We start from the raw sequence: 72,089 nt of genomic DNA on the forward strand, positions 1-72,089 counted from the left end.
CATGGGACCTCTAGAAGTCAGAATGGAGTTGAAATTTCGACAATAAACAATGGACCTTCTACAGGTCATAACGGGCCATCTACAGATCAGAATGGCCCCTCAGTATACTAAGAAATGCTCTTTTTATAAAAAGGGACCGTACTTGGCCCAGACTGAGCCCTCGACAGGCCATGATGAAGTTTCGCATGCACTCCCCCGCGCCGACAGCTTTCAAGTTGGGGGAGTTGCCCCTACCCCCCCCCCCCCCCCCTCTCTCGCTACCGCGTGCGCCCTTTCCCTTTGGGTGCCATCTCCCTCCTCTGGAGGTGGCGTATGCCCCGGCGGCCGAAGATGTTGTTCAAAATCAACTCGCGTTGTTTATTTGTGAAGTCGTGGCTCACTTTGGTCCCGTTCTGTCTTATTTGTGTCTACAGTATCCAGGAGTACCACAGGAGTGCAGCCAGAGCCTTGGCAATGGGGGCACAGGGGTGACGAAGGCCACACAAAAAATCGTCGGGTATGGCCCATTTGTTAGTGGAGCCATGCTGTTCATATAATATATATGTATATATATATATATATATATATATATATATAATGTTATAAATGTGTATGTATGTATGCATACACAACACATTTTTACCCTGTATAACTGAAATGGAGGAGTGGAGGCCGGGCGCTACCGCGAAATCAATGCTACCTGGAGTTATATGGTCAGTGAACTGAAGGTCATGCGTTAAATGACTGCATGAAATAAATCGATGGCGCTCTTCATTTTACAATAATCCAGTGGACTCTTCTTAAACCGATATAGAACGCAAACACTGTCAAAATCTGTATCTGGGTTGTGCAGGGATATCAAGACCCTCGCAAAAATATAGCTCGGAGACCAAAATGTTTCCAAAAATTGCATCAAAATGACCAAGCCATGTTTGTCTGGACATGTTCAACATTCAGCCGGAATAATGATTGGTGATGTAATTCATGTGACGTAATTTTGGGCAAGCACGCTCGCATATCTCGGCGACAAAAACCTCGACGCCAAGCGTTGCATTCTCCGGAAGCCGCGCAGCGTCGGCCCCGCGGCCAACACTAGGCCGTAGCCCAACAGGTGGACGAAAATGACGATGCGTTCGAAAGAAGTGCCTTTGACCGCATAAGGGCACAAATCCTACAGGTCGAGATATTCTGGATGTATATTTCACATATCCGATTTTTATTGATGATAATAACAAATGGGCCTGACCAGCACCGCGAAGTGGTCCTGGAATCCTTTGTGGAACTGGAAGAGTAAGGCTAAAATGTCTATTTTCGTGATGTTGTAACTGTTAAGCTATCCAGAGAACAGCGACAAAGTTGTAAAAACATATTCGCTCGGTGTAAGCCTTGAACCGTACGACCTGATTTTGGAAGAAATCCCAAAACATCACTTTGCGATGGTTGCTGTTGCGTGATCCCTTGGACGATCCGCAGCCACATAGAGGGGTATATCACATCACATTGGTCCGCTCCCTGACGCGGGAGGCCTTCTGACCCGCGCAGTTGACCCCGGATCAACGTATGAAACGCCATTGACGCGACAACATCCCTGGTCGCCGCAGATGGTCAAATGATTGGCACATAGATCCCAGTTCGGCTTAAGGGACCCATTCTGCGATTGGGCTGGACGGTCCACTGTTTGGAACTGGAGACCCTTAGTTTTCGGGGTGTGGCACGCCCACGTAGCCTGCCAACCGCTCCGTAGGTGATAGTATCGCCAACTGTCGACGTCGCTTTGTCGGAGGTTCGGAAGGAGAATATGATTCTTTGTGTTGCCAGATCAACAGCTCTGAAACATATCGAAACGTATCGGGGGTTCACAATTATGTATACAAACGGCTCCAAAACGGATACGGGTGTTGGTTCCGCCTTCGTGTGTGGCCGCGATACTCGATCCTTTACACCGCCACCCCATGCGTCCGTGCATACTGCAGAGGTTGTGGCCATCATTAAGGCGTTTTGCTTTGTAGAGGTGGTCGAAAACAGTCTCCACGTGATTTTGTCGGATTTCCTAAGTGCCCTTTCGGCATTAAGGCGTTTTTATCCGGTAAATCCCCTTACACAGGATGTTTTTATGCGTCTCGACACTCTGTACCGGGTTGGCAAGACCATAGTACTTTGCTGGATTCCGAGCCACGTTGGCATTGCGGGAAATGGGCTGGCTGACGCTGCCGCAAAGCGCGCTACTCTTCGTCCCTGTCGCAGATCGTTTCCAATACCCGCTACAGACCTATACTCAGCCATCTCTACCTTTTTGCGCGGGAAATGGCAGAGCACATGGGATGCGATGGGCACCAGTAAATTGAAAGGCATTAAGCCGATTGTTCAGGAATGGCAGTCATGCTATCGAAGGTCTAGACGGGAGGAAGTTATCCTGTGTCGCTTGGGGACTGGCCACACTTATGCTGCAGATCGATACTTACTATGTCGCGACGAACTACCACGATGTTGCCATTGCAACGCCACGCTCACAGTGGAACATGTGGTGTTTATGGAGCTGAATCAGCTCGTGCGCTGTCTGGTTTGGTGCGAACAATGAAACGCGTGGTAACGGTCCGTGAGGGGGGTTCTTTATTATTCCAAGGTCAACAGGGGTTCATTTTATATGGTAGCCCGGAAGGGTATGACAATACAGGGGAATGTGAATGATTTCCATTGCAACGGTACATAGACACCGCATCCCTCCCCTTCTCCAGATGATTGCTTACACATAGTCCTTAATCCACGCGGGCTGGCGCCGCGCGCGGTGACGCATGGTCGGGGAACACACTGGCGCCGGGGACAAGGTCGTGGCGTGGGAGGACGCAGGAGCGGCGCGGAGAGTAGGAGTGTGGCGCCGCATGGACTCGAGGATGTCATCCATCGCCTGTTCTTCGTCCTCCTCTTCGGAGTGATCAGTATCCTGTCCATGGAGGTACGGGCACGCTTTGAATAGCGACGCGTTTCTCGTCACCCCGTGACATTCACGTGATGCGGTGACCATGGTGCCTTGGATTCCGGTCACTCCGTACGGCGCTGGGCAAAACCGAGGTGTCAGCTTTCGCTTCTCGAATTCGGGGATCAGAACTTGGTCTCCGATTTGAAGATTCGTCGTCTTGGCTCCACGGTCAGCTTGTTCTTTCATCTTCTTCTTCGCGGCTGCGTCCGTCTCGCGGAGTTTTCCATCATCCGGATGTGTCGTCATCGGAGACGGCAGCATGGTCTTCACTATGCGACCGTACAGTAGTTCATCCGGGCTCTTTTGAGTAGTGGTATGCGGTGTTGACCGGTAGTTTCATAGACACTGGTGCATTCATCTTAATCGGGCGTTGCTCGACGACAGCAGCTTTCACAGCTTTTGATAGCGTTCTTATGAAATGTTTTGCTTCTCCGTTAGCTCTTGGCCGCAACGGGGTGATCTTGCGGTACTTGAAGCCGATGTAGTTCGCGAACTGAGCGAACTCATGTCCATTAAACGGATGTCTGTTGTCTGTTCTCATGATATCGGGAATCCCGAACATCGAGGAGATGTCGTCCAGAATGGGGGATGATGGTACGAGCAGAGGTTGATTTTGTCGTACGAACAACTGGTATTCGTCTATCAACTGGTATTAGTCAATCTCGAGTAGTCGTCGATTACAACAAAGATATATTCGCCCGATGGCAAGGGTCCACAGAAGTCAGCAGGCAACTCTTTCTATGGTCCAGTTGGGAGCAGTGACATCTGAAGAGATTCCTTCTGTCGAACTGGATCGGTGGCTTGGCATGCAGCACAGGTCTTGACGGTGGCTTCCACCTGTGTATCGATGCGTGGGAACCACACTTCCTATCTCAGGACTCTCTTCGTCTTGACGATGCCTTGGTGTCCTTGATGGGCCAGGGCGATGGTCTTGCTTTGCAGCGCAGCGGGGATGACCAGTCGATTTCCACGAAGGATGACGGTGTTGTCTTCTAAAGTCAGATCTCCATGGATGGCCGCGAAGCATTTCAGGGCGTTGTAGTCGACGTCGTCTCGACCGGTTTCTTGAGATCGGTGAGTGACGGTGTGTCACTGGTTCGACTTCACCAGCTTGAGGACCTGGAGAGTTCCATCTCTTGCGGTGTAGGTCTGGATTTCCTCGAGAGCCATTAGACGATTTCGAGATCGTACGGTTGCAGGCGCAGACCCCAGCTCTCGACCCTTGCTGGAGGCTTCGACGCGGGGTTGCTCCAGATGAGTTGCACGGGCTTGTGGTCCGTTACAACTTTCACCTTCTGGCCGTGTATGTACAGGTGGAAGTGTTCGCATCCCCAGACGATGGCGAGGTCTTCTCGCTCGGTTTGCGAATACCGGATTTCCACGCTGGTCAGCGCACGACTTCCGTATGCGATTACCTTGATGTCCTCAGGATTTTCAGGTGTGGTCTGGCACAGGATGGCACCGAGTCCGTGCGGACTGGCGTCTACGATAGGGCACGTATCCTTCTTCTGATCGAAGTAGGACATCCTTCCAGAGCTACTCAGAGCTTCTCTGAGTCGCTAAAAGGAAGTCTCGTGATGGCTGGTTCACTTCTGAGGAGTGTCTTTCTGTGTGCAGGACACTTGGTGGGACCACCGTCGTGCGGGTAGGTTCCCCCGCACAACCCACATGTGGTCGAGGGCTGCGGCGTCGACGTGGATTTGTGTCGATTGGTAGGCGCTTGATGGTGCCGGGGACGGTAGGTTTGGACAAGGTTAATTGCCATATCAGCACCGCGCTCGATATTTGCAGCCTGTGCTTCCGAAATGTCCAACGCTCTTCAGATGGCCAGCAGCTCGGTGAGGGTCATTGTTTCGCGCAGTGCGCGACGTCTAAGCCTGGTCAATTTGCAGGCTTGAATAATGCGAGTCTTAATTTCGTGATCTACATCGGTGAACTCACACCACTTCGCGAGCATTCACAGACGGGTTGCAAACTGATCCAGAGTCTCTCCATTCTCCTAGTACGCAGATTGGAACGTATACACTTCAAACTGGAAGTTTATCTTCGGGCTGAAGTGCGACATCAAAGCGTCTTATGTGCTGCCATATAAATCCGTCCTGTTTTTGTCGGAAGTCGTCGGTGGCGCGTCAAATATGTTGCGCGCAGCTTCTGCGTAATGCGGTGGCAGGGCCTTTTTCGGTTAGTATAAGTGATATTTGCAGCGATCAGGTAGTTATCAAAGCAGGGTAACCATTTGGTCCATCGCGGACCCACGGATTGTTCGATGGGGTCGAACGGCGGTAATGCGGGCGGCAATATGGCGGTCGCCGTATTGGCAGCATCTGAAATTTGGTTTTGGATCTTGGGGGAGAAAACAAAAGTATTAAAATCGCGGCTTGTAGTGAGAACAAAAAACCCAGGTGAATTTGCACTGCATTCACAGCTGGCACTGAAGGACATTCTTTGGGAGCAGATAATAGTTAACACCATACTCCTGCTGATGTCAGCGGTTGCCAAAGACCATTAGAAATTGGCTGCTTGCAATTCATAAATTGTCTAGCTTCATAGGTAAGTGCTTCCTTCCTAATTCTATGCTTGCACCTACTGCATTTTTAAGCTATGGAGCTGATAGAAAGTTGCTGATATTAAAAGTTCTGTCATGAAAGTGTCAGTCTCAATAAAGGCTGGTGGAAGCAGATACTTAAAATGTCATACACCAGTCATACTATTCCCCAGAGCACATAATGCTAGGCTTATGATTGAACTGTCATGCAAGCCACAATATAAATGGGAGCATCTGGGGCATAGTAGTTATTGCAGCTATGTTCTAGCCAAGGTGCAATCTTCCTAACCCTAGGCTTTTACTGACCTAGATGTACTTAATTTGGGAACAAGTGCATAGTTCCCTATTTAGTTGGATAGGATGCTAACCCCATGCCAACTTTGAGAAAAAAAGCCCAGTCAAAGTTGGGGAGGACATGGTTTGTACCATGTGTTTGGGATAAAATATTTCTCTGCTTGCTCCCCCTCCCCCCCCCCTCCCCCCCCCCCCACAAAGTTATGTGCAAAACTACACCACCTGGAACATCAGGCTGCTGCGTGATCGGGTCTCAGAGGCCAATGCAGCAGGGGCAGAGGAATTATTTCCTCCTCACAGAGCAATCCAGCCACATAAAGTTAGCATCACTAAATCTACTCACCAGCTTTGAGTCTGAAACAATAGTTTTCTCAGTGTATGACACTGAGCTAAATCTATATATTGCCTGTGTCTATAATACCAATCAGTGGGCCATCACCTCTCCTGATACAGCTACTCCAAAACAAGGTCAGTTGGCTATATAACTGATGTGCACGCAATAGCAGTCTTCAACGACAGCCACTGCAGGTTATTGGTTTTTATATTGCTTTTTAGGATCTTAATGATCTGGTAAAAAATACTGGTGGGCAAAACTTGACTAAAATGAGTTACAGGGTGGGAAATTAGTTTTTTTTGCTGGTGGCAGAGTACAAATTTTTTGTGGTCGGAGTACAAACTTGCCTGCGAGCAAAGGTCTGTCTAATGTGGAATGAGTGTCTGCACAATGGGCCTTGCTTGGAGTACATCACATACTGCCTTTAATGGGTCAACATTTTCCCAATGTTTTTCTGGCAAAAATTAGTGTCAGCATGCAATTTTGCATTTCAGTGGAACAGAGCACTTCTTGTGAGTGAGGGTGCCACAATGATCCCATCCATATCCCTGTAGTGCTACTAGCTCACCTATACATGCAAAGATCGAGTAATGGTACATGTTGATGAGAAATATACAGTTAGAGAGGTTAACAACAAAGCTTTATACATATGCATTTACAGGTGCATCATACAAAGCTTAGTTACTTATCATTACCTATCTACATGCAAACTTACACAATATCAAAATGATAAATCAGGTGCATCCTCTGCTTACTGACAAACTGAATTGCGGACAACCACTGCGCATCACACCCTGGTTTTTTAATGAGTCTTAGGCAGCTGCAACTGGCTATGAAAGCCTTATGTATGTGACATCACTAACATGTTGTCCTTTTGGCCTTTACATAATTAATATAAACATACCAAAAATGTTCCTCTTCCTATCCTTCTCTTTCTGCTCTTCTCTTTTAGTTCCTCACCTTCTCTTTCTGTCACTCTTCTCCTTCCACTCCTCCTGCACTTCTGCTCCTCCTCTCTTCCTGCAGCTCCTGTTATCCCTCTCCTCTTCTCCAAGTTCCCTATGATCCTATGTAGGGGCAATTTTAGTAGTGTCACTGCAAGACCTTATGCCTGACAGCAAAGAACATGGCAGCATTGCCACCTGTCAGTTTACAGCAATTATAACCACAGGCTGAAAAGGGGCCAGCCTCATATTTGATCCCACATGGGAAACCCAAGCCTAGCATTAATGTTGTATATAGATATTTTAGTACCTATGTACCTACCCACCATGCTGTAGGTAGAGTAGGTTATACCAAGGTGATTCTGTACCAGCATGCAGCAGTAAACATTTATAGATCAGTCCCCCGGTATTTATTTACCTTTTTTGGAATGACTTAATAGTGGTCCAAAGCTAAATCCCAAGTAACTTTAGAAGTGTGGATGCATGCTGTGTGAAAATTGAAGACAACCAATTCCACTTGGCCTCACTGAATACCTCAAACCCGCAGCTACGATGCACATAACCCCAAGCAGCTTCACTCACCCTTCGCCCTCCTCACTCCCACCACATCAAGACAACCAAACCATGCACAGGAGTTCTGGCGCATTCACAGACATTGTGATGGCATTCTAGCACTCGTCAATGGGGCAACCAAGTACAAGTACCACGGGACGGTCCTGAAATGACAGGCTGTGATGAATAGTCTAAGAAAAGCCATTTATGCAGTTGCACCAACACAAATTGTTAAGTTTGTGGTAGAAAAATCATAGAGCTTTACATTCATGCATTTCAAGTTGCTATTTTCCACCTACAAATATATATTATCTTCTGGTGGCGCAAGACAACGCCGAGATAATGCAGTACCTGTACTACAAATCTATAGATATTTCTCATTCTAAGGCATATCATGCCATTTCAATACCCTCTGAGGAAGGCCCGTATCTGGGCGATACCAAAACACATAAATTTTTCAATTAAATTTGGCTAACTTTGCTAAAAACTTGCTGTTCTCCGGCTTGTACTCCGGCTTGTTCTCCCCGGGTCTCCCCATAGGCCCCATTGTGAGAAGGGCAACCAAGTACTGCGATTTTTTCCCACTGGGTTATGGACCATCTCTATCTTACAAGTATAGGTACTGGTTGAGCCTGGAGACATGATACCGTTGTTAAATAAGTAAGATATCCTCGAATCTTCAAAGACTGACATTTACCAATTCCTGAAAAAGTGGTTGACGTACTATCATTTATACAATAGTAATAAGTTTTGGAATGCTGCATGTCACAAACTCCCATTTTGGGAACGTAATTCCCGATGACATTTAAGAACCCAAAAGGAGCCGTTACCACCAAAAGTGCCGCCTACAAAGTGATATTCGGGTGCCATTTAAGGTCATGATTCTATCTCAAAAGTGCCGATATGTGGTGTGTTTGAATGCTATGATTTTGAGTTTAATTGCAAGTTGGATGGTGATTGGTGGCTCATATGGCAGGAGCAGGAATGAAACAGGCGCTTTGAAAAGGATGTGCAATGCTGCAATCTTTGAAATTTTCTCACCAAACTGTTTGCAAGATGCACGTCCTTTGGTAAAATCGCTAACATGTTATCTTAATATGAGGTAAGTTAAGAGCATAGTTGGCATGCTGGACTTCTTGCTCGGCGAGTCTTTGAATGACCTAGTTTAAAAAGATGTGCCATCGATGATTTTGGTGCTGCTAGTGGTTTTCTGGTCGAACGAATATTGTTGTAGGTGTCTGTTGCGACGCGGACCTTCACTGCACGAAAATGCACTCGTCAGTTGGAGGAGGCTGGGGTGCCGTGGGTTTCTGGTACGGGAGGCGATGGGTTCGTCGCGCGGTGGGAGCCAGAGCCGTGATGTTTGTCCGTTTCTTGAAAGGTATCGGTAGGTGCGTGCGTCGTGGAGAATGCGGTCTTACTTACTCAGGTGCGCCATATATTTTCCCCACAGGTAATGACATGCGAGGTGTGTGGCAGCGGTAGGTACTTAAAACAAGCACATTTCATATTTCAGTTTATTTCATTCCCACAGAAGTGATTCACATGAGTTGGCATCACCATTCAGGAGTTGCATAGGCTTGTACAAGTGCATCTAACCCATGTAATACAATGATGAAGGACATTGACATGAATGCCCAGGATTGGCCAGCTCCTGCAGGATTGCAGATGCTTGTATCCATTTCTTGGTGCTCCATATGTTTTGTCCCTGGAAATCAAATAAAAGGTATAACTCACTTTATGAAAGCAAAGTTCATGCACCCTCCTGGCTATCAAGAAAGCAAAACTGTCTGCCTTGGTACTTATACTCAGGCTCATGCATTTGCAATGGTGTCTGCTTTGTGGGGCGACTGCAGCGTTTGTCTGGAGTACAAAAATTGTCATTCTTACCAGTCAAGAGCCTGGAGTACAAAATTTCCTGGTGCCACATCCATCAGAAAATGGAGGTTTTTCCCACACTGAAATGAAAGGTAGATAAAAAATGTCAATAATGATATAAATGCATCAGTAAAAGTTATGGTCAACAGAGAACAAGAAACCCTGCTTTAGCTTTATACTCAGGTCATGATTCTGTGGCGACTTTCTGTAAATTGATAGAAAACATTCCATATTTTTGTGTAATGACCCTTTTATGCATTTTCATCACGCATCCAGCTCTGATTTCTTGGTGGAGAATATGCCTTCTGCAATGTTAAGTCCTCCCCAAGGGCTGGAGACTCGTAGAGCCGTGATTTTCCACGTGCCCAAGGTAGTGTTTGTGGTGGCGTTTTGACGTCATCATTATACGTTCTTTATGGGCGCCATATGACCAACGTAGTTGGTGCGCCCCAAAGCCCAAATCATCATCATCATACATTCTTTATGGTACCCATTTTTGATAATTTCAAATACAACTTTGATAAAAGCGCTATATAAAAGGATGAAAAATGATCTACTCATCAATATATAAGTATTTCACCCCATATTTAGAGGTACATGTACATATGACATCATATACTTTCGCATAAGTTTTTCTTGTGTTACTATTATTTCTACGTGCCATCCAGAAACGCTGAATCGCGCGGTGTACGAAATATTTTCTGCGCATCTCCCTGGTCCGTCAAGAGACGCTGTTGTTGTTTTGGGTGCGGGCTCGGGCCCGGTGTGTGAGCGCGTTGGTGTCGTTATTGGACGGTAGGTGGGTTTAACATGTGCTGGTGATCAGCAACAGACCTGAGCACTGAATGCATTGCAAGGAAAGATTGTTTGTGATATGGTGAAGATATTCGGCTGTAACCCGGAAGCAGTGTTGCTTGTTCAGTGGTGAGTGCTGTGCGTGATGCTGTTGAAGTTGCAGGAACAGGTTGCCTTCATCTGACGCCGCTTACTGAGACAGGTTTTTTACATTCTTTCCAGTGTCTATTCGTGGAGAACAAAATGTCTTGCGGCCAAAACACTAAGAAAGCCCCATTTTTGAGACACGGATCTCGGCTCACCTCGATACGCAGATAACTTGCCGTATAGATTAGGTACAGAGTTCTGGGGTACTGTAAGCTCTCCGGCGAGTTCGAAAAATACCTTGTCGCCAAATGTGGTGTTCATGGAGCTGGATCAGCTCGTGTATTGTCTGGTTCAGTGCAAACAATGAAACGCGTGGTAACGATCGGTGGGGAAGTTCTGTGTTATTCCAAAGTCCATAAGGTTCATTTCGTATGGTCGCCCGGGAGGGTACGACAGTACAGGGGAATGTAAATGATTTGCATTGCAACTATACATAGACACTATAGAACATGTGCTTGCATGCTGTCCCCATACTATGCGTCGAGCATCTGAGGTACTTTGGCCTGGCAGCGCCGTCCCTGACGTTCTCTGATTTACTATGTGACAGCTCACTATGTATGAAACATACCCTCAGGTTTCTATCGCATGTTAAGTTCTGCAATTTATATACACCTGCTTGAATAGTTCATACTGCATGTAGGAAGTTTTTAGGTCGCCAAAAATTTCTTATCAATATGGTATAATGGGTTCACATATTCGGACATCATTGATGGTGTGTTCCTGCCACAACTCAGCCTTTTTCATTTCTGACCTATAAACATTTTTAGCCATTTACCCTCTTAGGTAGTCACTTAGCTGTTATGGGCTCAAAATGACCACAGTAGTCAGCACGCCCTGAAACTCCAATAAACAACAACAGCAACACTTTATTTTTCACATTCATCATATGCCTTGGTGGTAACACAGACTGCTTGCTATTGGGCATCTTAGTCTGGTAGGTGCAAGATTTGTGCTCTTGCAGATATCAATAAGCCGCTCATGATGGAAGCAGCAAGCCTCAAGCTGTTGCACTGGTTTAATTTTGTTTAATTAAATCTCTGGTTTAATTTTGTCCTGAAACAGGGAAATACAATGAGGTTTTCCAAAAACTTTGTTGTATCATGATGAAGTACAAAACATTTCATTTTACTTAATCATAGTCATAAAGTACAAAACCTCCTGGTGTACATTATACCAGGAAACACCAAACTTTCCAACACTGCATCAGGGAGTGAACCTGAGGGTGGGGGAGCTCAGCAGGAGGAGCATATCACACTCCCTTCCCCACATGCTGGGATCATAAGTGGATCAGGGTAGGTGTCTTAGGTAAAATGTGGGCTGGATGTGGTCAAAAGAGAAATGCATGCTAGCGCACAAAACTGTGTCCTCCCACCACCTTAGGCTAGCCAGCTGCCTGGTACAACCATAGCCATAACACAACATAACACAACAATTTATCATTAATAAAGTATTAATTGAGCCGCCATGAAGCACTGATGACAGATGTCCGCGTGCGCTCCGCTCCTTACTGCGATAAATCTCCCGCTAGATGGCAGGAGGTCCGCGCGCGGTCGCTGAAAACAATAACTGAACCCCTCCAGTGGCCGATCCTTCCAATCAGAATTTGATCTTTGCATTTACCACTGGGTGTGCCACACCTAATCTCTCCTGCAGTTCCAAATTTGTCGGCGGCTCTGATGAAATTTGGTGACAGTTCCAACTTTGGTGACTCGGTATTACCTCTCCATGGCTCATCTCATTGCACCGAATCATTTGGGGAAGATTCCAAGGCGATCGGGCTAGCCATTTCGGAGAACGTGTGTCTGTGTCATATGCTGGATTTTTTAACCGTGCCTGGTGCGGGTTAATCAAAGTTGGCGAAGGTATGTAGTTGCGTGGAAGCCATTGTGTGTACTTCGGGCCAAAGCCATCATGTTAGAATCATGTGAGAATTCATGAAGGCTAGGCCGAGAAGTGACCATCAATGTCTCCCACTTTTGCTAGCTAACACGCGCTCGGGTAGGGGGTCAAATTTACCCCCCGAAGGTTTTCCGAGAAAGGTTTCCGAACGGCGCGGGGTAGCCGCGCCAAATTCTGCGTCGCTCTAGACAATTGAATAGCGGATCATCTGGCATCAAAAATTTAGATGTACCGTGTAAGGTCGCTGACCTATGGAGGGTCAAGTCAGGCCAGGGTTTCAGCGAAGTCAAGTCCTAGGGAATCGTTCAATCCGATCAAACAACGGACGAAGTGATAGTCGGAGTGTTGGACGAAGTGATACATCTCTACGATACTTTCTTAGGCAACACAAAAATTGAATAAACATCAGATTGACCAGGGTCAGGTGTAAATCTCAGACCAACATCAAAACCAACCTATTTTATACTCTCAGGCTTGCTGTATGGGCTGGTTTCTGGTACTCGTTTCGAATATATTGATAGCAGGAACCGTATTATAACCTTCCATAGACTAGAGGCTGGAATAGGCCTTAGAATGGCCCTAGTCAACATTTTGTTTTTAGAAACACACTGCCTAGCGTAATCTTTGTTGTTATTCAAATGCAAAACCTCAAAGCAGTCTTACATCATTTTGATCACCATAACCTTAAGAAGGTCAAACAAGGTCACTGACATTAATTGAGCGGATGACTTTTTGCATAGAACAGTTGCCTAGATTCTAGGGGTTCTTTGAAGGCCAATCTGGAATTTGACCTTGTTTGACTTTATCTGACCCGAAGATTATGACCTAGGAACCTCAAACTTTGACCTAAGTAGATTCACGCACAGGTCAACGCGCCCCGCGAATTTGGTGTCTCTAGCTCTCTTATTTCCTGAGATCTCAGAGGGGTCAAATGGACCCACGCCTGAGCGAAGGGTATCCAGCTGGCCACCCGGGCGCGTGTTAAGTTATACTCATAGCAAATGCACACTATCTCTTGTCTGATATTGTTTGGGTATTGCTATTGGGTGCCACTGTTATGCGATTGTATCTGAAAAGGGTTTGCTTTATTGTGGCTTCTACAGAGGGGAATGCAATAACAGGTACTGGCATTATTGCTGTGCCCAGGGACAATGTTGTAGTTCATACCATGAGCAGAGTGAGTGAAAGGTCTAACTTAACTGTCCTGTTTGTTGCAGGTAGAAGGCAGCTTCTCAAGCTCCATTTCTTTTCTGTAAAGAAACCTGTGAATTGTATTCATGGCCCAAGTCATGTAAAAGGCTGCCTTTGTTGTTTAGATTAAAGAGCTGAGTTAGCTATATGAATGTAGAGCCAAAATTAGTTGAGTATCAATTTTTGTTGTTGGCATCCTATTGCCCATAATACCATATATTTTGTATCACAAACATGGTGAGTCATCTCATGGCCATGCCCAAAAAAAGATACATTTTGCTGCTGCTGTGTTTTGGTGGCGTTTCTTCATTTTTGCTCTTGCAAAACAAGAGCTTCTTGAAGACCCCTGAGTATGAACCTGGAGATATTGAAACTACTGTACATTGCAAGTCAAACCTTGTGGTGAGTTTATTACCAGTGGTGATGGGTTTGGTCAACTCACATAATGTTGCATTATTCACCTTGACTGTATCTGAGTAGTGCTAGGTTTGTAAATGTCATTTCCTCCTTTTTTCCTTGCTTATATCCAAACAGTAGATTCCTGCTGCAGTCCCAGTATATAATCCTAGTCGGCCAGCATGGTGGAATAGAGAAATATCAGTAAGCATGTCTGGTGACCTGTGTGAGCCAGACATACTAGATGTGGCAGCAAATGCCTAAGAATAGCTCAAGTCATGCTTTCCTTTTCCCCATGAATTGTATCCAAAGCAACAACATGCTTCCAATACTGTCCTATGCATGCTACAATGGTGCCCCTTTTAACAGCAAGCAGGATGTCCATATTTTCACTTGGAATAGGTCACACCCAGTTTCCCCAAAAATGCCTTGCCAAAATATACTCAAGGATATTGCATAAGTTACATAACAAGTAAGTGAGGGGCTAAGCACCCGCAGCAGCATTGTCTATGGGTCGAGTTGTTTTCAGGTCCTGAGGGAGCATCACTTCCCAAGTTTTGCTGGACCCTAACAAGAAGTAAAAATCACCCAAGGGGCTGCTGATAACAGCGCCAGTGGGAAGAAGGTCATTTGTACTCGCTCATTAAGCTATTTTATGTGGCTATACTCCAATCAGTCTTGTTCATTATGTCTGCTTGCTCTGAAAACCCATCAGCTGATTGCTAGGATGGCATTTGCCAGCCACATGTTATGTAGCAGTGTATTGCCTGTCATAAAACGTGATACACATCTGCCATCATGGCTATCTTGCAATGGAAACAAAAAATGTACAAACCATTTTGTGAAAACATGCTCTTCACCTGCCCTAAAATATCAATGTTTTTGTGGCAACCAAGTTAGGATTGACCACTTCAAAAGTGTCCTTTATTAACCTTGAATCCTGTCTGGCCAGTGAAACGGCAGGATTTGAGTGGTGTCATGGTGAGGTCATGGATGCTTCAGTAAACCTGAAATAATGTGCGTGAAATAATGTGCACATGCTAGTAGGTGTGTAGCTAAAAAACTAGAGCTCTTTAGGCCTTAAGGACAGGGCTGTGAACTGCCACCAAATGATCTTCAAGATGGCCGTTTCAGCCCAAAACCCTTTATAAATGTCAAACACTTCCTTTAACTTTGAACCTTGAATAGACCACTGACAGCGCCGCCGGAGATGTGTTGTATCTCTGAAATTCAGGGGATGCTGAAAAATTAAGAGGAGTTTCTCAAAATCCATACATGGTACATCAAACCAATATTTCGTATCTCAGATGTCAAGCATACTTCTTCATGTCTCGAATGTCTGTGCGGCGAAAAGGTTGAAACTTGGCGCCGCGCGACGCGTTGTCAGCATTGTACGCTCGGTATTCTGCTGTCTGTTAACGTTGTAATCGATGATTTAGTACAAACGTATGCCATTCTTGGCCTTTGCGTAGTTCATTTGAGACCGAGATCACACGGGGTCAAGGATTGATTTTACTGTCGATTTAGCCCAGAAAGCCGTCATATCACGGCCAAAATGACGCTTCAACAAGTCTTCCCCCTTCTATGTAGCTTTGCAACTATGGCAAGCATGTGACTTGGCCTCGTTTGACCCAGTTAAGGGGGGGGGGGGTCTCCTGAAGAACATAGCGTATCATAACCTAAATGTAAAATAAGATTAGGCATGGGATCGCTGTTCCTGGTTTTAGTTTGCTTTAGCACATATGATGTGGATCCCGAAGGGGAATTTCCTCAGCCCATCCATAACCATCCGCCCCTATATTGCAGAATGCCATGAAACGCCGAGGTTGGCACTCGGCTTCTCCCATGTAAATCCGAATAAATGCTTGTGGACTATGAATAGTTAAGGTTGCTGTTTTATGATCCTGAATGTTAGCTGCAGCAAACGCTTTGATGCTGTAGAAGAGTCGCTGAAATTGGGGCAGCTGGCTGCCATTACAACCACATTGGTCACCATGGTTGGAATTTTTCCGTCCAATCATTGTCCATTGTCCGCCACGTGCGTGATGGATGCAAGCGCTTGCTGACGGGCCGGCGCGGGGCCGGCAGGACCGGCGTCATGTGGTGCCCCCCGCGGCCGCCGACACCAGCACCATCTACGTGGTAACGCCGACCTACCGGCGCGTGGAGCAGGTGGCCGAGCTGACGCGCCAGGGGCAGACGCTGCTTGACCGTGCCCGACATCGTCTGGATGGTGGTCGAGGACGCTGACGCATGCTCGCCGGTGGTGGCCGCCCTGCTCGACAGGTTCGGTAGGTCGACACGCAGCCGGGCGCGACGCCTTTGGACAGCCTGCGCGCGCGCGTGTTGTGGTGCCGGCTTCTGCGTGCCCCGGGTAGTTGCTTGAGTCCCCAGCCGTGGCACGTTTACAAACGGCCTCAGAGCTGAACGTTTCGTTTGCAGGCGTCTGTGCTCGTCGCGTAGTGACAGCATTGGGACAAGCCAGGGCGATCCGGCTTCAGAGAGTCATGCAGTCTCACCTGTGCGCATGTGGCCGAATTCCAGGGCGGATCACAGACCCCATAGGGGCCTTGGGGAGCAACTTTTGTGTTCGTTCTGTGGTTCCCGGCGCATCTCGGCACCTTGCCAGCCCAGGGGCGGGACGTCGGACGCTCCCGACCTGCGCCGCTGCGGCCCCGTGAGGAGAGTGTGCTGCACCGCCTCCCCGTGCCGCAGGCATACCGTACGTGCATCTGGCCAGCGCCATGCCGGCCCGGTACCGAGGGCCTCAGCATCCTGCCACGAGGCGTGTCCAACCGACGGGCGGCGCTCAAGTGGCTGCGCGCCGCCTCACCCATCGGCGTGATGTACTTCCTGGACGACGACAACACCGTCGACATCCGGTGAGGCGTGCGAGGGCCGACGGCTGATTGGTCCTCTTCTCAGGCCTTGCCAGGTCACTGGTGCGAGGTGTGCTCGTCCGGGAGGCTTGGACTGATGCCGGCATGGAATGCACGCGTGGCTTGCACCTGCGCGCCGTCGATGTAGGAGAGGTGGGCGCGAGGGACCATGTTTTCAGTCTGGCCTCTTCGCTAGCGGACTGCTGCGCGTTCGTGGACTAACTGGCGTGTTTGATGCCTTCGATTGCACTTGCCATACTGCCTCCTGCCATAATGGGATTGACTTCGGAAGGCGCTTTTCCAAGTAGTGATCTTAGGGTTCTGAGCATAATTTTAATTAGTATTTTTTATCGTAATATAATCATAATTGTAATAGTAATTTGTTAGCAACATAACGTTTTACGCCCATTCCGACACATTTACTGTTTCGTGACTCAACGAATCCCAAATCAATGCATCCATCATTGGGTTATGGGTCCTTAGGTGATTTCATTGCACATATTGCCACACATTTGTCGATTGCATGACTGCATTGATGGTTGCACATGTCGGTCGCCGCATCGAATGTATCTCATGCTATCAGGCTCTGCGACAGCCACCGTGCCGCTGTATTAGGTACCGTATTGGCCGCCGTATGAGCCCCGTATTAGTCACTGTTCTGCCACGATAAGAGCAGCCTGGGAGTGTGTCGGGGTCTGAGCAGCTGAAGTGTGCGGGAGGCCGGCGTCCCGGTCCGGTCGGCTGACCTGCCCCCCCGCCCCCGTCCGCAGGCTGTTTGAGCAAATTCGCCACACGCAGAAGGTGTCCATGTTCCCGGTGGGCCTGATGGAGCAGTTTCTGGTCAGTTCGCCTGTCATCCGAAGAGGTGAGATCTGCCGCCCCCGTCTGACCGCGCGCGGTGGTCGGCTGCTGACCAGCGGCCGCGCACGGCGCCGCCCGGCCAGCCACGAGCTGCCGTGCGTCTGCCTGGGGGGGGGGGGGGGGACAGTCTACTGAGGACGCAGTCTCTAGTGTGACTGCAGTGCGTTTGCTGGGGGGGGGGACCAGTCTACTGAGGGACAGCAGTCTCTAGTGTGACTGCAGTGCGTTTGCTGGGGGGGGGGGGGGGGGGGCAGTCCACAGAGGGCGCAGTCCCGTGTGGCCGCCGTGCGTCCGCCCGGGGAGACGGTCTACAGAGAGCGCCGCCTCTCGCGTGACTGCAGTGTGTTTGCCGGGGGGGGGGGGGGACAGTCCACAGGGGGCGCAGTCCCGTGTGGCCGCCGTGCGTCCGCCCGGGGAGACGGTCTACAGAGAGCGCCGCCTCTCGCGTGACTGCAGTAGGCAGCTCCGATGGCTTGTATAACGGCTGAGCGGTTGTCTCTGTGTTTGGACTACACTAAGGCTTGTGTTGCTAATGTTGTTCACTGTCGATGTGTCCTTACCGACCCTTGCAGCCGGATAAGGCACGATCGGCACTCACCCGTCCCGCTCGTGGATGAATCCTTCACGCGTGTTGGCAGAACTCGAGCATCATTGGGGTTTGACGCCCCCAGGGACAGTAATCATCTCTGGCTTTCGGGAATGAACGGGCGTCGCAGCAGGTTTTATGAGTGCACATGGGGGATATACATTGTACAAGATGGTTTTGAAACCGGAGATACACACGCTCTGTTAAACACCGGGTTGGATCGTAACTTACTCTAGTGTTAGCCATTGTGATGGCAGAGAAAGCCGATTGTTGAAGGCTTACATGTCAGAGGAGACCGGTAATAACACCGTCCAGAGCGTCACCTAGTGCCTGCGAGCCACACCTGTACCACACCGGGATTTGGGTGGGGGCGGCAGGGGTGGAGGTAGGTGGGTGTGGCCCTGTGCTGTGCTGATGGTGGATGATGGATGGATGCTGTGCTCAAAAAAGTCTTACCCACGGGTCAGCCACCAGATATGGCCGCGATGTTCACACGTGCTGAGCACACTCATGAAACGCGACAGGCTAACCAGCTGAGGCGCCCCCGAGCGGTGAGCACCTCTGGCACGCGCCGATTTAGCCACAGAGCATCGGATTTGTTTAACTGCCTGCCGCCCGACTTGCGCAATGTTCAGAGTCTAGGCCGCTTCAAGCGCCAACTTATGGAGTTGCTACTGAGTGAGGCGAATGTTGGCACATGAGTAGGTGCATGTGTGAATTCGATTGTGTGTGATGCTACGATGTGAATGCAGCAGTGTGATTCACCGAGATGATCCCTTGACCGATGTGTGATGTGTTAGGCTATTTTTATTAGGTTTCGCATTGTCTCTTTTATGCCCGTTTTTTATCAATGATGACGTGTAACTTCTAAAAAGCCGCTGGATCTTGTGGAAAGTTACGAAATATATGGACATGGATGGACAGCTCATAGCTGACTGCAACCAGATAACCATCGGGACCAGGTGACGGTTGTTACCGGTGATGATGACTGGCTCTCCGACTCAGGGGAGTATCAGGCGGCGGTTGTTACGGGTGATCATGACTGGCTGGCCGGCTCAGTGGAGGACCAGGCGGCGGCTGTTACCGGTGATATTGACGCTGGACTGGCCTGCTCAGTGGAGGATCAGACGGATGACGCCTGCTCGCCTCCTCTTCGGCAGGGCAAAGTGACGGGCTTCTTCGACAGCTGGCCAGCCGGCCGCCAGTTCGCGGTGGACATGGCCGGCTTCGCCCTGAATCTGCGTGTTGTGCTCGCCAGCAGCGGCACCATGCCCTACCACCCCGGCTATGAAGAGGACAAGCTGCTGCAGAACCTCAACGTCAATGTACACGACATCGAACCACTGGCCAACCTGTGCACGGAGGTGCGCTGCCCGGGGCAGCCTGGCGTGCTGTGGGCGGGATGGGGCAGCACGGGGTGCCGTGGGCGGACGGGGCAACTCTGGGTGTGCGGGCGGGGCGTAGCAGCCCTAGGTGCCGTGGACGAGACGGGGTTGTCCGTTGGGAAATGACCGGACGTTAGGTAATGACCCCGATGAATACCTCGATGTCTGTGCAGAGCCAATACCAGCTCTTCTCACAAAGAGCTGCTTTGTAATGAGGATAGAGTTTTTGTTGACTACTCGAAATGGTGAACGGAAATGTCATACATATTCTTGTAGACCGATGGAATCGATGCACTTCTTAAACGCCTAATTGGCTCGGAGCTATGTGGCATTACCTAAGTGGCACGGATGACGTGTTTCGACTCTCAGCGCACGGGGCCGGTAATGAAATGTGGCATAGCCACCGCCCGTAACGCGTTCTTGGCTGGCGTACTTCGCTGGCCCTCTAGTGCATTTGTGGTGTGTTTACCGCTGCCCTGAACTAGCTCCCGTTTTGACGCTTTACGTGCCTGTCAGGTGCTGGTCTGGCACACAAGACGAAGAAAACACAAGCCCACCAATCTGCTTGCTGAAGTGAGAAGATACGAAAACAGCAACATCGGACCATTGTACGAACATATTGCAGGCGACGGCGATGGCAGTCGCGTGAGGGTGGTGTTCGCGAGACTCCGCGAGGGGTCGGCTGACTCGGGGAGGCGTGGCGCTGCCCGCATCGGACGGCGCCAACCCTCCGCGGCGGGGTCACTGGACGAACATACTGGTGCAACGGAGCGAACCAGAGCGCACGTGAAGGACTGTCATGTTGACAGGGTGATGCGAATCTAGTCCATGTGACTGTCTTGAGTTTGCTCATTTCTGGAAATGTCTTGCGGTGAATGTCTTTGTCCTCCCAGGTAGAGCTTATCGCAAACGTCAGTTGCTTAGTTGAAGGCGAGCATCTATTGCACATGTGTATGGCTGGACTTGCAATTTGACGCTGGTTGTATCAAAGCATGAAGATATACTCCAATCGTACTTCCATTTAGACGAAATCGATACTTTTGTTTGTTATTGATGCTTCTGTTTGCGAAGGCAACGTGCTTGTGCTTACGGCCTCGGCTGTGCGTCACTAGTACTCCATACCCGATGCTGCGTAAAAGAAACGTTGCCTTGTGCTGCTGGGGAGTGTAACTACATTGGTGCCACATACAAGTCTAGCCTTCGAGGTCATAATATAGCGTTTTTGAACTACTCCAGCGCCCGCTGCTTTTACTAACACAGTTGGACCACGGAGCTGAAGGAATTTCCAATGAGGATTAAGGTGTGTGTGCAAATGTACGAACATGTTGGGACTGGCGGCAAATAGGCCATCAGGCTCGCCTTGATATCGCAGCGGGGCAGCTTGGGGCGTTGACTCGCCTCGACGGCCGTCAAGTGTGAGCATCAGCGGTAGCGACTTCGACCGAGTCGTGCCGGCGGCGTGCAGGCGTCGGCGCAGGTCGTCCCGCCAGGTCGCGGCAGTGCCTCGCAGCCCGCTGTGACGGGCAGAGGGAGCGCTGAGCTGCCTGTAGGGAGGTGAAAGGCAGCTGCGTTTTGAATATGCACCCCAGCAGCAGTGCTCAGACAGAGATAGCCCCATGACGTGCTCAAATATACTGACGAATATACTACGTGACGTGCCCGGATACACTGGTCTCCCCGCGGCAATCGTCTCCGTCGCATTGTCGCGTCGGCCCGGCAGTCTCTCGTCTCTGGATCGGAACGCAGGCTGATGCAGTGGGAGGACGCCTCTCGCGTCACGCGACAGGCGACGGAACCACGCGGGCCCGACGATGGACCGGGTTCCGTAAGACAGGTACCTCGCGGATCACGCAGGCATGCAGGCAAACACGAACCTCCAGCGGGAGTGTGCCTTCCCGATGAAAGTGCAGAAGGCACCATTGTGTTCCATGGCTTGTAGATGAGTGAGTAGGACATCACCATGCCGAGCATTCTGATCGTTGAGCACGATAAAGGTACTCCAGTTTTTGTTGAGTCGCCTGTAAATCCAATAACCACGTCGCGGCTTTCCGTAATCGTCATACGGCCTTCCATAAATTGGCTTCTGTTGGGGAAATGTTGAAAGTTGGGTGTTCTTGCACGAGTAACGACATTATTTGCATAACAATTTTTACTAGCGCCGTAATGCTTCTTACTAAGGAGTCGTGCTGATCTCAGCCCGTGTGACCGTGCTGCGTAGGATTACTGTGGGGATGATAACGGGGAAGTTGGAGTGCACAAGCGTGGGGACTTCATCTCACGTTGATGCGCTCGCCGGGCGTGAGCTATAGTTAGCAGCATTTGAGCCCAAGAGGCCTGCGCCTTCCACCACTAAGCCCTAACTGGGTTACAGACGTGCACCCAAGGCAGTGGATACTGAGAGATCAGCGAATTAAACGACACCCATTTGGTCCAGGTCGACCAGTGGTACACCAGGTCAAGTTCACCAGTGGTGTTCCTGGTCAGATATGCCTAGGGGTTAGGCAAGAGCAGTAGTAGACAAATTGGTACTTCAGAACACAGGCAGTGCTTAGAACGACTAGTCAAAAATCGTGTCCTAAGTCAGATTCAGTGCAAAACAGGGACGGTGACGTGCACATTTTTGGTGGGTGAGGACAGCAGTGCAGGCAGAGAGGGGGGGGGGCCACAAGGGGCACGTGCCCCCTATGTTCCGAAAAGCCCCTAGAGGCCCTTTGCGGTCTCGGGACCAACGATTAAAGGCCTGATTTGAGGACCTGGAAGGCCGGCCGGAATTCGTATTCAGGGGCCCCGACCCGCATTTGTTTATTTCACGTATTTTAATTTTGCTTAGATATGTGCTGTATCGTAGTAATGACTGGCAACTGCTACTTGCCTTATCCCTGAATGTTGGTGATCTGTGAAAATTGCGGCTCGCTGTTTAAAAAGCAGACGTGAAAGATGGAGTAGGATCGGTAGCCAGTTTTGAAATTGGTACTGATATTCGTTTTGATAACGTCGTGTAGCCAAAATATTAATCCATCTATCTCTTCATTCTTCTGGTCATTCTTTGAGGAATAATGCTATAAGTTCAGCGTGATCTATATGCATAATGTTTCTCGCAAAAGCATTTCGCTGCATAAGCTCGGCTGGAAAGCTAAAGGGCCCAAAAAGCTGGCTGCAGGTCACAAAGGACTCCGCTCGTAGGACCGTGATCTTAAATATCAGTAACAGGGCCTTTTGCACCGATTGGAAATCCCTGAGTCAGAGCGTTCCTCTGTTTAGGCCAGAGATCACCAACACCGAACAGTCGGCTCCGTGTTGGTCTGAGCTCTGGAGCCAATTTCCCAACCAGGGGCAAGACCAAGCACGCGATGTTCATTGGTCAGGGCCCCTGGAACAAAACGGTGCTCCTATATCGTCAGGGCCCCGCAGTGCCTAACAGGGTATTCTGTGTCAACAACGGGCCTCGAGTCAGTCAGGGGAAGATCTGCTCAACAGAGGCGGGGACGGGACCCCGAATGACAGAGGGCCCCTTGAGTTAAACGGAGCTCCACTGACAATAACAATAAATATGATAACTTATTATGATTGCTCACATTGAGGCAATGGAAAGGTCCTGTGCCAATTAGGGTCCCCAGTACCGAACGGTGGGCATTCCAACGCAATGGCGGCATGGGTTTGGGTGCATGGGGGCAGGGGGTTCTATGGAGATTTGAACTAAAATACCCATCTTGAAGATCATTTGGTGCATTTCACGGTTTGAGATTTTAAACCCTCCAGACTCTGAGCTACACGCCCGCGAAGACGGGGAGACTTTTTCGGGTACAGTGTTTCAAGGTCACCTAGTCATTCTTGACGTTATGACGTCGCTCAAATCTTGCAATTGCATGAGCCATCCGGCGATCAAGGGCGTTAAAAATGTAATAATCGAGTCGTTCATATCTAGCATTCATAAGCACGATTTCCAGATAAAACGGCCGTCAATAAGCTCTCAATCAACGTCATGCAAGGTACGGTGACGTAATACAACAATGGCGTATCGATGAGAGAGTGTAAATACCAATAGCCTTATTCCTCGTGTAGAATGGAATGTGTCGAAATGAATTAAAAAAACGAACGAAGCCATCCCTTGTTTGTGTGAGAAGGTAGATTCTTTTGCAGAATCAACTCGTGACATAAATTACATCACAAGGCTTAAGCCTGCGCGCCCACAACCTCGGGCGCAAGGATAGCGACGACCTGCGTTGCAGTTTCCGTAAAACCGAGCGGCGCCGGCCACTGCTGGTAACGCTAGGCGGCGGGTTGCCGTGCGTGCGAGAACAACCGTTGCAAGCTAATGGCTTCGAATAATTTTCAAGCTAATTCGCGCCGTTTGAAGATGAGACTGGATGCATCTTTGTTGCAGCTTTGTGCTTGTCCTTTGGATAGGTGAACTGTTACAGCAAAACAAAAATAGAAATACTATTTCCACTCTTCCAGTTCCACCATCGGGTTCCGATAGCACTTTGTGGTACTGTAAAGGTTAATCCGTTCCTATCATCGATCTAAAAATTGCGCAGGCGAAATATACGCCCGAACTTCCCTAGAAATGTACGATTGTATCTTCTAAAGCGTTCAAAGGTACTTCTTTCAAATGTGTAATCATTTTCATCCATTCGTTAGCCACGGCTTAATGTCAGCCGCAGGGCCGATGCTGCCTGGTCTATAGAGGCTGCAACGCCTGGCATCGAGGTTTTTGCTGCTTAGATTTGCGAGCGCGCGTGCTCAAGACTGCGTTACATAGTTCGTATCACTAATAAATTCTGGCTGCATGTTGAACATTTCCGATCAAGCATGGCTTGACCATGGTGGTATGAACTGCTGACTCATTCCGCTCTACATTCGCGGACTTAATATTTCTGTACAGCTTAAGTCAAGATTCTAACAGAGCTTCTGAGTTATGTTGGCTTAGAAAGAGTCCACTGGCCGTTGTGAAATAAAGAGCGCCGGCGATTTACTGCATGCGGCCGTTCAACGTCCACCCCTCACTTGATAATTATAATATTCAGGCAGAATTGATCCCGTGGTGGCTTCCGGCTTTTATTTCAGTTATAGGTGGTAAGAATAAAAACATATCTAAGAAAAATACGCGCCCATTAACAGATGGGCCGTATGCATTGATTTCTGGGGACCTGTTATTATCAGGGGACTATCTTTGTCAACCCTGTGAACCCCTCCCCCTCTCCCTTGCCAAGGCTCTGGCTGCGCGCTTGGGTGGACGGGACGTAAAGTACAGACGGGTTACTAACCTACCCAATGGGCCCTCTCCAAGCCGGAATGGGTCCTAGGCCAGAATTCGCCTTCTGCATACCAAAATGTGCTCTTCACAACCGATGATGAACCCTCTAAAGGTCAGAATGAGTCCTCAACAGGCCAGACTAGAACCTCTACAGTTCAGAATGGTAACACTGCAATTAATAATTGTCCTCTACAAGCCAAAATGGGTTCTCCAGTCAAAAATGGGCCCTCTTAAGGTCAGGATGTCACAGTACGGGTCAGAATGGCCCTCTGGAGAATAGAATAGGCCCTCCAAAGTTAGCAATGGCCCTTCTCCTGGTCAGATTGGCCCACTATGCACTACAAATAAGAAAGAACCCTTGATAGGCTGTAACGGACTCTTTACTGGCCGGAATGGATCCGCAGGCCTAAATGAGCCCATGTACTGGCCAGAATGGGCCCTCCATAGTCAACAATATGCCCTCTACATGTCAGAATGGGCCCTCTACAGACCGACACAAGTCATCTGCAGGCCAGAATAAACCCTCGACAAGTCAGAATGAGCTTTTGCACGCTCATATAGTCCATTACAGCTCAGAATGGAACCCTTACATACCAGAATGGGCCCTCCATCAGCTCCTCAAGTTGAGGGCGCTATCCCTCCAGCTAAGTCCAAACTCAAAAACCGTTCGTTTAATTTTCTCAGAATATTTTCCAACAGATAGGGCTTATGCGATTTCATCAGCCGATCTGACTCGGTGGCCTCAGGCCACCATCTTTATCTTCAAAAAAACCGCTGAAACGACTTCGAGGCATTGCAGCTAAGCCCCAACTCAGAAACCGCTCAACAGATTTGCCCGGAACCTTTACTAGAAGATAGCCAGCACATACGATTTCATCTACCGTTCTGATTATAGGTGCAACATTGAGCGTACGCTTAGTGATATGCTAATTGGCACATCTGAGCAGCATGATATTCTAAAAACAAAGTACCGAAAAGCCGGTTTGGTTCATGTCACCGATGCCGAGCTGCTCCTCCCGCCACCTCGAGGCGTGCGTGGCCAAATGGATTTGTGTCGCGGGGCAAAAAGGAATTTTGAGTTAAATTTCACCATCAATCGCAATGAGAGCATGAACAACGACATTTCCGCGGCATCCGGCCGGCAGCGTCTCGGCATCTGTCAAAGCGTTGAGAAATTACGTGATTTGGTTATACACCAGAGGGCTGAAGTGGACAGAACCCCTGACCGACAAAGATCGTACGCAGTCCATGAATCCTATGAGAATCTGCTCACAGGGGCCGGCGACAAAATTACCTAATATCAGCGCAAAACAAGAGACGATCAGTTCTTCAACCAGGGGCTACATCTCTCAGGGCTACGGTGACGTCACTGCCAAGGCCATCAATCTGCTGCTGCTCTCCGCTGATGTAAACGTTATTCAAATTGTGATATAGATCTGATTCTACAAAAAGCATAATGCGATTCTGAACTTGTTTTTGAGCTGGGGCTTTCAGCATTGTGTTTAGTTAACACCAACGGTCGTCTGAACAGAAATAGGCAACATGCTTTATAAACAAGGTAATTTAATGATGGCCTGACCTGGGATGGCTGTGTGGATCAGAACGATAGTGTTCTCTGCTCAGCGGCGTACGATCGGACGGGTAATCGTGCCTCAGTTGTACGCAAACGGTTGTAGCTCCATTTCTCCTGATGCTGGTCCTGATAAATTCATTTTCAGCAGCGTTTTGCAACTCAACAACTGCTGTTCAAGAGGAGGTATTAGAAAAGTACGAGATATGGCCAGAGATTCGCCAACTCTATTGCCTGAGCTGTGACGGAAGAAACTGGGGTCAAGCAACTGACGCTGATGACCCAGCCGTATCTATATAAATATATAAACCGCGGATAAGTTGATGGTGCTTAAAAATAAAGGCTTAGGGGAGCCTGAAGTGTCCCTGAGCCGGTCCAGATACTGGCTGTCCCGTTTGGCTGGATACTGCGGGTGAATTCATCTGCCGGTGCAGGTCTTGCCCTCGCCGTCACTCGGCCTGGCGGTGACGCTCACTCGCGGTCGGCGCCTGACGGACCGGCCTCTCGTGGCGGCCCTGGGCGTGGACCCGTGCGCCCGCCTTACACAGCGGCCATTTGGTGATTAATTGGATGAAGGGATAGAAACAAAGGAAGAGCTGCTTGTTGGTTCCGATGTTGCCCTCCAGTGGCTAAGATCGTTCTGCTAGCGCTTCGCTGGCTATGGCAGTGTTGGTCAATATCCATATGCTTGCTGGTGACCAATATCCGACGCCAAAGCAGCAGCATATCCGGAGCCACGGGAAAACAAAGGAGCTGCCATGATCTGATAGTTATGTTGAACTGATTGATTTCCTGATTAGGCGCACATTTTTTCATACCGTAAATAAGTTCATATTGATCATCTACACTTCTAAAAGCGTTTCTAGTTCAGTCTGAGTGTTTTTAGAAGTGTTGCACAGAATCAAGGCTCTGTATATAAGGTACGGTCATTGGCAATTTGACCGCTAAGTGAAGTGGTGCTGTGACGTCATCGTTCCCCCCGGTAATGTTGCCTTGCAAACTGCGTCACGAGGCGCGCAGGAGCCGTAAGATTGGATAGGAGCTGATGACATCAGTGGAATGAGTGGCCCTATGGGATGAAGGAACGGCAGAGACTTGACATAATAATGCATAGTATTTAGTTCATTTAGTTATTTTGATTTCAAAACAATGCGTAACGTGCAACGCATATCGAGAGCCTCCCTGAACTCAGGCTCATGGCGTTATGTACATGACACTCTTTTTGGCTGAATGGAACGCAATGAGATCGAGCGCAGTAGCAAAACAGTTCCACAGCTCCGTATCTGTATACATTAAGAAAATGTTCCTGGGTAACTTGTGAGCTTCAGGAAAATTCACATGTACCTGCAACACAAATAAGTGGTGACATTCTGAGTAAATCTTAGTGGATTTGCAGTGCCATGCTATGTTGTTTAACTTATATAATTCATATTACGATGTTCGCATCAGCGTATTTGTTCAGTAATAGTCGGGCATTTTATCTGCACTACGTCTGTTAGTGTAGAACTGCAGAGCTCCAATGGGCTAAGAAATTTCGCACGCGATCTTTTGTGTGTTGAAAGCCGAATGGCTATCATAGGCAAGCAGCGTGGAATCGTAAGCATATTCTAGTTCACAAATACTCGCGAGTTTTGCCCACAATCCAGCTCAGTGGACTGTGCAGCGAGCGGGTGCGCCGCCAGCGCCGTGTTGACAGCGTCTGGCAGAGCTGGCGCTGCGCCAGCGGGGCTGCCGATCAGAGCTCGGGCGGCGCGCCTGCCAGCTTGTGTGGCGACGCGGGCCGGCGCCGGACCCAGCTGGCCGTCCGTCCATCAACCAAGCGAGGTGGTGGGCACGCCTGTTATCGATCGCTGACTGGACAACATGTATGTGTCTGGATTCTCGGAATGAGTCCCAGGGGCGCATCAATGAGTCCTGGATCCCGGAACTCCCGGTATTTGGGATCCATTTTAGGGATCAGCTGGAAGCCAGGATCCACTTCATAAGTATGCTCTAGGATATTGAAGGATATTCTCTCTGTGAGTTTTCTGTTTCGTTAAAAACGCCGCGCAAAAACATGCGTTACCCACGCAGAGGCGGCGCCGCCGACTTTTTCCAAGACGGAGGGGGGGGGGGGGAAGCAAATCTAGGGCCTCCCAGGAGGATCGGGTGGCTTTCTGTTCCAACTCCGATCAAACCTTTTCACTCAAATTTCGCCCCTTTTTGAGAAGGTTATCTTAAACACATTTCATACAATACATACGGGACGTACCAAATATCATATGCACACACACACACACACACACACACACACACACACACACACACACACACACACACACACCCACACACACACACACACACACACACACACACACACACACACACACACACACACACACCACACACACACACACACACACACATATATATATATATCTAATATATATATATATATATATATATATATATATATGTCTGTAGTTATTGAATAACTCTTCTTCACTTCATGGGCCTCCCATTGTTCTGATGAACCTCCACTTGCGCTGATGGGGATTTATGTGGTCCTATTTCATAGGGCCTCTCGTGCACGTGATGGTGCCTTCTTTGGATCACCTGGGCCTCCTCGCGGCTCTAGAGACCTGATGTTGGCAATTTGGGTCTGCTACAAATAAAATAATATATGTATTAGAAATAAATATATTGTCTCCCGTGTTTTCTTGAGGGCCCTGCGTTTTATTTGGCGGAATGTTACGTCTCCGTCACCTGGGGCTCCCTACCGGCGTGGTGAAAATCATTAAAGTTCTTGGGGGGGGAGGGGGGGGGGAATATGGCCGCCTCCTTAGCAAAAGCTTATGTAGGCGGCCACCTCGGTGATGCCACTCTGGGACCCAGCTTAGCTGGAAATGCAGTATACAGGTGATGACCATCAGGGGCGGCGGCACGTGTTTTTTTGGTCGTGTGGGACGGGCTGTCAGCGGGTCATCTGGAACAGGTCCGGGCTCCGGAACTTCTTAGTTTGACCTTGCAAACATTACTAATGTAATTTTAACTTTTTAGTAACCATTTTATTCCTCATATTATCCCGAGCCATTCTGTACTATTATTTTAAACCGTCTCGTCCGTTACTTAATAAAGGAGTTAATTTCTATCCTGAATGATAACAGATGACACTGAAAACGTTACCCCCTAATTGATCTGGCTATATGTTTGATCATTTAAAAATTTGTCATTCTGGTTTAAGCCTACAAAATCCCAGTGTTCAAAGCTCTAAACTACTGTGAACTGTTCCGAAAGTTACACCAGATGGTGCATGTATTGTTTTATTTGGGCAATGAAATCTGGTTAACTATGTAAGTACTATAGTACTGCAAAACACCACATGCATTAGGACACGTCGATTAGGGTAAAACTACACATGCATGTGCAATACGAATGTATTAACTGTCTAAACAACAGGCGGCCTAACGGAAACTTCGAGACAAGGACGATCTTTTTTATCCACATTCGCTACGGAGTACCTTAGTTCCGCTGTGAATAATCACCCACGATGGTGTGTGTGTGGTGGGGGGGGGGGGGGGAATGCTGCGTGAATGAGTCTGGAGAAGCAGTCTGTCGACAAAAATTAATTGATGCATGGGTCGTGGATGTGGTCTGTGGTGGATGTTGTCTGTGGTGGATGTTGTCTCTGGTGGATGTTGTTTTTGGTGGATGTTGTCTGTGGTGGATGTTGTCTGTGGTGGATGTTGTCTGTGGTGGATGTTGTCTGTGGTGGATGTTGTCTGTGGTGGATGTTGTTTTTGGTGAATGTAGGTCTCCGGCCTCCATCCACGTCTCATACTATCGGTAGGGACCATACCAACACCAGCCGTCTTAGACTATGGGTAGGGACTATACCAACATCAGCCGTCTTAGACTATTAAAAGGGACTGTACCAACATCTCCTAGCGCAGCCCTGAAATTATGGATCGGGCATATACCAACGTTCCCTAGCGCAGCCCTCCGACTGCGGATAGCGCATATACCAACTTCACCTGGCGCTGCCCAAGACAGGTTTGTTTGCTGCGGGTACCTACGGACGGAATTTCTCGTCTCAATGACATGGAATTAATAGCCAGCTGAGCTAAGTCTGGATGAATTAATTAAACCTTAGTTGACACACAGCACTCACTTGTTTGGCTCTGTGTGGGGCTCTAGACTTTTTGACTGCTGCTGCGACCGTTGTGTGCTTTGTTTGCATGCGATACTTCCTGTCTCCTGTTTATAGCGATGGTGCGTCGCTTGGATTGCAGTCGAACATTGCACAGGCGTATTTTGCGTCAACACATTCCGTCATTTATTCTCATATAATTCTTCCAACTTTTAGCAACTGTGCAGACTGCACAATCTGTCTAGTCTTTGCACGCGACGTCAATAGGTGTGCAGAAATTGTGGCGCAACGCGAGCATGACTATGAGCTCGAAGCTGGCACCTCCCGCGGTCTTACAAAAGGATGCTTGGCTCGCGATACGGCGATGCTGGGTATGTGTCCCGGAGCTGGTGCATCGTTTGCGCGACCGTCGAAGAATGGTCTCTTGACAGCTGGCCAAATGCTATCATCCTGACACGCGCGGCTGTGTCGGTTACTGCGCTGCATATAAAACCACCCGCAGCCCTGCCTGGCAAGGAGATGGCGGGGGAATATTATATGATGAACCGGATCAGTCTATTTGGTGAAGTAGAATTGGGAGCAACGCAGCAAGCCCCGTGTTCTAAGTGCTGCTCACAGAAAAGTATCCACGCAGAGCATGCACATTTTTATCTGGGAGGGGTAGAGCAGCGGAGAAATTTACGAGGAAGAAGCAGAACTATAGGGTGGCAGTAGGTCAGAATGTCATACTTTGATTAAGAAGAGTAAGATATGAACGCCACCTTGTGGTTACCGCCCGTAACTGCCCTAATTATGGAGTTTTAATCAATTAGGTCAAGGAGACAAATTTCGAAAATCTGGATGGGATTCTGAAAGGCCATTGCATCGTTCGTTTGAGACCAGTGACTTATTACTATCTGATGTCTTCGTCTAAGCTCAATTTCCCAGGTCCCGTCGTATGATATGCACACTTCCAAAAGTGATCAATGTTAGCTTTTTACTTCATTGCTTACTGGCATACACCTGCACCTGCACACGCTCTCGGGTGGGTGTCAATTTGACCCAAAACCGGAAGGTTTTTCCAGGAGGATTTCTGAACGGCGCGGCCTTTGCATGGGTATAGAGAACTGAATAGCGGACCTCTTGATATGACAATATTAGAGGCACCTTATCAGGTCACTGACCTATGGCAGGCCCAAGTCAGACCTTGGATGTTGGCGAAGGCCATTTCTTGGGAAGTGTTCAATGTGATGCAACAACAGAGCGTTAGAAGAAGGTACACATACCTGAAAAGGTTTCTTAGGCAATAAGCCAGTTCAATTTAGAGTTACAACCAATTCCATCCACCTAGGGTCAGGTTTGAAAGTCAGACCAGTCAGAGCTAACCTGCTTTTTTCTGGAGAGTTTGAGTTACGAGGTAGGTTATAGTGCTCATTTCGAATTGGTTAATGACAGGGACCGCAACAGACATGTTCCATGGACTTTTAAGCGTCAGAGCAGATCACTCACCTGAAATGACCAGCGGCAGCATTTTTTTTTTTAAAGGAATATACCGCGTTGCGTAATCCCCGACGCCTATTCGAATGACAAAAAGGGAGCATTTTCACAAGTATGTGGTGACATTGACCTTAAAAAGGTCGAGCAAGGTCACTGACCTTAATTGAAAACCACTGACATTTTGCTTAGAACAGGGATATAGCTTCACGGCCGTTGCATGACAAGGCTTTGGGAACTTGAGACACCAATCTAGGGTCTGAACTTCTTTTATCTCATTCAAACCCTATGCCATAACATAGAAAACTCAAATTTTGACACAGGTGAGTTCACATGCATGCCAGCCCACCCTGCAAATTTGATACTTCAAGCTTTATCAGTATTTAAGATATCAGAGGGGTTCAAATTGACCCCCAACCGGGCGAAGGGTATCCAACCGGCTACCCGGGCGCGTGATGAGGTAAAATCTTTTTCGTTTTGCCTGTCTGTAGCGCGTTTGGAAAACAGGCAGTTACAGAAGCAATACAAAGTTGTGGGAACAAAAAATCGTGTACTGCACCGAATAGCCCTCAAGACGGCTTTTTCAGTTCAAAATCCCAAGCAGATGTGCAATAATCCCTTAAATACCGTTCTCCATAGGTTATAGGGAGTGCTTCACATTTAGGTAGGGTTTTGAACTGAAAAAGTCACCTTAAAGATTTTTCGTGGCAGTTCACAGCCCTGTCCTTCTAAAGGCCTAAGCCATCTAGTTTTTGGCTGCACGTCTGCAAGGATATGCAGACTATTTCAGGAAGACTATAGCAAGGTTTCCCAGGGATCCACGACGCCATAATGACGTCATTGAAATATTTCCATTCCATTCGGCATGTGGCGATCAAGGCCAAGCGAAATATAGCTGTCGATTTGTTCATATCAGGCGTTCGTGAGTACGATCTCCAGATATGACGGTCGTCATTTGGCCCTCAATCTATGTTGTGCAAGGTACAATGACATGATCAAGCAATGACATGTTGAAGAGCGTAGTTACTAAAAAGACACATTGTGTTCTCTAGAGCAGTCTTTTCCATTTAAAAGGCAATAGTTATAAGTGAGCTTAATATACCGTAGCCGATGCCTGCTTAAATACCTCTAAATGTGGAGCATTTCCTTTAAACCACTCAGGGAAGCTAGTGTGCCCTAGATGCGACTTATTCTACATCTATCGATAAGGCACAATTTCTGTTTCCGGCTGAGTCCACCACGAGTCAATGTCAAACGCCAAATCATCGCCTAATTGCACACGAATGTTGGTTTACTTTGCAATCGAACATATATCTAATCTGCATGGGTCGCTCTTCACGGCCGTCCTCTGGCCGCCCGCTGGCCCTGGCGCGGTGCAAACCTGAGCGGCGTGGGACGCGATTCCGCCGGGTACCTCCCTCTCAGGTTTGTTTTCTTTTTTCCGGACATATACATAGCACTTGGGCGTGAGACGCAGTTTTGCCGCGCCACACTCTACTTCCTACTTCCACCTACTTCCACCCAAGTGTATCGCCCCTACATGATCTTGTTTTTGACGGGGCCCTCATCTGCTCTTCCGGCACGGCCTGCGCGCGCAGGCGCCTTGCCCGGCCTGCTCAGCTGTCACTGGCTGGCTGGCTTATAGACAGTGTTCCAGTTGTTATGCCGAGTACGGATTGTAGCCGGGGAGCGGAGGAGATGCAGTACGAAAGAATACATACGCACGCGGATGCTACTAACAAGAGAATGCATACGCACGCGCTAGTAGTGAAAATACCAGCTTCGCCTTGCATTATTATCAAAACACATATTTCTTGCAGCGGCATATGCGTAGCCTATGGGCAGCGTTTTAGTGCCTGCCCTAAAGCGTTGGAGGGAGCTGAGAAGCCACTCAAGGTTTTCCGAAATAAAGTCCTGTTCACAAGGACCGCGTACCGGCTCCGCAACGCCTTCGCAACGGCGCCCGTTTACAATGATGATTCCAAGTTTCAAACGTCTGCTCGGATCATTGGAGCATTTGGTCCGCTTCAATCATTTGGACATCTGGACAGTTTCAATCATTTGAACATGAATGTTGGAACTGTGGATTTATCATTGCAAATAAAAGTGATGTTAGGTTTGAATGTCTTTTGAAATAGTCGAATGTGATCTAATCAGGTCTGTATTCACGTTCAAATCCCCTAAGAGATAATTTGGTCAGCCATGTTGTGCATTGTTTCCATAGATATTGATACGCGTGAGATGGATAAATGCTTTAAATAGCATCCAGTAAAACTACCATTTTAGTGTTTCATGCAGCATTTTCCCCTGCTTTCATTTAGAAACATTGCTGTGAACAACACATGCAACAAAACTGTAAAGCTACACATAACCATTACACCAAGGTAAAGAGTCACTTCAGATGGTGATCCATGGCCATTGCATTGATTGTGCTTTTTATTTTGCAGACTGCTTTCACCTGTTTGAGAACAGGACATCCACACCATCTTCTCTGTCTGTTTCAGCACAAGTGTCAGCGTTTTCAAGCCCAGAAAACAACCCCAAAGTCGGGTCTCAAGTTTGACGTTTCCCCTGCATCCGTTACCATCCATTTGTCTTGGGTGGGTGGGACAGCAACCTGAACGCCAGCCGGTTCGCCGCTACATTCAGGCGGTGCACAGGATGCAGCAGGAACATCACCGGGCTGGGTCCCACATCCACCCTGGCTGTGGGTCCCAGTCCCAGTCAGCGGGGTACCAGCGGCACGGATGACGACGACAGCACCGAGGTGCTCGATGTACTGAGCGACCACGACTACCGACCGCGGCTGTCCTTCGTAGTTGTCAATGCCGTTCGCTATATCGCCGCATTCGTCGTCCGAAGGGCACTGGACAGAGGAGGCTGCGCCACCCGGCAAGAAGCACTGGAGAGCCGTCAAAAGTTCGACAACACCACATCCTTATATCACCGTCAGTGGCTGAACAATCGCGATGGGCTGATGAATCTTTCCGTAGATGCAGTCAAGAGATGGTTCTGAGTACTAAGGAGGAGTTCCGCCGCTACATTGTGCAGCTGGACGCGGCTTACCATGCGGTGTCCTGGCGGATGCTGAAGAGTGCGGTGGTGTGCTGCATCGGTACCGATGACGTGTGAGATCCCGGCCGCCACCTCCTGGAAACTCAGGACGGTTTGGAAACCACCACGCCGAGCTGATCAGGGTGCTGGTGGCCCCCTACCAACGGGTGTATCTTCTTCACCAGGCAAAGTTTCACAACGTACGCTTGCAGAGGAACAGGATCCGGCAAAACGTCACCAGAGCAGTGCTGCTCAGAGGTTTCCTGTGCGCACCGATATTTTGTCTTCATTCGCCGGTGGCATGTCCAGCAATTACCCTTTCCTACAATTTTCATACCTCTCTGGTCGTTGGGTTCGTCCGACCCATTCCCTATTGTCTGTTTAAAATTCTGTTACATGTAATCTAGAATTTCGTAGAAAAAAAAATGGTTGTTTTGATGTGCGATGTCCAGCATATGAATTTCTGTGCGACGTTCTATCGATGTTATTTACCAGCAAGCTTTATAATTGTTTGTAATTTGATGAAAGTTTAATGGCCAGTTTGCAGGAAAGTGAGCGCGAATCCTCGATGTTTTTTTAGGAGTTTGTGGCACCTCGCAACAGACCGGCCGGCGGCTTGCGCATATCTTGGAGGAAGTCAGACGTCGTGAAGAACTGATAAACATACCTGTTGAAGGACAAGGCATCTGTTGCAACTACATTATCGGGTGATTGATAAATATGCTAAATTAAAGAGCACTGCGACATTAGAAAATTGATAAATACGGATCTCATGGCATTGCCAGGTGATTTACACGTGCGTTAGCCTACAAGACATCGTTGTATTGCCAGTTAGCTGAAATTTAAACTTGCGTTATCGAATGCATTATTGCTTTTATTGCCGTGACAATTATCATTGTGTAAATACGTAGTTGGTCTTGAGTGCTCATAATTATTCATTTCTTTTGTAAGAAGCTGGCTAAACAGGCCATCACCTGGCTGGGTGCCTACTCGTAGCCATTATATCCGAGCGCGACAAGAGCCCGTGCTGTGCCCCTCCCTCTGTGAACATGGGACTGGCGAAGACAGCGGAGGGCAACACATCACGCCTCACGCGAAGCAGACTCGGCAGCGTCTCGTATGTCGGCACCACACGTGCGGCTACCGGCCCGTGGACACCAGCAGCATTACCGCGGCACCCGGTGTGTCGACGGCGACCCCGAAGCATTATCAGATATCGCGTCCCTGAACTCCCATCGTGGGATCCGGAACAACGGCGGATAGACTCTACGCCACTTGACACACGAACACTAGCAAAAACGGCATTCGCGCTGATGCCTGGCGTGAGCGTGGCGGGACCATCTGGGCCATTGGCGACGCCGCGGCGGTCGGTGCCAGCGGTGGACCCGCACTCCCCAGACTTCCGGAGCGGGTATCACCCGTGCCATATCGGACACGACCGCAGCCGACCCCCGTGGGCTCTAAAGCGCCAGATAGAGAGGAAGATAGCGGCTCCATCATCTCTGGTGTGAGCACGGCGGACCGCCCGCGCAGAGAGCGGTTGTGGAGCTCGATGGCACGGATTTCTCCACGAAGGTAACTCATTGAACAGTGAAATACAAGAAATAGATATGTTAGGATCGTTGACACATGACTGTATGTCGCAGAGGCCTTTAATATTGGCTCCATCTTTAATTCTCGCTTCTGCTATCTCACACACCTCGCACATGCGTTGCAAAAGCTGTCAGAGCCAGTTTGTGTTTTTGACGGTACCGATATGGTGTTGAGGTTTGCCCACCAGCAAGCTGACCACCCCAATGAACCGTCCTGTGTAGTCCTGTATTTCTTTGAACGCAGAGCACAGCAAACCATGCTGGTGCTTCGATCTGCTGTCAATGAAGTAAAGGATGTGGCAGTCCTCAAAGTCTACATGAAACAGCAAACTTTGTTTACCACATCTATGACCTGTTGGTGAAGTTGATGTGTAAGATTAGCACTTCACAATCTGTATTCATTTTCCATCAACGCTGATTTGCTGTCTGTCCTTCAACGGCTCCCAAAACAATCCCTTCAAGTACGATCACCACCTCAGTATTGATTTTGCGGCATTTTGGCATATTCCGCAAAGCATTTCCCAGAGCTTCCTGCATTGTTGTTCCTTGTTTGGTTTTTTAGTTAACAGAAGGGGTCTACGAAATGCTAATTTTATTTCTTTCGCCCGTTTCGCCTATCAAAGGTCACAGTTATCATCGTTCAGGCACACTTTTTGATCATCTTTGACAGCAGCTCTCCAAGATCGTTTCTACATGGCTTTAGCTTGCACAGTTTTAGATATTTTTGCGGCGGCCGGCTCCCGGTGCCCTCTCCTCCCCCCCCCCCCCTTCGTAGGGCAAAGGTGAGAAACTCTCGTAAGGCGAGGGCCAAGTCCTAGCAAGGTGTCATTGAAATGGGCGCCATCGACTTGAAGTCACCATTGAAGTGATATTGTCATGACTCCCTGAGACAGCTAAGGGTCTTGCGCACTTGGTATACGGAATCCAACGTGAGCCCGGCTGGAAGTCCGTGATTCTGTGAGGTGCAGTACAACGTGCGTCTTGCACAAACGAAGCAGCGCGTTGTTCACCGTTAGGTCAAGATCTACCCTTGGTTAGTGCGAGCTAATCGTCGACCTTGTGTGCATCCCGCCCTACCCGTCATAACTACTTGTGCTTCCGTCGGCGCGCGTTGGAATGCCAAGGGCGGGATATCCCCGTGCTAGTGGTGTGGTAAGGAAACGCCTGCTAGCCATCTTCCTGGATGTGCATCCTCGAAGGCATTAGGTGAGCAGCAAATGTTGTCGGCTCAGTCTGGTTGCATTTATCTTTCTGGGATTGCGTGGTCGGTTCAATGCGTGAATAAGAACAGCTACATACCCTTTTACGGCCACCCAGCTATGGCGTCTTTTACGCCACCTTAATGATAGGTCTAGTTGCCAGGAGTTTATCAACATGCACTGGAACAAAGCATATGTTTCAAAGGCACGGTACGTCTACAGATGCAGGCAGTTGTTTCGTGGCCAGGGAGGAAATCACGAATGCTCTGAAACTGTTGCAATGGCCATGGTGCTCGCATTGCATGTTTGTTCTTTGAGCACCGGAACTGGCCACCCTCTATTAGCACGGCGATCGTTCAGATTGTCGAGTCTGAGCGTGGGCAGGAAGAGCACTGGAATACGAGCGCCCTGCTGAAGTGAGGTCACTGCCACTCGGAAGCGCGCTCGGTGATGGGATGTCTTGAGAACGTCCTCGCCTTGACGGTGCGCACGATCGCTCGAGTGGCTCTCACGCCGCGCGGCTTTGCCATAACGGCGCCTTACCAGGCGAATCGCGATGCCACGAGCAGAGGAACCTGTGCTCCCAGCCACGAGAAAGTCTTCGGCCACAATCATGCTTCTGGTGAACGTGAGCCCTCACTCGCTAAAAGTTCCCCTGGGGTTTTCTTGGGGGGCTTGAAAACATTTGGGATATAATTCGGGCTGTTTAAATCGCTGACTTTGACAACTTTACCCCTTTCGTAATTTTTTCATTATTTTGTTCTGAATGGGTGACATGCAACCTACTTCTGACGTTCATGTCAGTTGGGTTTCTCGCCTAATCACTGCTATAGGTTCCTTGTTTGTAATCGGGCCATGTTAATTTTCCGTTTCATAACCATAATTAATTTGGCGTCAGTGATGTCAGACATTATTGCATTCGAGAGCATGTGGTCGGGCCAACAGAGGTCAAACTTGGCCGGGACTGCCCAATGCTGTTTTATATGGCAATAATGACATTCATACCTACATGAATGTAAATGCCATCTACCATAACTATTATTAACTAGGTATTATGACCCACCATATCGACATCATTTTGACGATCAGCGTGCGGCCAGTCGCACTGAGTGTTTTTGTGCAGGTTCGCGATGGGTCGGTGAAATTCAAAACAGGTAGGTACAGAAAGGGGCCCACGTACTACATTACACGTGGAGGTGGCAAGGAAATTGTGATAAAGCGTAATCGAAGCGTAACAAGGGAACAGAGGTTAGCAAAACGCAAAGTTCCGGCCAGGGTGGTTTCGAATAATGCCAACATCTTTATGACGTTTTAAAATCCAAAACTTGCGCCCGGGTGACCGGTCGAATACTCGTCGCTCGGGCGTGAGAAGGGAACAATTTTACCCCCCCTCAATAAAATCTAAAAAAATGCTGGGACGTCAATTTCACCGGGTGGATTGACCTCTATATGAGTGCATTTGTGTCCAAATTTAAGGTTCCCGGATCATAAAGTTCGGATTAAATCAGTTTGAAAATGGTCAAAAGCCGAATTGGCGCCCAAAGTCCTCTCAGACCTTTGTATGCAACCACCTTGAGCCCAGACACCCGTTCCAAGCTAAGGTTGTCTAGGGTCACCGGTGCCCATTTAAGTTCGGTGACCGTGTGTGACCTTAAGAAGATTATGATGACCTAAATCCTTCACGATCGTTTTGATATTTGAAAAAGCGTCAAGAATTCTGCTAAGCGATACGCTCCTAAAACCAGAATGTTGACCCAGGTCATTTTAGGGCAGCAGCCAGCTCTAACCTTTAACAAGTCCATGGAAGATGCCTGTTGCGGTCCCTGTTATTACAAGAGAAAACGTTTTAGCTGTCAAAACACACCGCGTGAATATCCAAAGGATGCCGAAACGTTGGGCGCGATTACACGTTCCAGAGAGATATTCTCAGAAATTTTGGGAGAGAGGGAGCATCGTCCTCCCACTGAATAGAGTGAGGACCAGTGCATAGAGCTGTGAAGTCATATGACATTCTGCAATGCTATGTACGACATGGATGTAAACTTTCTGTGCGGCAAGCTGCACAGAACTGAAAAAAATATGGTTAACCATGGCTTGAAGTGTTTGCCCCTTCAATACTGTTTGCTGCTCTTAAAAAGCGCCAAACATTACTTTAAATTTTGTCTCAGTTATATTGATTTGCTACTAGAAGCCATTCATAACCCGCGGATGACGCTGAAACCATCACGCTTAAAGTTATCCGGAAAGTGAGTTGGCGAAAATACGTTCCATGGGTCGCCACTGTCAAGCGAATACTGTCTTTTAATTGGTGGTATAGTTTTAATTCGTTGCATTCGCATGTCATACAGACACATTAGGAATGAAAAACGCAGTCTGTTTCGTGTATCATTCGGCAGGATGATAGTCAGAAGCCTCTGTTCAAAAAGGCTTGAGGTCTGAACATAATCATCTTACGGTGTTTTCTGTCACAGTCGTTGTTGATCTCTGTAGCGGCAAGATGGGAGGAGCTGGGGCCACCAAAGCCAAACCACCACTGAACAATATATAATAATTATTTTTCTCAGACCTGTGTTGTTTTAGACGTATAGCCGCATAACCAGCTCTTCTTCGCGTGATTTTTATCTACGATGGTATGCAACTCAGGCGCCGCTTAGAGCTACTTTTACACTTGCAAGCAGCAGAGCATGTCCACAAAATATCATCCATTCATGCGTCTTGAACAGCGCAAAAATCTGGCACCACGTGGCACCATATGCAGAAAATTATATTATACTAACTTCTAACATTCCACTTCTCCAACACAGGAAAATGCTCCAAAATAAGCAGGTATGTGGTATCGCGACTTATCCGACAGCACTTAATCCTGCAAGACCGTTTTTGGCATTTCTTTTGCAGTAAGCGTGCTTGATGCATATACAAATGGCCAGTTAGAACTAAAATTAATTGAAGCGCGTAACAATGGCCAAATGTATATGGTCTTGCATATCTGTGTCATGACACATATCAACTTGAAGCTCTCGATGCGATAAGGGTTAACATGTTGTCCATAACACATGTTGAACTTACGAACGCGATGCAAAAATTGAAATCCGGGTTGTACACATGGTCCCATGTCCCTACATCTCCCACATTCGAAGAATTTCTGCTCATTCATTCGCGACCACCAGCGGGCTGGACCGCCAGCCCTATTTCGTACTCCGGGTCGGGTGACCTTTCAGGTTCTACCCCTCCGCAAGGGGCCTCCTTTGCATTGACAGAGAGACTGAAGACGATTAACTCCGATGGCCGACATCTTGCACCTGTTTTCACCCCCAGCGACTAAAAAGACCAAATCGACAGCAAATCGGTTGAATAGAACGACGAAACGCGCACGCGCGGCATGCTGCCGGCGTCCGTCGGCCGTCACTGTGTCATTCATCCATTCATTCATTCTCTGCGGCGAGAAAGGTGAGACAAAGTGACCATGAAATGCGTTATTCGAACTCTTCACTTTGAGGAATGTTACAGAAGCTAAACATATCGAGCTAATAACGAGTTGCAACGGGTGTGATAAGAGAATCATTTAAATACAGTATTCTTAGCGAAGCTCACTGCTACGGCAAACAACATTCCCATTGGCTACTCAGGTTGCGTTTCGGAGCCATCATTGATGTGAATACAAAAGGTGATACAATGTAAGACAGAAACATTGCAGCAACATTGATAGTGGCAGCTGCAAAATTAGGGAGATGTGTTATTCGCAGTGGTAGCAGGTGCTCTCTCAGCAGCAGGTGCCCGGTTTTCTTGCACTCTTGAAAAGTGCAACAGCGCTCTAACCGCAGTGAAATTCTAGAGGAAAAATTAAAGCTAAATAATCTTATTAATAAGCTTAATATAAACATAATATAATAAATAGCAATATAAATATAATAAATATAATAAATAAATATATAAATATAATATAGCAATATAAAAAACACAATAAATAATATAATAAAGGTTAATATAAACTTATTTCGCCTTAGTAAGTAGATCGTAGACTCGTTATAGAAGAATCAGACAAATTATATTTCTGGAATATTACTCTTAACTGCTTTGTTTAATCTCATCAGCTTCGACGCATGTCTAGGTGGCGTGAAACCGGGAAGTGCTACGGTAGCGTTATCTCAGGCTCGCATGAATGTGATCTCCATGCGTTTAAGTTGCTTCTTGAAGCAAACAGAATAGCGTTCTTCAAGCATTTGGAACAGCCACCTCCCAGCAAGCAAGCGCGTATAGAGGGAGGTGGCTATAACCCACCAATTCCTGTAACAGCTGCGAGCGATTCAACCCATGAAGCTGCAAGAAAAACTGACTTAGAGACTATGTTCGGTTTCCACGACCGACCTACATCCCGGCATTCAGCACATCACACCCGGCTCGCGTCAGGCGTTCCGCAGCCGAAGGTCGGGTCGGCCAGGAAATCCCATGAATCACGTTAAATGAATCCCAAAATAATGCGAACACATATCAACCATAGACGCTCGATCGCTTGGCGAAGCAATACGGCAAGTACGTTTTATTTATATAGCGTTGCGTAGATCTCCATAGATATATGCAGGGGGGTTTCCGTTAAAAATCGGTTGGAGGGCTCAGCGGAAAAGGCTGACCTCACCTACCTCAAAACCTGATTTCTCCCCAGGTTGCGACAACTTAAACTTACCTTTACAACTTAAACCTTTATGTTAAAATGCAAAAGGTTGCAATATTTTGTGGACTCAAATTTGTTTTCCGGTGAAGGAATGACTTTCGATGTCAAGTTAGAGGCTCTTTCGTGAAAAGCGTAGAATATGGTTAATTCACAGAAAAAAGTTAACCTTAGTAATGGGTCACTGATGATTACTGCTGTCGCTGGTCGTGTTCCATAACCACCACGGCCATGATTGTGCGACAGATACACTTGCCACTACTGAGTGAAAACATGCGTTAACTTTTATCAGGCCACCCTTTACCCTTTAAAAGCTGCTACATATTGCAGTCAATTTTTACTTTATTCCATTCCCGGTGCTATCACCTGAAAAAACTCGTCAAACATTTGCACACTGGCTTAACACATTAAGGAAATGGGATGACAAAACCATTAGGTACCCGAAGGATACCATTTGGTAGAAAATATACATGATACTAGTAGTGATGTATTTAGGTACCTATTCCTCCCTAGCATATCGATAGTTACCAGGACTGTTCTGTATTTATTTGGCCTAGCATCCCCTCTTTGATCGCATGCATTGAGGGGGCTCAGAGAAGCAAGCATTGGGAGCGCTGAAGTCAGCATTAGCGGATGCGGGGGGGGGGGGGGGGGCTCAGGTACCCCAACAATATTTAAAGTATTGGCCCTGGATTCACAGATAGCCTATATCGTCACCAAGGCGTACCCATGAGCCAGCGGCCGTCCGCGTCGGCTCGCGGCCGCGCCTCGTCGGTCGGCCGCTGGCACGGAGCGCGGCGTTTGTCCGCGCCATATCCTCCGCGCTGCGGTGTCGGCGCCGTCTGCCACCACCACAGGGTGGCGGCCGGCACGCGCCGCCAGACTGCGGCCGGCCGTGGCGGGCCGCCAAGGCGCGTCCGTGAGCCGGCGGCCGTCGCGTCGGTAAGCGTAGCTCGTGGCCGCGCCTCACCAGTCGGCCGCTGGCACGGAGCGCGGCCAGGCCTCGCCTTCACCATGTCCGCATCTCTCCTCAAGCAGGTCAGTACGCCGTCGCTGGCGCTGGCGGCCATCGGCGCCCGGCGGCCAACGGCGTTCTGGCCAAGGATTACACTCCCGCTCTGGACACAGGACACGGGGCAGAGCGACCTTTCGCCATTCCGATGGCGTGCGGGAGAATATAAAAACAATTTATTCCGCGCAAGGAGGATGCAGTCAGCTCGAGTCACCTGCGAGCTGTTTGTAGCTCTTGATATCACGGGTGCTATCTGTAGCAGGGAGGCGCCGTCAGGCTGGGTGTAAAAAAATCAGTCAGATGTTGGTTGGCCCTCCATTCAGAAGATGATCTCAGAAGCGGGTGGCGAGCAAATAAAGACTACTAAATCAATGAAGAGAGGGATTTCTTAATCTAGAGCGGTCTTTTATTTCTGAAGCCTAAGGCTATGCTCATCCAGGAGTGAGATCTCGCTCGCCATTTTCACAATCATTGGTTGTGTGAAAGCGATAACTTCGATGAAAACGAACTGAAGGCGTAGAGACCTGACGGCATCGAACTGAAGGCATAAATACCTGACGGCATCGAACGAATTACGCTCTTCAATCCGCAATGGCTGGTTCCATTTGCATGCAACCCGCCGCAACATTCAAACCCGACAATGCTTTTTGTTTACCCCATGCCGTATTTTTGGCCTGTTGACGATAATTCTGACGTGTTTGCGAACACTTTCCCCGCCAGCCAACGCTCTAGTTATCTTAGCACGCGCCCGGGTGGCCGGCTAGATACCCTTCGCTCGGGTGGGGGTGGGGGGGCAATTTGACCGCGCTGAGATTTCGGGAACTAGAGAGCTAGACACCAAATTTACAGGGTGTGTTGGAACTGTACGTGAACTCACTTAGGTCAAAGTTTGAGGTTTCTAGATCATGACCTTCGGGTCAAATAGGATCAAACAAGGTCAAATTCCAGGCTGATCTCCAAAGTTCCCCCAGGACCTAGGTAACTGTTCCTAATGCCAAAGGTCAAAGGTCATACGCTCAGCTAAGATCGGTGACCTTGTTTGACCTTTTGAAGGTAATAGTGACTAAAATCATACAAGACTGCTCTGGATTTTGCATTTGAATAAGCGACAAAGATAACGCCATACAGTGTGTTCTTTTAAAACAAAATGCTGACCTGGGTCATGTCAGGTCAATGGCCTATTTTTACCTTTAAGAACTCCATGGAAGATGTATAGTAAGGTTCCTGCTATCAATAAATTATAAATGAGCAACAGAAACTATCCCATACAGCAAGCCCTGGAGTAATAAAGCAGGCTGGTTTTGACCTTGGTCTGACCTTTATACCCGATTTAGGTCAATTTAATGTGCTCATTCAATGTTTGTGTTGCCTTAGAAGGCATCTCAGAGATGTATGGATTCGTCTAACACTCCGTTGTTGCATCATATTGAACGATTCCATAGAAATTGACTTCGCTGAAACCATGGTCTGACGTTGACCTGCCATAGGTCAGCGACCTTACAAGGCACATCTCAATTTTTAGTGCCAAATGATCTGCTATTCAATTGTCTACAGCTTTAGAAAATTTGGCGCCGTTCCGAAACCGTTTTGGAAAAAACCTTCCGGGCGGTCAATTTGCCCACCCACCCGAGCGCGTGATAAGCTACGATCAATTACCTACGGTAAGGCCTGCATTTGCTACTAAACCACAACTGACGGCTCCCTCGGTTCACCGATAAATGCTGACTGGGCTCTGCCTTCAGCCGCCCACCTTTTACAAAATCCTTGCGCCATAGCCTCTGCTGAGTCTTCTGGCATGGCTGGGTGGTGGATCCGGCTTGCTCGACCTGGTGACCTGACAGTGAAATAGGGAAACAGTCATTCAACTGGATGCGATATTCGATGCATGCCTTCGACCACCACTTCACCACCACTTTGTGTAGCTTCCTTAGCTTCTTTTGCATTGCTTCCCTACCGAAAGTGAGAACCGTTGTCCTTTGAGAAGCGAGGTAAAGCCGATGGGTTTTAGTCCCCTATTGGAACCAGCCACCTGCCACCTGTCACTGACATAAAACACATCCTGATGTCACTGAACAACACTCAACGCCAGCCAACGTCAAAAGCCATCTGATGAGGCACGTAAACGCAGAGCCCTCGGAAATTCTTCCCTTGGCCGATATGGCAGCAGAAGACCCAAAATATCGCCTCTCGAGGTCACATGTCAGGTGTGACATTTTCAAAATCATTGGCGTCACAGATGATCACGCTCATTCTGCATTAATCAAATATTGCATTGAACACATTTGTCAAAATTTGATAATTCATTGTGGCCTAATAATTCTGAAAATGGCGATTGAAAACGGCACCAGGCACCAGGCTGTCCCATAAGGTGTTGGCTCTGATTTGCCTGGTGTTTGTATTGTCGTGATCAGCTTGCTACATTTGACTGTCACGAAACATTTGATGCTTTTCCCAACCGGTTACAACTGGTACTCTAAGGGAAAGCAGCTAAAACAAAAAGCAAAAACAAAACAAAACAAAGTAAATCAGCTCATTCCGTTTTGAAGGAATACGGAAAGAACGGTGTGGATCGGCTCGTTTTCCTCATTCTTAAAGGCCAAGAGGTCCAATTAGGACTTTTTATCTATGGAGCGTTCCTTGTGTGCGGGAAGTGCAGCTGTTTGTTTTTGTCAGTGTGGTGGGTGGATGTGTAGAGCACACGACTCTGACTTGGCCGGGAGAAGGTCACGCTGTCGACGCTGCGAGTGTGGATCCGCTCGCCAGCGACACTACCGGGAGATCTACGATGCCGGGAGCACTCTGAAAAGCACCGTTGTTTCGGCAATAAATTGGTTGACAGATAATCGTGCTGTGCCTTTGAGAATCGAAGGTGCAGAATGCACTTTAAAACGCCAGGGGAGTAGCATTTGTTTGCAAAGGATAGTTTTTCAATGTGCAGCTTACGCTCTCTTTACCCGTTTATCTAATTCGCACCGCGTAATCGCGCGGTCCGAAACCGGTCATTTGTGCTCAAGATTGTGGCCCCGAAGCCATTGATGAGCAGGAGCTAATGAGGCTAAATAGGAATAAAATGTCAGGCTTGCTGTCAGTCTTTCCAAGCCAACTGCAAGCGACATAATTTTTGAAGTGCGTCACTTGTTTGTGCATGCGACCAAGGGAAATATCGAAAGTCCTACCCACCATATTTAATGTGTAAATAAAACTGAATGATGTAACGGCCGGCCGAACGGCTGAAATCATGTTTGAACCTCACACTTTGCCTCGCTGCTAAGCTGTCTGCCTTCAACCTGCGGTTTCGGCTATAAAATGCAACCAAGGCCCTCGATCCTGACAACTATGGTTTACCGGTATGAGGTTGTAGTTTTGTTCAACGGCTATAGTCCTGAAAAATCATTGGCCGGCCCCGTGTAGTACCGTGTATTGATTGGCTTGCAGCTCCTGCCAATGTTCATCCACGAAATGCGTGCGTTTGGAAAAGCATGCGTCTTTACTGCCAGTAACAAAAGCATTGCAAAAAGACACTAGGGTGTAACAAATGCGCATGGCGCCAATATATTTGAATGCCCCCATTCGTCTCGGCTTCTGCCCGAGCGTGTTGTTTTAGTGAGCGGTCTCGGAGAGGGTGACATTCACGGCTTCCTGGTCTACTGGTAGCGCACCCTTGAGTCGGACGGCGTTGAGGTCGCTTGATGATTCGTACACGGCACGTCCGCCTAGATCGCCTGCGTATAGCTGGTTGTGCGTCTCCACTTGCTCTGGCTGCGGAGATCAGACATGAATCCTAGAAATTCCGAAAGACGAGCGGATCCGTGGTTTGCGCACAGCTGCGCATAGGAGTCTACACTCGTTGAGCTAGCCTTTTGCTCGTATGGCTGGCCTCCTCCCCCGTCAGCTGCAGTTGGACTCACGCCACTGCGACGCTGGCCTCCTCCCCCGTCAGCTGCAGTTGGACTCACGCCCCTGCGACGCTGGCCTCCTCCCCCGTCAGGTGCAGTTGGACTCACGCCCCTGCGACTCTGGCCTCCTCCCCCGTCAGGTGCAGTTGGACTCACGCCCCTGCGACGCTGGCCTCCTCCCCCGTCAGGTGCAGTTGGACTCACGCCCCTGAGGCGCCTGCGCTATGCCTGTCTTTGACTCGCGTTCCTGAGCTCTTTGCGGTTTGATCTGCTGTTTTTCTGTTCGCCTATGACTTGAATGGAAAGGTGAACTAGTGGTGGTATCGTAGTGTTAAACCAGTGGTGGTATGGCAACGTTGAACTAGCGGTGATATAGCAACGTTGAACTGTTGGCGGCATCTCAACGTTAAACTGGTGATGATATCACAACACTGCAGAAGTACACCGCCTGATCAAACAACTCGCGTTATAGTGCTTCAGAAATACTGCAGCGCAATATTCGATACGTTGTGCTTCTTGTTGCTGGAAACACGGCGATGTGATCGGTGCATGCAAAGGTAAAACACCACCAAAAACGCTGCTGTTTGGACCGGGCCGTGCTCTGATTTCAGATTCTCTGCTAGTTTGACGCTAACCGTCTCCCCACGGGATTTTTCTCTCCTCCTAAGGTCTCGAAAGCCAAGCAAGCTAGAGTCATGTGGAAAACGACATTTGAACGTTCTTGCCAAACTGCACTAGATTAACGCATCTAAAGAAGGCGGAATGTGAACTTTGTCGGGTCAAAGCGTGTACAATATACCAAAATAGCGTTTTACATGTATTTATTTTACCTGGATAATTATGTGTGCTAAGACAATGCAGAAAGTGACACTGAACAACTCTCGGAAAACTTGATCAGATAAGTAATGGTCAACATCAGCGTGTGTAACCTGTGGCATACGATGGCAGATCAAATGAGTGAAGACCATTGTTACATTGGCCAATCCAGCTATATCAAGACCTCACAAAACGCATTAAAGAGAAGAGCAGGGTTAGAAATACCATCTAAAACCGTCAGATACATTCACCTTCGGCTTAAACCGGATTATGTATACCTTCAGACAGTCTTATTTGGTCAACAGAGGTAAAGTTTGGCCTAGCTTGATGTGGGATCTGTGGCCTTGAGAAAGCTACCATAACGATAGCATTATTTATACAAGTGCAATGCAATGACCAAAATCTTGTATCAGCTGAACGCCCGCAGGTTTCACGTAATCAAAGGTGCAATACAGGTCAAGCAGCGAGTGTCACTGGATCAAGCCCGGGTGTCAGCATGAGCCTCATTACGAGATGCATGTTTTTGTGATCGTCAGTCATGCTAGCATGTGGCATGTTGACCTGCCAAAGCATTCCTCAAAAACTCTTTGCCTTTTGGCAGGGACTTGCTTGACATACACTCATCACCAATCACACGCGTTTCTACGCGCTCTCACTTATTTTCACACCAGCGCTCCCAGCGAGGTCCCAGGCGTTTCGTGGTTTCAACGAGGCCTTGAATGAGGGCATGGTTGCCATACTGGAACGTGACCGATCACGATACCGGCTGCGATAGAGGCGGCGCCGGCGAGAGGGATCCTTCAGTTGGGGAACAACCAGACGTCACATGGACCAAGGTCCGAGGGGTACGGAGAGTGCTTCAGCAGCTCGATGTTGTCTGTGACAGGTTCGGTGGCAATAGCGGTGCGATGAGGTAGGATATATCTTGGTGGAGAATGAGCAGGTTGTGTGTTTTTCCTGGACGGTGCTTAGCCATGGCTGCCAGAAGGGCTTTACTTAAGGTGGCATCGCACTTCTGGCCCGTGAAGATGGAGGTGTATAGAACGGCGAGGCCTGACCCGTGTAAAGAAGATGCTGCAGAAAAGTGTTCCTGTATGCTGCTAGAATTCTCAAGACACATGTCAGTAACTGAAAAAGGCACAATAGGCAAAAAACTGGCGCCGTGCGACATCACAGAAGCGGCGGGTAAAAAATGGTATGACTAACGATTTGGCATTTGTTGGAAATGAAAATCAGGAAGAAAGGCCTTGAACTCTTATTTTGGAAACAATCAACCTTCAGTATTCCAGGAGATAGTGGTTAAACGACGCTGCCAGGAACGCGTTGCTTAGATTCAGAAAACCCAGCGTTTGGAAGTTGTGGCTATGACCAGATCTCTTCGTTGAAAGCGATCAGCCGCAGCCCGATATTTCTTCCCCCTTGAGCACGCCGCAATTGCATGAATTCCACTGCTCGACACCCTTTTGTGGTACATCCAGGTAGAAGATATTCCGCTGAAGTGGACTTTAAGTCATTTTGTCCCGAAATACACTTGAGTCCGGCCCTATAGCTCACATGACTTGCAGCACCTGCCTTCTGATTAACATGCCCGTGGCCGGGTGAGTTACAGCCCCTTTAGGCGTTCGCTATTTGTTTTTGACTTGGACAGTAGGGTGTGTCATCATTAACAAAACCAAGTGAGACAAAGAAATTTTTTGGTGTAAGAGTCCAAAAGTACACAGCATTGCAAAAGTTCTTTCCAAAAACTTAAATTCGTGAGGCGCGAGTCGAGGCGATCAAAATATCACCATAAACCAACGCCCGGCGTTGCAGTCACCCGATGCTGGCCGGCCTCCGCCGCCGCAGGTAACACCAAGCAGTGAACGGTAAGCGACACAAAATACCTTTGCGTATGGAAATGATGCTACCGAGCGCTCCTTAAGCCGTCGTACAAGAATGTCCCGGTCTGAGGTTTAATATGCGGATCAGACATTGCCCGATTGACCGCCATTTAGCGGAAACTTTATGTGCTGTGGAGTATGAACTCGTACGAGTGTGCTGGGTAGTATCGCTTTGGACTTTCACTTCTCTAAGACAGCTCACGTGGTGCAAACATAACTATGCATGACATATAACTCAGAATATATTGCCTGGTGTACAACTTAATACATACACCAAGTTTTGCAACCTGTACCACGAGCGTAGAGAGAGGAGGGGGCGGGTAGGGTGGCCCCCTGCACATCTTACTCTTCGCCAATCCTGTGTATTCGATGCACCAGCCCAAACAGCAACTACTCACAGACTGGAAACCCAAAACGCGTGCTGGCAGAGATCGCACGGCAGCAGAAATACCGTCGCAGCTGGGCTCCACATATTGCCGAAGCTCCAGTTCCAGCCGCAGACGTCCTCGGCAGTGCGGCGCTGCGTCACACTCCTAATGTGAACCAGATAGGCAAGATGGCCAGCGGTGCATGCACTTTGTCCCGCAGCTCGCAGTCACTGAGGTCTCGCAGTAGCGGCTGTGTGACTGGTCCGTATCAGGGGATCAGTTCGGTGTACCTCACGGCCTCGAGGTTTATCGCTGAGATGGCGAAGACCCTGGCCCGACGAAGACCCTCGGTTTGCTGCTCACGAGCGGCGCGACGATCGGAACCGCCTGTTCGCGAACCATGCGGTTCTTATCCTACACCACGTACAGCAGCAGCTGCTCCGGTCGGACCCATTACCCGCTACGCTGGAGGACTATGTGTGCTGCAGCAGGTCGCGGAGCACCGCGATGCTCCGGAACAAACTGCGTGAGCTAAAGTTGCAGCCGCTGTTTTGCCGGATGGCGGACCATACCGACGCATAGTGGCCGACCACGCACTGGACGAGGTCCTTGAGAGCGCTGCTAGAGGCCTCGGTAGAGATGTGAACTAGGACCAGGCCAGCGGCCAGTGTCAACCATCTGAAAACAAAAGCGAATATATTAGAACAATTTGCTGCGAACGGAGCATTAGGTCATGCAAAAATTATTGTGCCCATTGAGTTATTTCATTTCAAAAATTATTATGCCGATATCCAGAGTCATTAAATGTGACAGAATACATATAAACAAATATGCTAGTAAGCATAAACCAACCAGCAAATGATGCGACATAACACGGCACAAGGTATGATAATAAGTAAATACTCAATAGTGAGCGCACGGGATATCAATTGATACTTGATGAACTTTAGACACTCATTGCTATAAACTCAAGGATGATGCGTTTTCACATTCGCCTCGCATGGTTCGATGGTGCGATTCGCCGGTGGGTCGACACATTTCAGACAGAGCCGTTTTGAACGCCGAAGGCCAGAAGGCACAGCAGCTGCTGGTTGGTGCTCAGCTGCTGAATCAGGTCGACCGGCAGGTTTGGCACGAGCCCCAACCTAGGCTTGAATGCCACAGCGTCCCTCTCTCAGATCTCTCCACCACAGGTTTAGCCGGTGGGTCCAGACACAATTTCGATCCCGTGGCCGTGCCATCCAGGCTCAGCAGCAGATGGAGGAGGTTCAGCTCGTTGCCGTGCAGCTGACAGATGAACCAGCGTGCGGGTGACTCGGTGGCCAGCTCAAACAGCCGGAACACGTTGCCTATCGTTTCGGTGTTGATTGCAATCGCAGCCGAGCACATCGATGCAACCATCGCACTGCGGGCTCACGGAGTGTGGCTCGTTGAACAAGTGCAGGGCGCGGCTGAACTCGGGCGTAAAATGGATGACGTGGCGCTGCCCGGCTCACTGATGACAACCACGTGCTTTTCGACGGCATTCGTCTGGCTCCGTGCGGTTCATGTAGTTCCTTCCTTCACGGCCGTCGGAGTAGAGGGTGTTCAAACCTGACTCATGGGCTGCTTCAAAATTTTAACGAACCATCTTCTTGCTCGTTCTGTCTCTTGCGCAGCAGATCTCCTTAGAATCTACGATATTTGATTTCAAGCGGCCAGTCCGTCTCTGCTGTCTTGTTGAAAGGCGTTGATGATAGCAGCAGCGGCCCGGTTCGAGCCACCGTAGCTGTCAACCGCTAGAGTGGTGTTAGTCAGAACGTCAACGCCACAATCTACAGTGGCAGTGGTCTCAACCGGAACGAACAGTGTTGTCGCCATCTTCTACCATGTACGGTACCGTGTAAGAATCCGTGCTTTCGGCTGACTCGCCAGCGCTAAGATCACTTGGTCCCGGAGCAGGCTCGGGGTCAGCAGAAGCAGCCAGTGCTGGCTCAGCAGGCGGCGAGGGCTCAGCAGCCGGCGGGGAAGGCGACTCAGGTTCAGCAGCAGGCACCGCCTCACTGGCGGCCGAGCCACGACGCCCCTGGAGTTGTCTGGCCATCCTCCGCACCTCGCGAGCCTCGCTAGTCACAATCGTATCCCGGTCATATGACCCCAGGGTATCCTTCCGGTGCCTGCCCTGGCCCTTCATGGCAACCTCCTCCTAATACACTGTGCAGGCAACTGGGCATGGAAAGCTGCACTGAAGCTTGCACTTGCATTTCGCGACATCAAGAAGCCTATGAATTTCGCGGTGGCGGCGTTGCTGTATCACTCTCTTTCGTTGATTTCCTGCTGATAGCTCTGTTTGGATGATATAAATCCCTCTTGATCAATTTTGTCATTTTAGATCATGAACAGAGATCGCTTCGTTGGTCCACAGTTCCCTGATTTCTACCGTCGTGGTCTTGAAGATGGTATTAGTGAGATTCCTCTTTGATTCGCTCAGCTACCTGATGTAACTCAAGGCTTTCCCGTAGGCGGCAGTTGGTGGTGGGACAGTGGAGCCGGGTGGCCTACCACAAACTGTTTTCTGCGCGACCTTGTAGCCTTCGGTGTGCTTACGTAAGTAATTGTTCGAAAGAAATGTTTCAGTACCGGCAAAACTATACTAATAAACCCATATATCCCACGCAAAAAGCACATAAATTGCAAATCGACATCACAATGATACGTTAGCAATACCAAACTTGAACCTAACCCGGTCTGCTAGACTTTCCGGTCATTTTTCACATTCAAAGATGTGCGGTCATTCTCATCACCGCACAGGTTTGGGTTTTACCAAGAAATAATGTTCCTTACTAAAAAGTCAGCTTAAAAGCTGTTTGGCAATGCTTTGCTGGTGCTCTTCATGATATCTATTTCATAGTTAACCCACCAAGTGCCAATAGTGTGGAAAGTGGCGGCTTTGAGGCGTGTTGGAGGATGATCCCAGTGCGTAAAATAAGTGGCGCTAGTATCTAATACGGCTTTCTTGGCCTATCAAATAAAAACTGCTCGCGACCCACGAATACCAACATTGGTGCGGTACGACAGACCTGAAAGTTTATTATTAATCCGTGTGCCAAGGAAAAACTTTGTCTCAGCTGATTCCACGAGATTCGCCCCCTCGATGACACACCCTATTGAACGGCCTGCAGTCGGTGGCGGCGGCCGCGCCAACGGCCACGTGACGTCAGAGGGCAGGGCAGACCGTGACAAACTTTGTGGGGCGTTTAGCTATCGCTGCAGACTTCAGGTGTTGACCCGGGATTTTACGATCGGACAGTAGGGTCACGGCTCACGCAACAAGCACTGCTTAGCGTTGGCGTTCCTCCTAGAAATGCGCCCAAACAAAGACTTGTATTGAATATTAAAAAATATCATGACCGGTCCATAATAGTTCAATACAATTCGGTGACATCATTACTACAAGGAAGTAGTTCTTACATAACAAATTCGGAGCGCGGTGTATGTTTCTTCCTCTACGAGTGCGTATCTCGCACAATCAAGACTGCGGTGGCATTGTAATGATCACTTAATGGCGGATCATGACTATTAACAGTGGCAATCGTCAGTTTTCACCCCACAGATAATGATTATTTGTGAACGTGAACGAGGATTGTATCGACACCATCTCTGAGCGCTGCATCGTCACAGCCCTGGCGTACAGCTCCGTGGCGGCATGTTGCCGTGGACCTGATGGCACCGTTTGACCCGACATCAACAGACGGGTGAAATCGTTACGTCACGTTGTCCTGGACTTGCTGACCGAAAGCGTAGAGCTAGCATCAATAGCTACCCAGCAGAGTGAAACTGAAAGGTGAAAGTGTGGTGTGTGCAACGAGGCGCGATCGCCGCCTCGCTGGGCGCGCCTCTGTGCGGTGACCCTCGCGACCTGGTGGAACGCCACGGAATGGCGGACTCAATGTCAGTCGACAGTAACTGGCGAGTGAGGACGACCACGGCGGGCTTCACGCCCCATGCTGGTTCTCCCCTGAGTGTGCCCTTGGTCTCGAACGCCGTTCGGGTCCAACAGATATTGCTAGTGCCGTCTTGTGGGTCAAACCGGAATTAGACAGCATCAATGCAGTGCATTTCTCGAAATTTCTCCGGGTGGCCTGCATAAGTTCAGCATATCAGTCGCTCATCGCATAGGAATTTAATTGGGTTGCATCGTCAGGCTTGCGGGGCACACATGCAATGTTTATTTCCCAAGTTAGAAGCCCCTAAGGTCATAGTACACCCAGGAATCATAGGATAACACTTTCACCCGTGCTTAAAGTGAAGGGAAAATAATAGATCTGAAAACGTTTACGACAAAGTTCCTCAGGGCCACCAGTTAATTATGGTGGTTGTTTTGAGCCGCATTACATTGCAATTCTTCAGTGATTACGATGGTGTATGCAGCAAAGACTGCGGGAGTTCAGCTGCTGGTATACCTTCAAGAAAACCAGCCTGAAAACCACGCGAGCCATCGCCAATGTGCCAGGTCATGAGGAGCCTCGAGGTCAAGCCTTCGATCAAGAAGATGAAGGTATTTAGGCGACTTGAAATTCCGCCTATGTGTGACCCCGAGCGTCTGAAGCAGCGGTCTGGAACCAAGATCCTGTGTGTGACCCCGAGCGTCTGAAGCAGCGGTCTGGAACCAAGAGCCTATGTGTGACCCCGAGCGTCTGAAGCAGCGGTCTGGAACCAAGAGCCTATGTGTGACCCCGAGCGTCTGAAGCAGCGGTCTGGAACCAAGAACCTATGTGTGACCCCGAGCGTCTGAAGCAGCGGTCTGGAACCAAGAGCCTATGTGTGACCCCGAGCGTCCGAGGCAGCGGTCTGGAACCAAGAGCCTATGTCGGAGGATTCGAGGCGATGGCTTTGACGATATGATGAGGCGAATGTTTTGATTTATGAAAATAATTGCACGTTTGGGGTGTCGCTGGACAATCAAAAGGGCAGCATTCCTGGTATCGAGGAGAAGAGCGAGGCTGCAGTGAGCCAACCACGCCACGAAAAATCTGGATTTTCAAGGAAAGTTAAAGTTAGCGCTGGACATGTAAGTGATGAAAGATTCCCTTTCATTTCTAAAATGCTTCGCGACCTTTGAAATCTTACTAGTGCTTTTTGTTTTTGTTTTTGAGAAAAACAAAATTTTCCAACATTTGAGTCGGTGCAAACCGCCGGTACTGACCATGCTTCAAAACCGGCAACCCATATGGCAGCCCATATCCTGACCGTCCCCGGCCCTTCCGCCTACAACGCACCACCGCTACATAATGGACTCGGCGGTAGTTCCTACCGGTGTTGCTGCGGTTCCTCCATGTCACGAACCTGTAATTTCACAGAAATTAACGAGTAAAACGCAAGTCACCCATGCATTCGTATCATTTTATGTTGCATTGGCATGAGTTGCATTTTGTGAGTGAGGCGAGGATTACGGATGTTGAGACCACAGAGCCTAGAGTAGTAGCGGCCGAACGGTGTACAAATCTCAGCACACAATCCTCAATGCAATGTGGTGCTATGGAAACCCCGAACGAAGACAAGCAATTCGGGCTCCGTAGCCTATATGTCACTCCTCAGCAGTTAAACAACATGACCAGGGGAGAACAAGCCGGAAGAAGGCCGTTACTTCTAGCCAGTCATCAATACGTTGTAAGGCTCCCCAGCAACCAGCAACAGCGGCACCCACCGAAGGCTAGAGTGGACGGAGGGAGGATTTTTTTGTGTGTGTTTGGTCAGTGGTGCTTGTGGTCAGAGTGATTGACCTGCAGCGGTAGAGCTCTCCTTTAAGTCTGCAGAATAGCCCTTTCATGGCACGTCTGACCCGGAATACGAACTCTTTTTATCTATTTTTCAACGGCTTTTGTTGTAGGCCTTAGTATGATAAGGTAATGGGGTATCGGATTACCGATACGGTTTGATTTTAAAAGCTTTGTATCACGTGTTTTTACTCTAAGTAAGATGAACACAACACAAGCTATTCCACAAATATAAACGCAGACACATATCTGCGCAGAAGCAAACACATACACACAGAGACTTCTTCGATAACGCTGAGACGTTGGTGCGTAAAAAAAGAATCAACAACCGAGCGGTTTACATGCCTTTGGCTCTTGAAGGCTGCGAAGAAGACTGCATATACAAATTCATGAGAACAGCAACGGGCCCCGGCATTAGCATACTGCCTCACCTTGATATGACCTCTGACACCGGCAGTCGACCGTAGTGGGCCTCATGGCGTGCTGAGCCTACGTCGGGTTGCAGAAGCCACATCCTTAGCCAGGTGCGGTACAGAGCTGGCAGACGCTTCACACTGACCTTTGCTCGTCGATTTTTTCATTGTCATCATGCTGCTTGCACATAGATATTTCTCTAGACGTGTACGTCGTACTCAGCATAAGTAGATTATGGGATAGAATATGTGCTAAAGAGCTTACCACGAATTTATTTTATGCTTACTATGTTGCATCCGTTCAACTGTTTTGCCACAAATGTGTTCTTCCTGCGTTTATGACGAGACGAATTACAGGACAACTACTAGCACAGTCAGATCTTTCCATAGTCAGATCTATCCAACTTGTAACACCTCCAGATTCCCGCCAGGCGCGGCTCCCCTTGTTCCGCGGAATCACGTCTGGCGGTTGGGCTGCTGTTCTCCCGTTCAATTCCCCATGAAAGCCGCCCGCATGGCGCGCGCTGGGCCTCGCTTGCCAGATCGCTTTCGCCACGAGTGGCGTGGCGAGGCACACGGCGCGACGACCGCTGCCGAGGCCGAGGTGGCCGTGGGATGACGCGGCAACAGATCGAGTGAAGACAGCTGGCCCCCGATCACGCCGGGGGCGCCAGACTGCTCCCGTTCCCACTGGCCGACGGGCACCGCGCCGACTTTACTGGAGGATCGTGACAGTCAGCAGCCGCACGTGTGTGCGGCAGCGCAGCGGCGCATGCGCAGACGCGCCTGGTGCTGACGAATGTGTTTTTATGGATGCCACACTGACTCCGTAGGTCAAATGTCATGTGGGTTATCCAACTGCGCAGGTTATCCGTGGTTAGAGGTGTCGGCCCTCTCGTCGAAGCTTGGGGGACCGGTCGTGAGTGTCGTTACAAATGACCATCAGAAGGCGGGAAGTAACCCTCTACAGTAACCCTCTACAGTAACCCTCTACAGCGGCGAGTAAACTGTACCGGGCCGAAGCAAAGCCCGCACAATGAGCGGCGTCGCCGCGATGGGAGACTGATGGAGCTGGCGGCACGCCGTGCAGCTGAGTTCGCTGCGCTCTTCCTTAGCCGGGCGTCTGGCCGACGGCGGAGAATCGCACGCGACTGCGCATGTCGCGTCCTTGGACGCTGCTCCCGCCACTTCCACCCGAGCTCGGGAACGCCAGCTCTTCGCTTGCCCAAACCCAATCGCGACCCTCGCTTGTTTACCGGGACACCGAGCCATAGCACAGCCGAGGCTTTCACAGCCGTCACAGGCGCCCACCCCCTCTCACGGCTGCAGCGCTGCAACTCAACGGAAACGGGCACCACATCCGCGCCCGGGGGACGACGACGGCGCCTGTGACCTCGACCAGCGGCTTGCGGCTTTCACCACGTGTGACCTGGTGGGGGCTCTGCAGCAGGCACTCACTCGTCCAGCGCGTTAAGCGCTGGGCGCAGTTCCCAGTCACAGCTCCTGCCACCCACGTGCCCTACCCCAGCCCCAGTCGAAGTAAAATATGGGACACAAAGCTAGCCACTAACATGGTGGCGGGCGTTAATGGGTTGCAGTAGTTAGCTCCTACGGTAATGTCACGCTGCGTGCCCTCCCTTTGCAAAGTCAGCTCACCTTGGACGCGTCCTGACTCACAGTGCTGTGCATGTATACAGTGGCGCACGCAAGCTGCACAATGAGGGAGGATGTAAAACGAACATTTTCGCTGCGGACCGGCCTTAGAGCTCCACAGGTGCGTGGCATTGCTTGCCTTTCGTAGAACAGCCCCGCATGCTCTCGGTTCTCTTATATTTACATGTGTGCCTGAACTTTTTAACTGGCGACATATAGTTCATGCTAACACATGTAGTAAAGTTGGTAAGGGAGAGAGGGCATGTGTTTCAGGGATCTACGATGTGCGTACGCCCTTGCTGGTGCAGTGGGCATGGTTGTGTTTGGAGCTTTCAAATTGGTGTCAAAATAATTGGGCACAATACCGTTGTAAACTGAGAGGATGTTTTTTTCTAGAATGTGCTTTGGAGGTAGCCGTCAGCCGTTCGTTGCTGGAAAGCCGGGTATTTTTAATTAAGGTTTTACATTTTAGCATGATACAACGTTTGACCTTATGCAGCATCGTTAGGCTCTCCGTAGTCGGGTACAACACATTTGGAGCTTGCCAAACGCAGTTTTATGGAAAATGTCAGAACATGCCCACAAAAGACCACTTACGGCGCTGCTTGCAGCGTATGTATAAAAACAAGAGCATTATTTAGCTTTGGTAGCACGCGAATGTTGCAAGAGAAAACCTCAGGCGTGCCCTTGTCGCTCCAAGGTGGAACCCACGCATGGCCCATGTATGCGTCCTAGCCCAGAGAGATCGGGCGCTGCGATGGCGCAGGTTCCCAATAACCTTTATTCATGACACATTCGTGCAGAACTTAAACACATGTTTTGAACCTTGGGACATAGTTTAAGTACCAGACTACATCGTAGCAGTGATTTTAACACACAACATTATGTTGTCATGCGTATTTTACAGATTATTGCGCGCGTAAATTCGGGCACCAACTGCGTGCGAGCTGCCCATCACCCATTACATACGTGTCAGCACAATGAACAGAACAGGGCTTGCGCCAACCCAACACCCTTACACCTTTCCCACACTGCTCTGTGGCATGAATGTCAAACCGCACGGCTCCTCCATGACCGTTATGGGAATGTCTTCAACTGCCTCATGGCTGTCACCCGAAAAAGGCGTTCGTCAGACTCCTTGCATTCAATCAAATATCTCTGGTGGCGGTGTTGTGATATTGATAATTATTCCTTGCCGTATACTTGATATTCCCATCTTTCCTGGGCTCTTTTGCCACCCAACTCAGCGACCTTATTAACGAAGATCTGCTTGTTACGCATTAACACGTAGGTAGCATGGTTACCTCGCCGCCGCCAGCCAACTGTTGTTTACATTGCCATCTCATCAGGGTCTAGACTATCAGGACATGGTGAGAATGTCAGCCAGATCATGTCAGCATGTTAGACAGCTCCCAGCGATCCGCGACAGTGCTTAGGCGCAAGAATCAATGTCGTGATTAGGAATTTCGGAGAGGTGCGTATTGAGCCAAATATGACTTTGACCAATGGCTGATTGTGATCGAACATTTTATAAATATCACGAAAAATGTAAGCAATATATATGCATATTCATATGTTCTACAAGTATAATAGTCATAATAATTATAACATTTATGATCATTAGACCATAACGATTTTTTTGTTGATATTCTTTCATAAGTCATAATAGTTGTCATTGTTCATCAGCCCGTAACGAATATTCTAGCGTCCACATCGTAGGCGTAATATTACTGCCATTCCTGATCTGGCGACGCAGTGGTAAACGGCAACTGGGACCATCTGTACCAGCCAGGCGACAGCAACCGGTTGGTGGCGTTGACGCCCGCTCCACCCGGTCGGGACGGACTTGAGCACGCGCATCATCGCGTGTCTTTGTGCCGTCGCTGCAAGTGACGCGCTAAATGGCAAAGGCGAGTTCGATGAAGCAGGATATTTTAAATAAGTGGACGGCATAGATGGGATAAATTCCTTCATTGAGACCCGGCTTCCTGTTGAGGGAAGCATAGGAGACAGCTGGCTGGCCAGCTTGCCATCGGAATGCGTGAAGAGACCCGATCGACGCGCGCGAGGCTTTTTGCTCTAGATGCCTCAGGTGAAAGTGAAAATGATATTGGTTTAACAGCTACAAAGACATGCAGCGAAACCATTTGATGTATTGGTGCGTGTTGATATGCAAATTACAGATGCATAAAATGTACACAGCGCGTAGCGCTGGGTATCGCCCAGATTCGATCAAGAAGAGGAGCTTTGCTCACCAAAAAGTGAAAATGTTTGTGATGTTCACGGACGCCCCTCGGGCCTTTGGCATGACGCGAACACCAAAGTAAAGTGGTGATGGTGACCCCAGTTCCTGGGAACCCGCGACCTGTGGCGGCGGTCTGGTGCCCGCTGCTTCTGCGAAGTGTCCACGCTCGGGCCTTTCTTACTTTCACCGGTGAATTCCTCGAAGCGAGCGTGCACGGGTATGTTCTCGTGTCCCAGGGATCCGTGGCGTTGTTCTGATGGCCCCGGATTCACGATGGGATGCTCGTGTCCTGGGTTGTTTGACCTTTCCCCAGTGTCCCTGTTGGCTCAGTCGTGGTCTTCTGGTGCTCTCGGTGCTGCATCGTGTGGTGGAGCATCGGGACCACCCCTGCCGGCTGCAGTTATTGGCACCTTGATCCTGCGGTCTGGAGAACAATGCGTGCCTCACAGGCTCCTCAGCTGCAGTCTGCAGAACAAGGCGTGTCTCGCGGACTCCCCGTCTGCAGTCTAGAGAACAGGCTGTGCCTCACAGACTTCCCGACTGCAGTCTGGAGAACAGGGTGTGCCTGAAACTCTCCCCTGAGATCACGCAGTAAAAACCTAATGGACCGGGTGTGGCTGCGGCTGGTGGGTCGGTTACGCAATATGCGATCGGCAGGGGCTCGTTGGCCGACGGTACATTATGCAATTCGTCGTGGGGTTGTGAGCCCCTGGTGCGTAGCTAGATCCGGTTATGGCGCCGATCCAGGCGTCACATGAGAGCGTGGCTCCTCGTCATACGCGCCGATCTTCGTGGGCTTATGGATGTTTTGTAGACTTGTACATACAGTTTGAAGGAATGTCTTTCTTAACTAGTGACGTACCGGATGATGACTGAACCCTTCGTGTCCAACAATTGAGGCTCAACTGTTCAGGTGATTGAACCTTTCCCCGTAGAAGACACTGACTAATCAGGTCTCGAAATCGAAGAGCAAACCAGATCCACGGGAAAAAAACGGCATCGGAAAGCCGTCTTCTTGTAATTATGTTCTGTTTATCATAAGAAAGAACGGAATTAAAGCTGGTCAATCAATTCGTCACGAGCATCACGCTGATTTTTTTCAAGCTCAACAAAATTGGTCGGAAGGCCTGCAGGACAGCACTGCCGATCTCTCGAAGTAATACCAGTTTTGGATGTTTGCAGTTGCAGAAAAGAAGTTGCTTGCAGCAACTTCATGTTCATGTGGTTGGTAGATATATATATATATATATATATATATATATATATATATATATATATATATATATATATATATATATATATATATATATATGTGTGTGTGTGTATATATATTTGGCACTGGGGTTATTTTCTTGGGCAATTATTTTTACGTTTTAAATTAATTGTCTACCTTGGAAGCAAGTTATGCTATACTTTCATTCGGCAATTGCTCCAAACTGGCGCTGTTTCATGAATAACATGGGAAAATCCCAAACACAGAAAATTAATTCGCTCAGTTTTATTGAAGGTATTCAACAAAACGCTGAACAGTCAGCTGCAGATATATGTACAATACATCCAGCTCAAACACTCCACACGTAACTACATGCCACATCCACGTAAACGCTATGAAATCAGTTCAAAAGAACGAAACGGAGACACTTCTCATGATCGATGTGTCATGCTGTTCTCATTGATCGTTGTCGCTGCCGGAGTCGGTGCCGGAGTCGCTGCTATCGTCGGTTGTTACGACAACCGGTGGGAGATCTTCTAGCAGCCCGTCATTCGTCCATTACTGCTGATCCAGCCTTTTGACGTGCTCACAGCACTTAGTCCAGTCCTCTGGAGAGACAGCTGCGACACCTGCCTCCACCAGCCGTTCCACTTCCTCAATTTGTACATGTGGGAAGCCGTGTTAATAATTCCTAATGCTCCGTTTAGCTGAAAAAGGTGACCTAAATAGCCTGCTAATAACTTGGATTATGTGTTAATTAGCTGTTGAGATTTTCACCCGGGGTATTTGTATTCGATGTGTGTGATCCGTTTTGAATCAAAACAAACGATTTTTGTGTCACCCTAGCCGAACGGCTTGATTGTGCGGCGATTTTGAACATACCTGGCTATTTATGTGTGCACTAGCGACAGAGTCGCTTGAACTACACTTGACCCCACCCATGTATTCTCATTGACTCGCTTACCTTTATCTATAACAGCTGTTTTGTCAAGAAATTATACGGAAAAGGAGTTTTTAAGGAACCTTTACCTGTTTTGACCCTGGTGTGGTGCCAGAAAAAATCCCCCTATGCCCTCTCCTTTCCTGGACCAGTCCCTGTAATCATATTGTGTTTTATCAACCGATAGGGCCGTCTATTAACTTTGCCATTGTAGCGCGAGTCCATGCAGCGCTCTGATGCGATGTGAGCGCAAGAGACCTGTATATTTGTGTGACGTTGCTCCTAAATGGCTGACGATTTGCGGACAGTGAGTGAACCCACGATCTGAGCTAGATGAACGTCACGAATGAAAGGTGCGAGCAGGCAGAAGGGTGAAAGGCGGTAATGCAATGCCATGCAATTCAGTTCGTGATATTTCAGTGGCCATTGTCGCTCAGACCAAACCCAACATTGCAAGGGTTAGCACAGCATTGGTGGTGAACCTTAGATATCAAGAGCGAAGACAACGGGTTTACTGCGGTAAAAAGGCAGAGTTGCTGCACTTGTCACCTCAATGTGTGGTAGATAGTAGGCCAAGCATTTCCTAACGGGCAGCAAATGACTGCTCCATTATAAAGGAAATGCAAACAATTACCGACTTCTCACATTTCGGGCATTATTATTTGTGTTTTATTAGGCATTGTGGTCGTAAAAAATGTCATGGGTGTGGGAACATAAATACTGCAGTATGTGTATGGTATGTTAATCCCTCCATCATCACACATAAATAGCGAAATATGATAACAGCATGCATTTTGCAGCTATATAATACAACTGATATAAAAATGTTGCCAACAAACGGAGGCATACCGACTGTTATTTTCTTAACTGGACCCAGGGCACGTGTTGGCGCCCGTAAATAAGCAATACAAAATATAGATAGTTTTCGTAAAATATCTGAACCAATAATAAATAGAAGCTTAAAAATGCCAAAAAGGGAGGGAGGCGGTTGTCCAGTCGGTTTTTGCTCGTCTTCCCCCTCACGCCTCCACTCTACTTTGAAGCCGTTTCGGCGCCCGTGTCGTCAGCTGCTGCGGCGTTGGCGTGCTGTAAGCCCGCAGGCCCCGTAGAGTGCCGTCAAAAGGAGCTCAAAAGTGGTACCTCTGGTCCTCGAAAGCTCTCGTCTACAGAACCCGCAGTAGACGCTCTGGGCGCCAGGCGTTGCAAACAAGATCAGTGCCACTTCTCTTGAGGTCTTTTTACGGGTCCAGTTCATCGCATCTGTATCAGTTTCCTGCGACTATCTAGTCAGACAAGGCTTTGCGGATCTGCGCCCCTGACGGCCGTGCGCGCCGTACTTCCACGCAGCCGCACGGCGCATGTCGACCCCCGTCTGGGGGGGGGGGGGGGGGGGGGGGGGGGGAGCACCAGAAGACTTATCTTCGGCGTGCGGCCAGAACGAGGGTAACCGCCCCGGAGTCATTGCCCAGTATCACTGCGTCACCAGGCCAGCATCTGTCTGGGGAGGGGGATTTGCGCACGTCGCAGCGCTTGTACTGCGCAGTTGTTCCTATTCCTAGGCTGGAATCGCATGCACATACGGCCATTGAGGCGGTGCGGGACTCGCTCGACACACCACTTATTAGCTACATGAAACAAGATGATTTGGTTCTTGCTCATGACCGGTTCCATGCCACGAGGAAACACTATTTTTAAAGTGTTCTTTCGACATGACCATGGCATTCACATACCCCCTCCTCCCCCCCCCCCCCCCCCCAGCGTCCACTCCACCAAGGATGTCAGAACCATGGCGAGCGTGAAAGCGAAGCCCATCAGTGATTGATATACTTTGTGAGGCGGCGTGACTTTATCAAACAGCCGTTCTTTCACGGAGCTTACGCGTTCCCCGCGGAAGTGGCAGGACGCAGGTGTAGCGGACTTGACAAGCTACGCTGCTGGTCGCGACGGTTCTTCCTCGAAGCCTAACTTGCATATAATGCAAATTAAACTTGTTTATAATGCTTCCCAAAGTTGGCATTTTGCCGTACAATAAACTCATTCCATCGTGAGTAACTCGTCAAAAGGGCTGGTTTCCGAAATGTAATAACATTCTTTGGCACATTTTGAATCGTTTTCATTTATTTGAATCGTACCAAACGTGTATTGTGTCCAATGGACTACGTCCCGATTCACGGTATAGTGAGGATTCATCACTAAACTTTCCCATCCAAGGTAGCGTATTAACAAAATTGCGACATCACGGATTTGCCGGTTCATTTCAGCTTTGTCACGCACCGCAAAAAATAAATCCTGATTATTATTCAATCGGTCCTGATTATTCCCTATCTGTGCGAAGCAGTTAGTATGCCGAGACCGAAATCAGCATTGGACTGCTGACGTCAGTGGAGCAGAGATATTCAGACGTATCTCCGATCACATAGCTCCAGTCTTCTAGAGAAAACCAACCGGTTCCGGGTGTTCGGAGAGTGAGCTGGGATGTGTTGACAGCAGTGATACACTGCGGAGAGGGAGCTACCTGCTTTATGAGCTCAGAGCTCTTAGATGAGTAATCGACCTTCATTGCACCAGGAAGTATTGTTTAAACAATCTTATAGTCCGAACATTAATTATATTGACAGTATTCGATGTTTCCATCTGGGCTTACGATCCCAAGTATAATCATGAACAGCTGAAAAGAAAACATGAACTGACGGCTATTCTCTCGTATGTGCATTATCTGCTTTTCATCACTAAAAATGACTGGGCTTACCACCAAGTTTTATAAATTCATATTTCCTGCAAGGAGCATTTTGTTCCCAAGGCAGTTTTGAACTACCAACGAATCCTTAAACACCTAAAGTGTGGTCAATTCTACGCTTTGTCTTCGGTAACACCATGGACAGTTCAGAACGGAGTTCGGACAGTAATACCTGGTTGCCTGCGCCCGCCCCCGGTCGGCCGCGGCGTCGGAAGTTCCGCTCCTTCCTGGCTCACCGCACTGTGCCTCGTCCTGCGCGCCTGACAGTGACTGTTGTGTGAAAGTGATCGCCTGCCAGTAACTGTTGTGTGAGAGTGATCGCCCGCCAGTGGCCGTTGTATGAGAGGGATCGCCCACCAGCGGCTGTTGTGTGAAAGTGATCGCCTGCCAGTAACTGTTGTGTGAGAGTGATCGCCCGCCAGTGGCCGTTGTATGAGAGGGATCGCCCACCAGCGGCTGTTGTGTGAGAGTGATCCCCGCCAGTGGCTGTTGTGTGAGAGTGATCGCCCGCCAGTGGCTGTTGTATGAGAGTGATCCCCGCCAGTGGCTGTTGTATGAGAGTGATCGCCCACCAGCGGCTGTTGTGTGAGAGTGATCGCCCGCCAGTGGCTGTTGTGTGAGAGTGATCGCCCGCCAGTGGCTGTTGTATGAGAGTGATCGCCTGCCAGTGGCTGTTGTATGAGAGTGATCGCCCGTCAGTGGCTGTTGTGTGAGAGTGATCGCCCGCCAGTGGCTGTTATATGAGAGTGATCGCCCGCCAGTGGCTGTTGTATGAGAGTGATCGCCCGCCAGTGGCCGTTGCGTGAGAGCGATCGCCCGCCAGTGGCTGTCATGTGAGAGTGACCGCCCGCCAGTAACTGTTGTGTGGGAGTGATCGCCCGCCAGTGGCTGTTGTATGAGAGCGATCGCCCGCCAGTGACTGTTGTGTGAGAGCGATCGTCCGCCAGTGACTGTTGTGTGAGAGTGATCCCCGCCAGTGGCTGTTGTGTGAGAGTGATCGCCCGCCAGTGGCTGTTGTGTGAGAGTGATCGCCCGCCAGTGGCAGTTGTGTGAGAGTGATCGCCCGCCAGTGGCTGTCATGTGAGAGTGATCGCCTGCCAGTAACTGTTGTGTAAGAGTGATCGCCCCGCCAGTGGCTGTTGTATGAGAGTGATCCCCGCCAGTGGCTGTTGTGTGAGAGTGATCGCCCGCCAGTGATTGTTGTGTGAGAGTTATCGCCTGACAGTGACTGTTGTGTGAGAGTGATCGCCCGCCAGTGACTGTTGTGTGAGAGTGATCGCCTGCCAGTGACGCAGTGTGCCGTGGATTCCGTGTCAGTCTGACGAAACAGTCTGCTCGGCGAGACAGTCTACGTCTGCCGCGACAAAGATACACCGCGATATTGTCAGCCATCTGGTGCTGCTGGTGTTGACATACCTGCTCGTAACGGCTCCGAGACCAGCATCACAGCCACCTTCCCGGTTCGGACCAGCACTATTGCCACCGGCGCTGTACTGTAGCGACCCCCAGCCCGCCGACCCTGTCGACGTGCTAGCCGATCTCGAGGCGACCTCGTCTCATACCCCGGCCAAGGTGACCTTGACCGTGACCGTCCTGCGGCCGCTCGCGCTGCCCGGCGTAGCAGGCGTGGTGCCGGCACCAGGCGCCGGGGCTGTAGGGGCGGACAGGCGTGGCGGTGCTCTTCTCCGGACGGTCGTCGTCGGAACCTCCTTGTGTAACCTGTCAACATCCAATCCCTGATGCCGAAAAGAGTTCCACTGAAGCATGACCATCTAAACCGGCTGCATTACGACTTTTGAGTGATCATTGGGACGTGGCTTTGATCCGCCAGTGCGTCTAGACTGGCACATTATCCAGCCATGCACTGCACCATGCGGACCGGCCAAGAGAGGTCGGGGATGGACGTGAGACGATTTTGAGCCGTGACTGCTACGAAGCCAATGTCGTCAAACAGCCGGAATCTGAGTGTCGGGACTGTTGGCTGGAGTCCCTCTGGCTGCTAATGAGATTAGAGTCCGATCCGCATATCACCGTGGCTGCGGTCTGCCGGCCCCCCGCGCCGCGCCGCGGCTGCGGTCTGCCGGCCCCCGCGCCGCGCCGTGGTCGCGGTCTGCCGGCCCCCGCGCCGCGCCGTGGCTGCGGTCTGCCGGCCCCCGCGCCGCGCCGTAGCTGCGGTCTGCCGGGGCCCCCGTGGCTGCGGTCTGCCGGCCCCCCGCGCCGCGTCGCGGCTTGCGGTCTGCCGGCCCCCGCGCCGCGCCGTAGCTGCGGTCTGCCGGGGCCCCCGTGGCTGCGGTCTGCCGACCCCCGCGCCGCGTCGCGGCTGCCCTCCAGGCGGACTTCAGCGATCTGGAGCTGCAATACCATGGTGCTTCTACACCACCCCTAAATGATCATCATCATGGATGACTTGAATTGTAATTTACTGGACCCCGCTAGCAACGTTACAAAGGACCGGTTAAATGAGATGCTCCGATCGTTTCATCTGCACCCGCTGGTCAGAGTCCAGTGTTTCTTCCGGGCTGCTTTAAGACGCGGTCATTTCTAATTTAGATACGTCGTTAGCCGTGTTGGAGCTTTTCACTGTGCTTTTAGCCGTTCGTCATTTTGTTCGCACGCTCTTCGCCTTGGCAAAATGCCGTGTCAAGCCTCTGCGTATCTATACCTGGCTGTCGAAACGTATTGGCCACGCTGGTTTTCTTCGTGATCTGTGCCATATCGATTGGTCCGGTGTTTTAAGTCATTAGCCACTGACATGTGGTCCCATCTGCTTGACTGTCTTCTACCAATCACTGACAACCATGTTCCGATCAAACTAATGTCACTTAGGAATCTAGGCGCACCGGCTGTCAACCCGGCGACCCTTGACCTTATGCACGGCGGAGGGGCGTGTCGCGTCACGAGGGGAGATCTCCGGTTTTCCGTGAACTCGACCGGAGGGCGAGGTCGGCGATCAGGCGTGCTAAAGAGAGGCTGCGTGAGCAGCGGAACAGTTCTCTGTACCGCATTATCAGTTCGATGTTACGGGGGGAGGAGATGGGGGGGGGGGGGGGGGCGCGGGCAGTGATCGTAATCTCACAGCCGCGACCCCGGACGAGATGAATGCTTATTGTATCAATGTCGGCTCCCGTGCCGCAGCCAACCTGGCTGGTCTTGGGCAGCCACTTGATGTCCCACGTCGCCTGTCCAGAGTGGGCGCTGGCGGTTTTCGGGTGACTGGCACAACCATTAACGGGCTGCCTGTGTCATGTTCTCCAGGAAGCGCTCCGGGGCGTGTGGACCTGATAATGTTTGTATTCGCATTTCGTTCCTCTGTGTTGACGCCATCGGCCCTATCATTCTTCACGTCATGAACACTTCCTCATCTCCTGTGATTCCGCGCGTTCCTGGAAGCGCTCCCAAACTCACCCTGTTCTTAGTCCGACGATCCAGCCCTGGTCTCCGTTTGTCGTCCTGTTTCCACCGTCCCTATCATGGCCAAGACTGTCGAGCGTGTGGCGCAGCGCCAGGTGCCCACCGATATGTCTGACAATCATCTTCTGTCCTCATCCTAGCATGCCTTCCGTCCCCACCATTCCACAGAAAATGCTCTGCTCATTGTGACCAACCGCATCTTTTCCAAAATGTATCGTGGCCATCTTTCACCCGTGTGCCTCTTATATCTCAGTAAATGTTTCGACGTTATTCCTGATGCTTAACTAGTTTTCAAGCTCCAGCTCTATAACATCGACCCAGCTTGGTTTCCTTTTGCTATATTTCTGGTCATTCCCAGTAAGTCCGCATCTCTTCTTCTTCTGGTGACGGAGTGGTCTTCGAGTCCCTTCCCAATACCACGGGAGTCTTCCAGGAATCAGCCATTGGCCCCCTTTTAGTCACAATTTTCGCTATCGACCTCGCCCTGCACGCGCCAGACGCTCATGTGACCCAGTACGCTGACGACAGCCGGATCCTCAGATCCGATGTCAACCGCAACCCTTCCTCCCTCATCCAACGCATGACAACCACCCTTTCCTTCCCAGCATCGTGGTTCCATGTCCACGGCCTCAAGCTCAACGCATCCAAACCGAAATCCTTCTTCTTGGCACCAGACAGACTACCCGCGGACTTCCGCCTGTCAACGCACGGGGCGGTGGGGAAATTGTTCAGGAAGGAGAGCCTGACCGAACAAAAACTTAGGGTGTGCTTTTTGTTCGCCACCTGAGCTGGACTGTACACGTCAGTGATGTAGTAGAAAAAACGCATCAGCGTCCCGATCGGTCTCCGCCACCTCAGCCATTTCCTCCCATAGCAACGGGCGCTGCTGCCCTTAGTGCAGGGTCTAGTCATCTCGTGCATTTTAGGTTATGGACAGGGGTCAGTTATTTACGAGACCAGACCGCTTGAGGTGTTTAACTTTGCAACCGGAGTAACTACTGGCCCACGAAAGTATGATCACGTGTCTCACGCGCGGGATGACCTGCACTTCGTCACGCCTCGCCAAATGTGTGAAGTACAAACTGCTATCGCTGTGCCGAAGCCCGTGACCGAGGTGAACCTGCAGGTTTTGCCTGCTGGACCAATGACCGATCTTCCGCATGGACCAAAACCTGCGCCTCCCCCCCCCCCCCCCCCCGGCAGTGCGCACGGCGGCAGGACAGCGTCCCTTTGCGCTCTCATCAGTGAGTTGCCTGCGGGTGTTAGACGACTGGATTCGACAGGTTTTAGGCGCGCTGCCAGGCCCTTTTTGTGCGATATGACTGTTTTATACTGTTTATGCGTACATGCGTGTTTATATCCTTTTCTTTTATCTCCCACCACTTTCCGCTGTTTTTTTGACGTGCTATTTTATCTCTCAGACTGATGGCACGTAATAGCCAGGTATTTAGGTGGAGTGTTGCTGATGTCAAATAAATAAATGGACTAAAGTGCTTTCATTATGAAAGTAGCATCAGATGTTACATTACGCGGGGCCCCGCCAAGGCAAAACCCTGTAAAATGCTCCGGCGAAAAGAGAAAACTTTTTGTGAAAGATAGCATATAACATGAAGCAGAGGCTCATGCCACAACCTTCTAAACTTTTGGGCAACCCCCATCCGCTTATCCATAACATCATGGCCGCGGTGATTCAAATTCACATACCCTAAAAGGCAAAACAAGCACGCGTCCCTTGACCCTTGACACATATCTCTGGTGCGGAAGTCCCAACCCCCTTCCGGCGTCCGGGCGGCCTTGCGACGAGCATGTCAATGTCAGAATCCTTCGTCAGGATCGCAGATCAGATCAGATCGGATCGAGCAGATAAGCATATCGGATCAGATCAAATCGGATGTCATCATCGTTCAGGTACCATCGTCAAACCCAGATTCGTTGGAGCAAACCGTGATGCGTTGGAGCAACATTCACATTGCAAGACATGAGGACCGATGGGACGAGCGCACGTGCATCTTCTATCTGTCACCAGGCGTGAAACAGGTCGTTCAGTGATGACGCTCTAGCACCGCAGATTACATCGCCGATTTGCATGTGAAAGGTGACAAGGTAATATTTTGGGACCTGCACAGGTTTGAACCCGAAACCGTATCGTGTTGGTTGTGCACATGGTGTGCTGATAACACTAATCACCAGATGAGCTGAATTATGGACTTTGCATCACGGTCGATTCCGTCTTCTCTGCTAGCATCCGCCGGGCCCGTCTGAACTGAGCATGTCAAATGACATCCGTTTTCACCGGGCCTTAAAGCAACAATACACACGAGTTTATCAGCTACGAGGTCTGGGAATGCAGTCTAAAGTACGCTCCTTTCCTTACCTCCACCGTTTCGGTCGAGCCCAGCAGCCTTATCCGCCTTCGTAAGCATCAGGCCTCGGACGTGGCAACATTTGACTGAGCGCCGCGCAGCGTGTCTCCTTACTATTGAGGAGGGCAAAGAGACACGACAGGTATTCAAGACAAACTAGAATAAGAAAACACAGACACGTATCGCGCATTTTGAGGACGAAATGAGCATCTCTCGAGTGTTGTGTATCCATTCTTGGTGAAATGGATACACCTCCCTCACCCTCCAAACAAAAACATACAAATCTGCTCGCTCACTTTGGAGATATTCACAAAAAACAGTAGGGGGCGGATTTCGCCCTTCCCTCTACGGCGCGTGTTAGAGGCTGGTGCAGAGTTCCGAGTTCCCGGTCTCCGCGATGCAGGTCTCAGGCTAGAACACAGAAATCGCGTCAGGCTCGTTCGACACGACTGCTATTTTGGTGATCGTCCTCGCCGGACTATTACCACCACCGGCTTTGTCGGCTAGTGTCAATCGTCAGGTTTTCGTAACCGTTCGATTGAATATGCACGTCGAAGAGGAGCTCCACCCGTTTCGAGTGTTGTTCCGGACGTGACGGCCGATAAGTTCATCACGTTTTTAGGTTCTAATATCCGATCGACTTGTTTTAATTTTCCAATAAGACGCCGTGGCAGCAGAACACAAATCGTTGCGGTCTGTAGAACATTAAACATCATTGAAAGCTGCCAAAACACTCGGACATTACCACAAAACTAGACTGGAGTCAACAAAGCCTGTGAATTTTGTAACTGAAAGCGTGCAGAA

At 49.4% G+C, this 72,089-nt stretch overlaps 1 long non-coding RNA gene across 2 annotated transcripts; it reads left to right on the forward strand.

Moving 5' to 3' along the window:
* Positions 1-5,052: 5,052 nt before the first annotated feature.
* Positions 5,053-16,131, forward strand: LOC119108694 (uncharacterized). Of its 2 annotated transcripts, none has more exons than XR_005095332.1 (3): positions 5,053-5,137; positions 13,562-13,937; positions 16,020-16,131. It is a non-coding gene; the product is annotated as an uncharacterized LOC119108694 (long non-coding RNA). The 2 variants fall into 2 exon arrangements; XR_005095333.1 differs by lacking the exon at positions 5,053-5,137 and adding an exon at positions 5,190-5,506.
* The last annotated feature ends 55,958 nt before the right edge of the window (positions 16,132-72,089 follow it).

The sequence above is a fragment of the Pollicipes pollicipes genome, unplaced genomic scaffold (genome assembly GCF_011947565.3).
Source record: "Pollicipes pollicipes isolate AB1234 unplaced genomic scaffold, Ppol_2.1 Scaffold_6686;HRSCAF=7923_pilon_pilon_pilon, whole genome shotgun sequence".
Lineage (NCBI taxonomy): Eukaryota > Metazoa > Arthropoda > Thecostraca > Pollicipedomorpha > Pollicipedidae > Pollicipes > Pollicipes pollicipes.